The 72089-nt window shown below is 38.8% G+C and overlaps 1 protein-coding gene across 1 annotated transcript; it reads right to left on the reverse strand.

Moving 5' to 3' along the window:
- Positions 1–21379: 21379 nt before the first annotated feature.
- On the reverse strand, positions 21380–54879 carry FRZB (frizzled related protein). Its single transcript, XM_058548649.1, has 6 exons — positions 53713–54879; positions 46087–46134; positions 30409–30474; positions 26359–26563; positions 25905–25968; positions 21380–22793 (listed from the first exon to the last, which is right to left on the reverse strand). Exons 1-6 carry the CDS (start codon positions 54188–54190, stop codon positions 22677–22679), a joined length of 978 nt encoding a protein of 325 aa, XP_058404632.1. The 5' UTR covers positions 54191–54879; the 3' UTR covers positions 21380–22676.
- Positions 54880–72089: the final 17210 nt, after the last annotated feature.

Here is a 72089-nt window from a genome sequence, read left to right on the forward strand (position 1 = left end):
AAAGGGCTGGGGGGATAGGAAGGAATAAGAAAACCAGTGAAGAATGGGGACACAAAGCAAAAGAGAAAGAAGTTTCCAGAAGACTGAAGTGGTAAATTCCAATAAGAAATTAAGCGTAAATAAAACAAAAAAGGTTCATTGCTTATGGAATTGAGAGGTCATTGATGGCCTGGGCTAGAGTGTCAAGCCCAATTGCAATGGATTAGAGATGAGTGGGGGTGATGATACTCGATTGCTTATTTATTGAATGTCTGTTTTCTTCACCAGAGTGTAAGCCCCATGAGGGCAAACCCAATCTTTCTTGTATATTCATGTTTTCCAGAACTCACCACAGTGCTAGACAAGTATTAGGCACCCCTACCCCCAAAAGGACTTACCCAGTGAATGAATAAAGGGAGAGGTCAGGGAAGGAGAACGGAGAAGGAGGACCGGGAAGGGCAGGTAGGGAGAAAAAGGGAGAAAAAAATGGAGAAAGGAAGGGAAAAAAGAAAATGGAAAAAGAAAGAAAAACAAGGAAAGATACAGGAGTGGGTAGACAGCATCTAATTTTTTTTAAAATGGGAACATCTTAAGCACATTTATGTGTGGAGGCAAAAACGACACAATAGGGAGAGTTTTAAGACACAGGAAAGCAAGACAAATAGAAAGAGAAAGCTCTGTGAGAGGATAGGAGATGGGATCAGAAACTAGTGGAAAGATGAATTCTATATTGATAATCCAATGAAAATTAAGTCTCAGTAAGACTGACAGAATGTCATTGATAAGCCACAAATGATCTGTAAAGGATTTTTAATTAGTTCATAATAGTATTATCATTTTCTTACTGGTTTAATAATTCAATGATGCAAAATAGCTAACATTTATATCCAATTTTTAAATTCTTGATTAAATCTTTAATAACCCAGTCATAGCTTGTACTTATTCCACCAGAATTTTCATTTTTCAGGAAAACTTTCTGCTTTACTATAAAACACCTTACCTTTGAAGATGAGGTAGAAATAAGACCAAGAATAAGGAACAAATATGCTTAACTTGCGCATAAAATGAATGGCTGAATCTCATTAAAAAATTATTTTTTGTTTTGCTCTACCAGTATCAGAAACAATAGAGGGCGACAAAAGAAACAGAGAAATGTTTGTTATGAAAAAGATTCCAGTCTAAGTCTCATCTATTTCAGTCTATGTCCTTTGAGGAATGTAAACTTCTCCCCACCTCCTGACAAGAAAAAGAAACTGAACAGTTACTGAACTCTACTGCAGTGTTGTGCTAAGGTAGCCAGATTTCTTGTTTACCAAAACTGAGCTGTCATAACATTTGTCCTGTACGCTCCTACCTAAGGGACAAGGCTCTACTGACTTCTTTGTGCTTTCTGAAACCTCATTTTGGCCTCACCGCTAATCCAAGGAAACAAATCCGAGCTCTACCTAATTTGAATCTTAGTTGAAGACAGGCAAGAATTACAAATTTATTTATTTAAATTTTATTTATTTATTTGAGGAAGATTGGCCCTGTGCTAACATCTGTTGCCCACCTTCCTCTTTTTCTTTTTTCTCCCCAAAGCCCCAGTACATAGTTGCACATCACAGTTGTAGAGTTGTAGCTCTTCTGTGTGGGACGCCGCCTCACCATGGCTTGATGAGCGATGAGTAGGTCCGCGCCCAGGATCCGAACCAGAGAACCCTGGGTTGCCGAAGCAGAACAGCAGAACTTAACCGCTAGGCTACCAGGCTGGCCACCTACAAATTTATTTTATGCTTCAAAAACTAGGTATCTAACTGGGACCTCACATCAGAGTCTTCATCTCTTTTTCATAGGACATTTGTCAGGGCTGACATAGATCATCATTTTGTAAGAAGACAGTGAGACTCAGGAAGTCAGAGTGCCTTAACTACATGTCACTAATTACCAACAAAATTAGGACTAGATCTCAGGTTTTCTGACTCCTAGACTAGTTCATTCCCCACTACTCATGGGGCGCCCTTTTAAAGTGTTCATGAATATATGCGGCTCAATTAATTGTGCTACCAAGGAATAGTGAATCCCATCGGATCCTTCTAAAACAAATTTTGAATTCCACTTCTCCATCTCCGTCGTACCCACTTTCACTACTTCAGAAGACAGTTATCCTGTTCGTTGGTAACCCGAGCCCACGTTCCCATTTTGCTCTGGAGTCTTTCTAGTGCTGGCTCATGTCTCCTGCAGTGCGGATGGGGACTATGAACAAAGCAGAAGCCTGCCTTGGTCTATTGAATTTGCAGAGCTGGTAAATCTGGAGAGAACTTGGCAACAAGTGGCTTATTAGGATTTTGTGGCTGGTTTTCATTTTATGTGTAGATTCCTGTCACATGAGCGACTGAAAGTTCTGTGGTGGGAACTATGGACCACTCCACGGGCATCCATGCCCCCACCCAACCAAATCACACGCCTCTTCTGCACCCCCCAGAGCCTCTCAGTCCTGATGTATCTTGTGCCTGCACTGTGTCGACTCTGACAGCTCCCCAGGGGTCCCTGCCTGTGCCGCAGGCACTCACCTCCATCTGAGGCGCCCTGCCTCTGTGGGGCCCTCCTTGGCCACCTCTTCAATCTCACCCCAATCCCCCAAATGCACACAGAACTGAAGTGCAGGGGCTTTCGCAGTCCAGGATTTCTTTCGGCCAATGGGAGACCGGAAGCATTGGATAAATTTTTCGACCTTTCGCTCCACCCCGTTATAGCCCTGAACACAGTCTCTCCTAGAATCGAGCAACTCTCTTTTTCCTCAAGCCCCAACAGTTCAGTATTTTGAGTCTTTGAAACCCCATTCTTTCTAATTCTTATTTCTTTAGGGAGTTGCAGTTAGGTTGTTGTGGTTCTCCTAGAGAGAAGAATGAAGAAGGAAAAAAAAAAGTGGGGAATGTCATGCTTATAAAAGCATGAGACATGTGGTTCATCCCAGAGAGGGGTGGCACTCATGACAGGTGACACAACAAAAACCGAAAACCATCCTTTACTTACATTTCTAGGCTCATTGAGGGAGATGTGGAGACTGCAACACACCTCTTTAAAACGTCCCTTCAATCCTCTTACATCCGCTGTAGCTTCCCCTAGTCTTCTCTCCTCAAACTTCTCTGCCCAGCCTATACTTTTAAAATTCAAAACTTCTCCTCTTCAATTTTTATAACACTCTCACCTTAACTTGTTTCTGAAAGTCCCTTCCCTCCACTTCTTGCCCTTTTGGCACTGACTCAATGCCTCCTCTCCAAATCTCCACGATAAACAGCAATAGCACTTCTGGAAGTTTTCTAGGAGTGAAAATACCTTAGGATACGCAGAATGAGTCAGACTCAGTATCAGAGCAGTGGTTCTCAAAGTGTGGTCCCTGGAGCAGCATCCACCGGCAATGGAACTTGATAGAAATGGAAATTCTCCATCCTAGACCTACTCAGTCAGAAACTCTGGGAGGAGGGCCCAGCGATCCGTTTTCACAAGCCCTCCAGGTGTTTCAGATGTGAGCTAAACCCTGAGAGTATAAGAGTAACCATTGCCATGTGGTTCTCATTCAAGCCTCATGGACTATCAGAATTGCCCTGGGAGCATTTAGGACATATAAATTCCTGGGACATACCCCCAGAGATCTGTTTCAACTGGACTCTGATGAGGCCCAGATTTCTCAGTGATTTTACTATTTGGCCAGGGTGCAGAAACATTGCAATATCCTCAAATAAGAAATAAATAGGAAAACAATTTTTTCTATTGTGGAGGGTTTGTGGGGGCAGACAAGGGAGGAGATGGTGCTGGTTTCCTTGTTTAAGTTCAAAATGTTGAGATGTCTTTATAACCTTAATTCTAAAGTCATCATTAACATGAGTATAGAGCAAAACTGCATGTCCAATTTTTAAAAAATTGCTTCAATAAAATATATAAATGGTCTTTAGAATTTCTGAGCACATGTGGTAGTACAGCTTAAAGTAAAAACTATTTCAAGCATCACAGACACCTAGATTGGTGACAGAGCACTTGTGGTTCATTGATGGCTGGCTGGGTGCCTTACCCCTTAACAAATTTAGCGACTCTTTAGATTGGTGCCCTGGGCAACTGGCCTTCTCACACCCTCCTCTCAGCCTCCAGTCCTTTGGAACACAACTACAATTCTGCAAATGTCTTCAGACAAAGGCATCATTTTATTCACCTTTTATTAATAGTAGCAAGTGTTAGAGACTGCAGACTGAACCCTGTGGGGAGAACAGTTAGAGCCACAGTGTGGATTTAAGCATTATACCACCTCATCAGGCATTTTTCCACTTTCTTTCCATAAGAACCAAAACAGACAATGAAAAAAACACCAATTGCAATTTTCCAAATGGAAACGAGACCCTGCTTTGGGGGTTCACTAGTGAAGTTTATGTTTAGATAAAATAACACACAGTTACACAAATCTCCACATTTTCCAGTTTAATCTACCTCCACTACCACCAGCTGATTTGATTTGGGGCATTTCTTTCAACTTAAGTAATCATATGGCATGTAGTTAGAAGTAGTATAACCATTTTGTTTTAGGAAACTTGAGCGTTGACCAAGGTATTCAGTTTTCAGTATTTTCATCTTGGTTGCATGAATTACCTTGATTAGAAAATCAATTACAATACAATTAGCCAAAAATCCAATGTGTTATCTGGTTACTGCAGGAAAAATTGCCAAGCTGCAGTTCAGGGAAAATCACCAAAAAACATGTGGTATTTATAAGGAACTTGAGTGCCGGCTTGTCTTGATGCCCAACAACAATAAAACAGCTTAAATATCTCTTCTGTGCTTACAGCAGGCTACATGAGCTTAAAGGGAATACACGAGAGGGAAGCTTTGGTTACCCTCCAAGTGAAAGCACGTTTGTTCTTTTGCTCATGATATTCTAAACGGTGCTGGGAATGGATACTTACTGCAAAACTATCTACAGAGAGGCCATAAAATCTGGACTCTTGTCTTTGAAGTTATCTGCAGAACTCAGGGAAAACAAAAGTTCAAGGAAACACTGTAGAGGCAATTTGGACACTGGTCCATGTCAGACACATACTATTGTATTCCTTAAAAAGTGTCACACGCTGTGTTTTTAGACATTAGTGGAGCGCTCAGTGAGGTGGTACTTGAACTCTTTCCCCACAAACTATTGATGTGCAGAGCCTGAAAGGAGCTGGGCAAGAAGTGGACAAATTTGCATGAGGCGATTCCAAACCCTTCCGAGCTTCCAAGCGACTGACACCTGTCAGAGGCCCCAGGAGGACTTGACCAAAGGCCCAGTGGCAGGAAATAAAAATACACACTGTGGAAGTAGGGAGACCAGATGAGGAGCATGGCCACCGCACCTAGCCGGGTCAGCAAAGGGAGACAGAGCTTCTAGGCCATGGTGGTGGCAGATCCCCAACCTTGACCTGACCTTTGGGAGGAGCCCTCTTAGCTGAGGTGGCACCAAGGCAGGGATCTTTACTAGACCTGCAAGAGCAACCCCAGCAGAGAGTGTGCCCTATCCACTCTTCTGAGGCACGACCAAAGGCCCTGTGAACACTAAGGGAGACTTTTTGTTTGGTTTCTTAAAGTGAACCAAATATACACAGGAAACGCAAGGACTTAGTGCCCCTACTCCCCTTTTGAGCCATTATTGCCAATAAAATTGTAACTCTAAGAAGCTATAAATAGTAAAAATTGGAATCTAAAATATGATGGGCTTTTCAAGAGCCTCTACTGAAGGTAGATGGCACTGTCGCCCCCAGAAGGTGAAACATGAACTTCTGCCTTAGCTTTTGGCCATTTTCCGAGTTGTCTGCTGATAGGTCAGCTATGTTGAGCCAAAGTTAAAACTGGACGTTTTCTGCTTCAAAATTACATGATTGTTGAATACAGCGAAACGATTATGTACATTTTGGTGGAATTTAAGGGCCAAAAGCAAAATACAGAGGAGGCAATGCTGGAGTGCATCTTGAAAGATGTGGATCAACTAGCCAGGATAACAAAGGGCAGGATTGCTAGACCCAGAGATACAACAAAAGAGAAGACCCTAGAATCTTCATCAGAGAGAATTAAAAATATTTTGTGCCCACAAAAACATCTTTAAAGGCCAGCCCCGGTGGCTTAGTGATTAAGTTTGGCCTGCTCCGCTTCGGCTGCCAGGGTTCGATTCTCAGGTGTGGACCTACACCACTCGTCTGTCAGTGGTCATGCTGTGGCGGCAGCTCACCCAGGAAAAAAAAGAGGAAGATTAGCAGCAGACGTTAGCTCAGGGCAAATCTTCCTCAGCAAAAAAAAAAAAAAAAAAAAAAAAGTTCTTTAAAATGCTGATTATATATTGTATCCTAAAAATAAAACCTACAGATTGTAGTTGATAATGTGAAAAATACAAATGTACATTTTAAAACTCATAAAAATAGGTAACACTTATGAACTTGACCAGGGGCCAGGCAGCACATTCAGTGTTTTCTATGCATCAGCTCACTTGGTTGTCCAGTAGTCTTGTTAGGTAGGTAATGTTATTACTCCCCCTTTATAGATGGAAAGCTGGAATCGGACAGATTTGACACTGGATTTATGACTAGCTCCAGAGCTCACCCTCCTGAGCATGATTATACATGATTATATGGTCACATCGTTATTACCTCCTCCAAAGATAATCAGTGTATTAAGATCCCCAAGAATGTTTAGCTCCAAAGCACATGTAGCATGGGAATTAATTTCCTGGCACAAGTTGTAAAAGTGAATGCCTGGGCTCTCAGATCCCTCTAGCTTTCACTGGTTGTTGGTTTTTTGTTTTTTTTTTTTTTGGTTTTGATTCTTTACAATTTTTTATGCTTTTAACGCATTATTTTTCCCATGCGTCTTTCCCAAATCGTACACAGACTGCCAACTGTACCTTTTGAATCAGTACGTTTGGCTTAATAGAAATGGGTACCAGAAAAAAGATGTTTTGATATTCTAGCAATTCTTTAACCTCAGATTTTTTAATGTGACTATAATCATTATATGTACAACTTTGAGACCTGCTTTATTCACTTAAATTACAAGCATTTCTTGCATTATTGAACACTCTTATAAAAACATTTTAATAGTAGCTACTATTCTTTCAAGTGAATAAATCATAGGTCTCTTAACCAATCCTCTGTCATGTGACATAAAGCTAAATTTCAAATATAAACGTGAACCTAACTCTTACTTGAGCTCCAGAGATCTAGAAAGTAATCAGTGGGTACTGCTCTCAGAGTTGGTACCTAAAAGGCTATAGCAATCAGTAAATTACATAGCATGTCACACTTGATCAATTTTTACCATATTAACAGTGATTACACTTTTCTCGAGTTTCAGTGGGAAAGCAAATAATTGACCACAGCTGGCAATATTTTATTTTACATGGAACACCACAGTTGGAGGAACTCCAGCCTAACCTTGAACAGGGCTTTAATTGACTGCAAACATTGCAGGGCAATGTCTTCTGCTGGCTGACTTTCTCTCCCTTGCTAACCTTTCATTTGGTGTCTGAATATTTTCAAAAGCACACACAGGAGTTACATAGTCTTCGCTGAGGCCCAAGGAGAACCCAGGAGTCCAACAAGCTTTATTCCAAGAATGCAAAACAACCCCCTGCTCGTGTAGGATATATCGTAGGCTCTTGTAGACGGCAATGTTTGGAAACTCATTTGAGCCCCTCAGGTTTTACAGCTGTTTCAAATCGATAAGCAAGGATAATTAACTTCAGAGGACATGTTTTGAATACCAGTAATTCTTGCCACAGGATTTTTATAAACAAGAATAAAATAAAAATGAGACGAGCAAAGGAGAAATAAAAAAATGTTTCTACCACTTAGGTTTATAGCCTTTTCCTGATAACTTACCACGTTTTACCTGAGTCAACTGATTAAACACAGAGATGTTCTATGAGTGACTCTGTGTGTGTGTGTGTGTGTATGTGTGTGTGTGAGATGCAGCTTTGTTAATATCATATTTCTCCATTTGGCAGGAATGTTAATATGTAGTTGCAATAGTTTTGATGTTAGAAAGATATGTCAAATCCATCCTACCTGTATAATCCACAATTTGAATCAAGATGTTGTATGATTTAGACTTTAATTTCCCTAAAGATGATTAGTTTTCATTGGGCACTGTAAGAAAAAGGAAACAAAAAAGATCATAGGAAACTTTTTCTAGGACATATCCTTGATTTACTAAAAATAGAGACAGAAGCAAAGAACCCAGTCTTATTACAGCTGCTTTTTACTTGATAGAACAAAAAATGCTGCTGTCAGCAGTAAAGGCACTTATGATCCACACTTGAAATAACAAAAATAATGCTTAAAAAATTAAATTACTACAGTATGCCATACCCTAATCTTAAAAACAAAATTAAGGGGGCCGGCCCAGTGGTATAGCGGTTAAGTGCGCACACGCTCTCAGTGCTTCAGCAGCCCGGGGTTTGCAGGTTCGGATCCCGGGCGTGCACTGACACACCGCCTGTCAAGCCATGCTGTTGCGGGCGTCCCATATAAAGTAGAGGAAGATGGGCACAGATGTTAGCCCGGGGCTGATCTTCCTCAGCAAAAAGAGGAGGATTGGCATCGGATGTTAGCTCAGGGCTGATCTTCCTCACACACAAAAAAAATAAGGATCAATTGAAATCAGCTGATGAAAACATTTCCATTTCAAATAGTCATATACATATATTTTTATATATATACACATATATACATGTACACTTCCCACGAATCTAGGCTTCTATAATATAATGTTAATTTTAAAACTTCGATAAATCATTTTAAATCTTGTATATATTTTCACTATGTGCATGTCAACATAAGGATAATTGTAAATTATTTACTTTCAATTTTAAAACAGGCTTAAAATGTCTGTTTGCATGGGGAACAATTTTTTAAGTTAAACTATTCTATTTTTAGCAGTTTTCAAGCTTTTCCTTTCAGTATTTTCAAAATCTTACTTCTAAGAAAACGTTGACCGGTGACTTTAAAAATGCCTCCAGATGCTGTGGGCTGTTTCTCGTGGCCTCTGCCGGGTTGACGTGGCCGTTGATGCTACACACCCTATACCACCAGGGAACAGCTTCAGGGATAAAAGATATCTCATAGGTATTTTATCCCAGGCATTATTTCAATAACACCTTAAACCGAGATGTCGTTTGGAGCTTAAAACAATTTATAAATAATTTAAAGTGGTAAAAAATGTGTCAAAATTGTAATCTATTAATAACAAGAAAATAACTTCACGCCTTTTAAGAACTGGTAACTTAAGTTTATGTTACCACGCCACATCTACTTGCCAGCGAATGCAACCTTTATTTGATTGTGTTTTTTTTAACTCAGCCTACATGTCTGCAGTCCCTTCCTTCCACGGGTGTCAAATGCAGCTGCTGTGTTGGTACAGGGTCTTTTGTACCATCACGTGTGGGAATTTAGTAACCTTTTCACTGCCACAATCAGAAATAACAAAGAGGTATGTATTCATTCAAGATAAATTCTTAGCATTAATAGTTGGCCCAGGACTGGTAAAGTTATTAGACTGGTTCATATCTGGTTCATTGTGTTTCCGCCTTGGTAAAATAAGCATTCAGCTAGCGTTCTCATGCTGAAGGCTAGACACTAGTTTATAGGGCAAAAGGCAACAGGGCAATTTAACTTTTCGTTAAGTGTTTTCCCATTAATTGGGCCACACATTCTTACAAGCACCATTGCACACAGTTTGGTCCTGAGAAGATTTGCAAGCGTTTTGTATGTCCTTTGTTAGTTCCAACATACAGCTTCTCCTTGATTTAACAGACTACAGTTATACAAGACTTTTCTTAATTGCTTTTCATGCATAGTTGGGAGAAACAGCAGGCAGCTTTTAAGCGACGGTTTTGTGGCCCGAAATGGTAGCTTAAAGTGCCTCCTTTCCTGTGTTTATTGTTGACAATTCAATTAGCATGCCAAAGCAGCTGCAGGATCTAGAAGGCAGGGGCAACCGAACTGCACACACAACTAATTTTATTCATATACGAAATAGGGGGCAAAATTAGCTGGGATGCATTTATCTTGTGTACTTACTAAAGAACACAACAGACAGGAAAGTCTAGCCGGTTTTCCCAAATTTAAATTAATCTTGTGGAAAATCAAAAATTTAAGCTATTGTTTTTCCATGAGTGGCTGATGACAAGTTATCCATTTTCTCACTCCTCAAGATTTAACAAAAGCCACACTTGGCAACAATGAGATAAAGACCTCATATTCATTCAGGGTTTTCTTTTAATAAAAAGTGATCTTTTTTTAACCAAAGGTAAGCAAACAAAATAAGTATCATATAAGGGTATTTTACGGATAATGCAGTCAACAATGATATTTTGGGTAGCCACAAGCACACTGAATTGTTTAGTTGCCCTTGGTAGTTCCAATGTAAGTGGTGAGGCAGCTACACGGAGGTAAGAAAGCCGAGGGGACTCTAGGGGCAGGACGAGAGAAACTCCTGGGGTGGAATCTGGCTCTGTAAGTAGGTGGGGGGCTGGCGGGCAGGGCGTGGGAGGGGGGACAGTCTCCAGGCAGAAGCTCCACCTTCTGCTGGTGCAGCCGCTCTCTGGAGCCACATGCCACCCATTCCCTGAGATGCCTGTTAGAGCTCAGAAGTGACTGCTGCGTCTCCAGGTGCTCGGCCATGAGATTGCCTACAGCAGCATGGATGACCATCAGACCCTTGGCGTGTCCCAGCTATAAGGAGGGATGGGTCACTTTTCAGAGTCCGTGCTTGGTGTAGTTGACTTTCCAGGTGGTAACACTTCCTTCTTAACGACTTAGGTTTGACTTTGGACCTCACTGTTGGCTGATGACTGCAGAAAGTTGGAGTTGGAGGCAGAGACCTCACAAGGAAACAGCTTGGGGTGACAGTTCTATCCGCCCTATTTAGTTTACATACCAAAAATTCTACAAAGGGCAGAATTTGCAACTGCATTACTTTTCTTTCCAGCACTATCTGCCAGGTCTCCTGAATCATTCCGTTATAATCCTATCATAGTCTTTGCCTCTTTTTCTACCTTCCAAAATGTGTTTATCTTATCATTAATTTGTACTTCTTTAGAGTTTAACACTCTAATGTCAAACAACCCAAAAAGTATTATTTTCACCCCTAAGTTCTTATGTTGGCTTACCTGTTGTGCTTATCATTTTCTGCTACATTCCTCATGCCTACATTTTTTTTTCTAGATTAGACTCCTAATCAAATACTATTAAGCTTCAAAATAAGTATTTCAGAAATTGTGTGTGTGAGGGTAATGGAGGACAGAAGTCCCATAAAGATAAGATGTGAAAACTCCTAGATCACCAACTCTTATCAAAAAACAGAGACGAATCTGAAGAAAGGGATTCTGAAATAAGGTGGAAACTCATTCATACAAAATCCATTCATGGAAAATTTCATATAGAGTTGAATTCTGAGTGGACCCTGGCACTCTTCGTGTTATATAGTTACAGATATCATTCCCTAAGAATCTTACCTTGCAGCCTAATGATCTCTTTCCTGAATTCCAAAGTTGTTTCAATACCTGTGTACTTTCTAAAAGCCTAATGAATGAAGGAAATTGTTTAAGAATAATACAACTGGGCTGGCCCCGTGGCATAGCCGTTAAGTGCGAGCGCTCCACTGCTGGCAGCCCAGGTTCAGATCCCAGGAGCGCACCAACACACTACTTGTCAGGCCAAGCTGTAGCAGTGTCTCACATCAAGCGAAGGAAGATCGGCATGGGTGTTAGCTCAGGGCCAGTCTTCCTAGCAAAAAGAGGAGGATTGGCATGGATGTTAGCTCAGGGTTGATCTTCCTCACAAAAAAAAAAGAATAATACAACTCTTATTGCATTTGCACTACTGATTATGTATACTAATCTATATTCCCTAAGGAAAAAATAAGAATGTTTTGGAAGTCCAGCATAACAAATTACTATCGCTTGTATATCCATTTCACAGCTCTTCTAAATTGTCTCTTATGCTATAGACACCATGCACAAATACAGATTTGTCAGGATCCTAAACCCTCATATTGTGTTTAATTATAGTTGACACTTAGAACTTTCAGTTACACTTGGAAGAAATTAGAGAGCCAGATTAGCCAATATTTCTCTTCCTTGCTTATTTGCAAAAATGCATATTTAACTCTGGGAAAACATCTCCTAACTGAAACCTCCTAAATTCAAGGTCTTAATCCACAGGCAAACACAATGTTGGCCACAATTCATGTATGCTTTAAAAGCCTGGTCTGTTCATTGATTGGAATGATTCAGTGGTGGTCATGTAATTGTTTCTCACAGGCCACTGAGAAATGTAAACTAACTCTGACAACAAAGCTAAAGTCTGATTTATTAAGATGGTATGCATATTTCACATACCTAATTCATTCCTGCACACTCGAGTAGGATTAAATAATGCAGAATCACATCTAACTCCATTATTCTGCTTTTATATCACTTTCAACGAGATTCAACATCGACGTATTTATACATATAAAGCCATATCCATTATAATATTAATAAATGCCTTCTCAGATATTCCTAATATAACTTTTTCTGATTATTGCAGCCCTTTGGTAGTGCTTCTATCCAACCTCCAACACATTTTTATTAAGAATCTTCTAGTTCCATATGAAAGTAACTCTTCAATTGAGCACTTCTACTCAATCCAGTTTAGAAGCTTTGTCCTGTCTCAGTTATGCAGTGAAGAACCAGCAGAAAGCACAGAAATAGGAACTTTATATAGTTTAAAAATATGTTACTTTTACCAAATAGAGGTTGGTGACTCCCAAATTTTTACCTATAGCTTTCTTCTAAGTTCCAGACTCATATATCTGACTGCCTATTCAACATCTTCCCATTGAGTGACTAATAAATATCTGAAACTCAGTACAACCAAAGCAGAACTCTTTATTCCCCTACAACCCACCCACCCAATTTTTCCCTTTCTCTAGGCCTTCTCTACCCTAGTAAGTAGCACTATCATCAATCCTGTGGCTCATGTCAGAAAATTACTCAAGTCATCTTTTACTTTTTTCTCTTACCAGCTCCCTACATCCAACCCATCACCTAGTCCTATGATTTCAAAATCTAATATGTATCTTAAATCTGTCTACTTCCCTTCATAACCACTGCCACCACTCTAATCCAAACCACCATCCTCTCTCACCTAGAATATTGCAAAAGCCTCCTTTCTCCAATCACGCCCCCAACCCCATATTAGTTCTCTTATAGAGTATGAGTAATCTTTTAAAAACATAAATCTGATCATGTTATTCTCCTGCTTAGAATACTCCAATAGTTTTACATATCTCTTTGCCACAAACCAGTCTCCCTAATATGACCACCATGGCCCTATATGTTTGCCCCTGCTAACTTCTCCAACTTTCTCCCCTACCTCTCTCCTCATTCCCCATTCTACTCCCTCCACAGGTCCTCCAAGTGGCTAGGCAATTTCCAGCTTCATAATTTTCAAATGGCCCTTCAGCCCACCTGGACTACTATCCCACATCAAGCATGGCAGACTCCTTCTTATCCTATTGGAATCAACTAAAATGTCTCTTCCTCAGAGAACTCTTTCCTAACCACGAAGCATGAATTCAGACTTTGTGAGCCCTGAAACTTATCCAATTTGGGGGAACTGTTTCTGTGGAAAATTTTTAAATCTTAAATTTGCAAATTTTACAAAAACACATGATCATGGGACTCCTTAGGACCTTGGAAGAGGCCAAGACAAGTGAAGGACCTTGAAGCTTGACTTCACCAACTCCACAGTGATTCTAACTCTATGATCACCCTTGGTAAGCAGGTCCTTGCCCCCTCCGCCTCCACCCTTGATAGTCTCTATTATTGCATCCTATTTATCCTTCTTAGCACTTCTCACAGTTTGTCACTCATCTTATCTGCCTCCTGCATCAGATTGTCCGTTCCAGCGGGGCAGGTACCATGCGAGAACGCCCACCGCCAACCATAGCATCTGGCACAACAGTGCTCAGTAAAGACTGGCCCTTGAATGAGTGAGTGACAAAGTGTCCTTTGAAATTAACAGTGCTAGATAAATGTAAAGAACTATTTTACAATTTAAATTTGCATGTCATTAAAGCAGGCTTGTTTTCCCTCCCTTCCTCCCATGGGAAGAAGAAGCTTACAGCATGGCACGATTCCTGGTGTGGAGGAAACGATTGCTATGCCCTCTCTAACCACTCCAAGCCTCAGGAATTTTTAAGGCCACAATCTAATATCCAGAGACAAAAAAGCCATTTGTCCTGCTTTGGGCCTGGTTACGTAGGTCAAGATCACCGTCCTCTGTGTTTTGGAGGCAGCGTTCTGCTTCAACATGGCTTCTGGCTGTGGTGACACTAGACAGGGGCCAGGGTGCCAGCATCCTCTGTGGAGCCCTGGACTCTTTCTGGCCCCAGGCCTATCCTCTCTGGATATGTTTGTGCACCCATTGCCTCACCCATTCATGTTTTTGTTAGTCGGCCTGACCCCATCATTGGAAGATGTTTCCCCGCTCTCCGGGCTGTGGCTCTGAGAAGGGGGTTAGGGAAAAGGCCTGGAGTTTGTCTCCAAGGAGAGATAACACCTGAACCCAGGCGTATTTGGAGCCAACGCACTCCTTCCTGAGCTTGAAGGAGAAAAGTGGGACTTGAAATTTTACTGACTTACTAAGATGATATTCAACCTAAGTCTGAAATACTTTCAAATTTGGCTATTTAAGTGTAAAGTGTTGAAAAGAGTACTTGAAAACAAAGCATGCCTTTTGTAATTGTCACTAAATGTTTCATGTAACTTGACATTTCCTTGTGCTAAAATCTGCAGTGTCACTTGCCAATAGCAAGAATAATTATTAAACTCTAGAATTACCTACCAATGGAGATCATTCAGTGTCTTCCAGCACACTCTCTTTGAATGGGATAGTTGATCCATAAGCCACTCTCTTCCTTGGTTTATATTTGGTTTTACCAGGATTAGATAAGAGTGAGTGGGTTGCTTTCAAGTCTAGAATGCTACAGCAATCTTGTCTGCCTTCCGTTGAAAATCTCTGAAAGTCCTCAAAAAAGTATAAGCTGCACAAATACAGAAATGAATCTTTTGCATTTATATGAACAAACTGCATTCCATTTGTTGAGTGGCTCAGGATCTATGCCCTTCATTTGTGTCTGACAGGTTAAACAGTCAGCTGGAGTGTATATTTTACGATTAAATTGACTGGGGCTAGGTTAATTACGGTGGCAATTGAACCTCAATCCTGTGCCTTGCAGATTGAACCTTAGTGTGACCATATTCAGCTCTAAGCTACAGTATATCAAACACAAACTTCTGACTGGAAGCAGTTTCAGAATCAATTTACATTCAAATAAAAAGGCACTCCAGTGAGAGGTACATTAAGATGTTTAAATTAGGGGGCATGTGGGATTCATCAAGCAAGGAAAGCAGTTGTAAATCAAGCTTATGGTGAATGGGTTAAACACACAAGAGGGTTTTAGGGCAGGAGCAACACTTCCTAGTATCTTTTTTCTGTTTCAGCAACTTTTAAATGGAAATGTTAAGGAAATAGCAAAGAGTAAATAAGGTTTTTAAAAATGAGAACTACCAACCATATTTATGGTTTTTCACTATCACTGGTGTGCCAGCTTTAAAAATAAGGGATAATCAGCACTAGGAACACATGTCAATACACCAGACCAGAATGAATGGGAGGGAGGGCAAGAGAGAAATGAGACCAGCAGTTTGAGGGACTTTTCAAAAGAATTACCCTTTGTCTTTGCTTCTTGTGTAGATTCTACCATCTTGCATTACATGTGGATTATCCCTGCTGGATTACCCTATTCTACTTCTTACCTTCTATTCCTAGCACCAAGATTGCAACAAAATAGGTGTCTGTTGAATGCGTGTGCAGTGAACGAAGTGGTACTCTCTGTCTGGATGTTTGAGCACTCATTCATGCAGGACTTTATTCCTAAAGAACAAACAAATATATTATTGGGTAGTCAAATGGATCCTATGAATAATTGTTTAAAGTGGGAGGCTAACACCTGCCTTTCACGGCTCTCCCCTTTCAATCCGCTTTTCTCTGCTCTAGGCACCGTGCGCTCTCATGCAGCTTCAAGGGCCTCTTTTGGTCCTAGTTACTTAACTGATACTAAGAAAATGGTGATGATACATTTGTTTAAGCCCCTCATTTTAAGCAGATTCCTGAAGAGACTAATGTTCGACCCAAAAGATTGAATCTCTAATGGTAAAATTTTAGGCAAAGTCCAATTTAAGCATAAGCCTAAGCTTTCTTAGCAGTTAAGCTAAGCCACCAAAACTACCTGTTTCATTAAATCCAACAAATGATAAAATAATTCAAACTAGTTAGTGAGCATTTGATTAGACCCACAAAGATGGGCAAACTACAGTCTGAGGGCCAATTCCAGCCTACATCTTGTTTTTGTAAATAAAGTTTTATTGGAACTCCACCACACTCATTCATGTACCTATTGTCAGTGTCGGCTTTTGAGTCTCAATGGCAGAGCTTGCAACAAAGACTTCATGGTACACAAAGTCTTAAATATTTACTATGTGTTCCTTTACAGAAAAGTTTGCTAACCCCTGGATTAGGTTGTTCCCTTTTTCTGCTGGCTCTTTGGTTGTCTTCTGTTTTTCCAATATGTACTAGTTCAAGCCCTTATGAGTTATCCTTATTTCCCAAGTTTCAGTAAAAGCTGCCTCTGTTTTGAGAACCCTCAGTGTGTAGCCTGGAATGCAGAGCTTGCACTTTTAAAATGTAAACACTTTGTCTCAATATAATTTTAGTACTTCTGGAACTCCCTAGGAAATGAGAAATACCAAGAAGCTCCTCTGACAAAATTCAACTCATATGAGAATACATATCTTTGCAAGTGGTCTCTCCTTGCTCACCTAAACTATGAACAATAACCTTTTTGGGGAGCCAAATTTTTACCAATAATATTAAGAGAAAATTGCTTTACTTGGTTTGCTCCTTTGTGTGAAATAATCTATTACTTACAATGGATACAGTAGTACAATATAAAAACCCAATTTCACTTACAAGTTCAAAAATTAAGGGAATTAATCTGGAAGTTGACATCTCTATAGAGACAACCTGCATAAAGATATTAAGCTTTCTGTAGGTTTGCCATCTTCTATATTTGAAGGTGGTTGGAGAAATATTTTGATTTTTTGACTTTCAAAATAAATCATAATATTTGGAATAAAACAACTAAATTTATATTAGCGATATAAATATTTGTAGAGTACTTTGTAGTTTTTCCAGAATCTCATCTTTCTTAAAATCGAATGAGTATTCCTTCAGTCTCCCGGTCGTGCTACTTTCTAAGCACATTTGCCTCACTGGAGGAGGAAAAGGAAAAAGATTTCAGTCTTCAACTTAAGGATGCGTCGAAGGGATTTTTTGAGTCTAGCATCTTAAAGATGGAGGAGAGAGAATAGGGCAGGAATGGGATCTCTTGGAAGCCACTTTTTGTTCTTGGCTTGGTGAACACTCACTAGATCCCTATTTGAGAACGTGTGTACCTCACAGAGAATATTCAAGAGTAAAAGAGGGAATAATTCTGATATTTATTAAGCACCTCTCGTGCTCCAAGCACTGCTCAATAGGCTCCTTCTGGCTCAACTCGCCGGATCTTAAAACTCTGAGAGTTGGCTAAATAGCCAGTGAGTTGCAAAGCGAGAATTGGAACCCAGATGCCCTAACTCCAACACTCTTTTCAAGATGTGCTAAGGGGGCCAGTTTGAATGATTGACTGTCTCTAAGGAAAAGGGAGTGTGGGCAGCTGTAGTTCCAGGCTAACGGTATTGGGTGTGCGAGAGCAGCTCAGGACAAGACTGCCTGGATGGGTGATCTGAAAGAAACCCAGAGACATTTTATGGATATTGATCAGTGGATTTAAAGAATATCAGTTTCTTTTATTTGCTTCATGCGTGATTTTCTAACAATTCTGAATATACTTACTGTAGGCATGTTTTTGATTTAATTAGCCAAGCAATATGAGGAGAAGCAGAATAGGTGAGAATGGCCAAGAGGAAAAGAGATGAATGTGTGCAGACAGAACAATGCAGTCTTTGTGGGTATAATATTTCTGAGTTTCGTGGTTCTTTTTAAAGCTCTGATATATCACTTGTTATAGGTCATAGGGAAAGAGTTTTTCAGTGGGGATTTTGTTCATATAAAATCTATACTTTGGCCTGGTTAAGTCATGATGATTCACCTCAAATTCTGATCTTAATGCTAGGACAGGGATCCCGTCTCTGAGCAGCCCTGATTTCCCCAGAGTCACCAAAATAATGTAGCAATAAAAACATTAGAGTGAGCCAGATCAGCTTTATTACCTTTATTCGCCATCCAGTATAGATAAGAAATACTTTGTTCTATTTCACGACTACTTACCATCTCAGAGCTATCCTAAGTTTCATACATCACCCCTGACCCACCCTTGCTGATGCCCCAAACTTTCCTAAGATCCAACCCTACAGTTGTAACATCATCCCATTTCATGACGTTAAGCGTGTGTGGAAGCGGTGATGGCTGTTGGGAAGGGCAGCCACAGCACTACTATATAATAAGTGGTGTCATCCCCCTCCACATCCTTGTGGTTAGTGGGAAGATCTTTTCTGCATTTCCTTTCATTTCTGAGTCAGCCTCCTCAACAGTCCACAAATCCTTTCCTTTTGGACTAGACAGGCTTCCCTGAGCACATCCTTGCCTTCCTCATAGCTCCTTGAGTTCTCAACACTCACCATTCAAAGCAGAAACCACGAATGATATGTGCATTTTACCCAAAGAAAAACAGCTTTAGTTATCTTTCAACATGTTGAATCCCTGTCGTAATGAAAATATTTAACGAAAGCAAGCAGAGGGAATTAGGTTATGTAGAATAGTTTCTTTCCTAGATTAGGGAGGACTCAGGTGGAGGGAGGGATAAGGGAAACGCTCTGAGAAACGAGGATGCCAGTGGAAAGCGCCATTCTGCTTTCATTTGTAGTAACCACCAACGTTTAATTCCAGCTTTCCCCCTGGCCTTGTGGAACACTATTAACTCCATACTGTTCTCCAAACTCAAGAGAAAACAGAAACAGAGGGAAAATACCTTTTTCTCCACTGAGAATCATATATCTTTAAACTATTGATGCCAAAAGAATCGCTTTAATTGTTCATTCACCTGCTTATCCTATATGAGAATCATTGCACTGAAATTTTTATCTCCTAGGTGTGGACAACTGAAGAGTTGAAGTGACCGTATTTGCCGTCACAGTTGGGACTATATGATACAGGCTTTCTGACATACAGTCGGTCGACCTCAGTTTAAGAAAACATTAGCCAGCCACTATGTGCCTGACACTACGCTTTTTCACAACGTCAGGGTGGGTTTCTCTCTTTACCAGCAACTGTAATAGTGGAAAACACGTAACTTGGGAAATAAGAATAAGAGGGTCTGAGTAAGTGATGCTACTTACATAACTCTGAAGTTCTAAATCCTTGATTTCTTCATCTGTAAAGTGGAAATAACAATACCTACTTCCCAGATTTTCAAGGATTACATGAGGTAATACACATGCAAGTGTTTTGTCACTAGCCACTGTTAGACATTATTACCCCAAAGAGATAATTATCAAAGGTATGACTATGCTGTTTTTTCTTAATACAGCTGGCAACCGAATTTAAAAATTCTATTGGTTGGATTTCAGTGACATTAGAAATCTCTGCTTTACTTCATTTTTTACCATCTTCTTGAATGCTTGTATTATTTAAATATTAAAATTCAGTCTAAATCAATACCAATCTTGAAATACTTAATATTCTAGTCATTTGTTGAAAAATAATAGCAAATAATTCCTTGCAGAAGGCATTAAGTAGTGCTATTTACTCAGTGATTATAATTTTTGTATTTGCTTTCTTAATACATAACAGATGTGGAAAGACATGGATTTGTCCCATCCCACCCCCAAATGCTCAGTGCAACATATGGCACCGAATCAGATTACACTCTGTAGGTGACACAGTAAAATACACATGGATCCAGGAAGAGAATCCAAGTTTGCTGTTATTTTAATTTTTGCTAGTTTATTCAGCATGCATCTAACATTTTGTTGTTATTTGGCTAGGAAAATTAAAATCCAGAAGGTGAACAAAAGTTTCCAAAGAAATTTTAATTTCATAGATCTCAAGGTTACTGACAAGGATACATATATATTAAAATGCTAGTGGCTTTGAAAGTTAGTACCTGTCAGAAAGGCCTGTAGAGAGGCACTAATGAGATGTATTTGTATTATGGCAACTGCAGAGTAGAAATGGTTTAGCAGCCTGATTAGAAACGTGACCATCATGATAAAAATCATGTCATCCCCAAAGAGGCCTACACATAATTTATTAATGAAGATATTGCAACTATCAAACTTAAATACCAAATGGACTTTATTCTGCACTTCATACCATTATAAACTATAAAATAACTGACAAAGCCTCATATAGATAAGCAAAATCAAGCATCGCCAGTATAGATCATTAAATGGAAGGTGGCAAAAAACACTGCCGAGTCTAGGAATCTGGTCTTTTGCTTACAAATATCATAATTGTATATGTATTGAGTATAAATTGCATCACATCTCTATACAGAAACTAATTATTACCTCCCACCCCCCCACTCCCCCACCCCAAAAAAAGAAAGCCACAGGGGCTGGAAACATTGTGGTTTTCATTGTACACCAAACCATTTCATCACTTAAAATTCCTTACTATGCTTTGGAAGTGTCAGAGATATTTTGTGGATTTGACAAACAAATTTCTTTAAATCTCATGCAGTTAATTCTTGCCCTTCTTCCCATAGTTAACATGAAAAAGGCATGAGAAAAACAGGATGATACAGAAACAAAACTTTCTAGTCCTCAGTCCTTGAAGCTCAAGTTGAGGCACAAATATCAGGATGAGAGAGCCTGAGGTGCAGTTCCTCCACTGTCGCACTTCACTACTCCCGTGACACCCGAACTCACCTTTTTAAGCCTATGCCAGCAGCATCTAGAAAGAGATGCCCCTGCCCTAGCCACCTGAGACTCAAGCCCAAAGGGCAGACGGCAGAGTTATCTGAAAGCGACCGTATGGCAGCTCCAAAGCCTCTGCAGTCCTCATGTGGGCAAAGGTGGGGACTCCTTCTTCTGGGATTGTGGAAATTGTTGGGGTTTGGGGTCAGTCAGAAGGCAAGGATGTCCTCTTACTTCCAAGAGAGAATTTAGATGAATTATTATTTACCGTTTGGGGAAACTTTTGTTCAGGAATGAATTTCATTGCATGATTGTCCTTGCAGAAGGAAACACAGTATCATTTTGCTTCATAAGTGTTTTATTTTCAGCAAACCATAGCTTAGAAATTTGGTTCTAATATCAAACATGTAAATTGAAGGAAATGAGATTTTCAAGTGATTGGCACTGGTTCTCAAGAACCCTACTGGAGGAAGGAAGTAAAAGCATCTGCTTGTTCCCTGCCATCCCTGGAGATCGCACTGCAGCTTGGGTAATGAGAATCTGCATTTGTTTCAAAAGTCAGAATAACCTCTCTCCTGACAACGGTAATTCCTTTTATTAGGCATATTTTACTGAGCATTAAACAGCACAAATCCAAATGATAAAGCGCAGGCTAGTGCATAGGCCTGTAATTCAGTCCAGCTTGGGTGTAGTGCACAGACACATACATAAAAAAAAAAAGAAAGAAAAGAACCTTCATATTTTACCATCCTGCAACTAGAGCATTTTATAGAGCTACATATTTTTTTAAAATATGGTTAATGCAGCAAGTGAGATTTATTTTAAAAGAAGAAAGAAAAAAAAGACTTACACCAATGAGTTTATTTAAAAGGAAGCAAATTAAACAGAGCTATGCTGATAACAGCAGATGTCTAGTTATAATTTACTTCCCTAATGCTTATTAATATATTCATAAACAATTCAAATGTACTGCCAAAAGAAAAATGCTACTCTTAACACCCCAATGGCTACTGGTTTCAGTTGTGCTTCTCAATCAGGCAAAACATTCTTCACCAAGCTCCTAAGACTGTTTATTTTGCTTCCTGCCAATCTTGCAAATAATTCATCTTGTGTGTCATTTCCTCCTAAATGCTTCCTGCTGCTTGATTGCTTTGCCTGTGTGGCATTTGATTTCCAACTGCCATTTTACCTTTATAAACATCTAGAACTTTCTAAGCGTGAGGAGAATGCCCAAAAGGCATGGGAAAATGAGGCTGTAATTACATCAGCAGAGTATGTTTTACAGCATATCTAGCCTTCTGTATATACCAGAAATCTCTCTTTGCAGACAACATTGCATTCCCAATCCGGGTGCAGAACAGTAAATTAACATTTACTCCAGCAAAGAGGCCCTGGTATCAACATGTTTAATTTATTATTATGGCAAAGAACAGTTTTCCCATGATTAGTGAAATAGAATACATATAATATATTTAAGGATCTGCATCCAGACCAAAAAAAAACGGAAGTGGGGAGGGGGAAAAAAGCAGAAAACAAAAGAGAAAATAAAAGTAATATCAGTTACCACGTGATTTTTGTGGTAAAAATAGAATACGACGTGCAATAGTGCAATTTTCCTTGCTAGTCCAGCAATGCAAGTCTCAATAGGAAGTCCACTGACATAGTTGCTGCATTTCGGGATTTAGTTGCGTGCTTGCCGGGGGTTAGCGTTTCTGCCCGACTTCTGACTCTGGGTGGAATCGCTGGGACTGGAATCACTTTTATTCAGTCCAAGATGCTGGAGCTTCATATCCCAACGCTGCAAAATTTAAAACAGAAGATGGTCACATGCACTGATCACCAGGGTCATCATTTCTATTATTCTAACAACTGAGTAAGGCTGCAAAGTCAGATCCAAAAGCATTTAACTACTTTCCCAAAAGTATAAAATCCATATCCCAGGGTAACAACAAAATTGATGTTATATGAACATAATTCTCTGATTTTAAAACACAAAATTGGCCACTTCTAATATATCGGTAATTCTGTCATAGCAAACCTTAAACTTAAAATTTCCACGTCAGTAAATGGTGACAAAAATATCTATCGATATCTGTGGATAGTTCCTGAGGTAACATGCACAAGTCTGGCGCTTCACAGATGATCAACAAATGGAAGATTAACACAAAGAATTCGAAGGAAGCGCTCTTCTTCCTTTTCCTCTCTTATGACACATAAAAACACAGCCTTTTTAAACCTATGTGATTTGAGCAGTGAAGAAATTTGAAATTTGGGGGAGAATGGGGTCTCTTAAAAACATTTTTCTAAGTAATATCTACCAAGGGCAACAAACAGAACAGACAAGTTTCTGCCCTCATTCTAAGATTTACGAAGCAGATGTTACCAATGTTTCTAATAACCACAATCAAGTTTACTAATATTTCACATTAACAATGCCAATAATGTTTACATAAAATAAGTTAAAAGGAAGTTATATTAGGGGTATTATAGGCAATGAATAAGAATAAGGACTACGGCAGTACCTCTCAAATTTCAATGAATATAGAAATAACCTGGAAATCTTGTTAAAATTGCAGATTCTTATTCGGTGGGTCTGGGATGGGGCCTAAGATTTTTATACCTAACAAGCTCCCAGGTGATGCCAACGTTGCTAGTCCAGGGCCACTATGAGTAGCAAAGAACTAATGTCCGATGCCCAAGTTCAAATTCTAACTACATCAGTTACCGTGAGAAGTTTCTTGAACTTATTAGATCTCATTTTCATCATTTACACATTGGAATTAATAGAATCTGCTTATAAGACTGCTCTGAAGATTAACAGTTGAACAATGTATCAAGTGCTTAGTACATAATAAATTATCATTTTTCAACTACTGAAAGTAATTCTTCATTTTAGCACACTTTACTTCACAATCTTATTGTTTTTCATATTAAAAAACAGTCGATTCTCAACTCCCCAAGACAGGCCAAATATCTTGAACAATCTGCTGCAACAGAGACTTAGGCAAACAACAATTTGCATGGCAAAACCATAAAAAGGTCTTTATTTAATTCTTGATCTATCCACTGAGAGCAAAAAATCTGCTGAAAAGGGCAATTCATTAAAAAAAAACAAACACACAGTATCCTACATAAAAACTCTTTCTTATTACATCCTCAAATTGACTGGAAAACTAAAGTAAGGATCTCAATAATTCTAGCCAAGAGGGATTTTCCATTCAAGGTCTTTAGCCCTGAATATCTGCATACGAATTAAAAAACTGTTCAAATTATTGGTTTAATTCTTCCCTTTAAACGTTTATATCCAGACCGAGAATATAAATGATTTCACAGTAATAAGTGAGTGAGTCCCCAGAAAGCAATGGAAAATATGTTTCCCTCACTAAGGAACAGGACAAACGAGACATGTGCCCTGGGTCTTGATATGATGATAATTGCTTTGGTACGAAAGAGAAGCCGCAAGCATTGTTACATGCTTTGCAGCAGGGATGTTGAAAGCTCTTCCAACTGGTACAAGAATTTAGGACAAATTCCTGTTCTGCATTAGCAAGCAGAAAACCAAATTAATAAAAGGACAGTTAGGAGATTTCAGCATACTAAAGAAGAGCCACTTTTTAACAAACACCAAACTAATTGAAAAGAGATACAAATAGAGAACTCTCGCATATCTGAACTTGAAATACATCTTACTTTTGACAAATACATGAGGAAAAGAAGAGCTTACTGGAGGGTAGTTTCTCCCTGTAAAACAACGCCCTCTACATTTTCGTAGTCCACTTACACTCAAATCTGTCTGCTGTGTCACGTGCCAGATGTATAAGATAAACTGCCCAGGGGTGTTTAACTTACCCTGTAAATGTTTCCCAAGCCTTCAAACTCACAGAGAAAGAGGATGTATTATGTTTGGTAAAATTCCCACTCTCGCCTCCCCTTTTCCCCTTCCCTGCCCACTACACACACACACACACACACACACACACACACACACACTCTCTCTCTCCCCCCCCCCACCTCTCTTCTTTATTTTTAGGTCCTCTACACATACTCATCCATATTCCTTTCTTTGAAATAGATTTGCTTAGTACAGTAAGAAGAAATGGAACCTTCCATATTAAGGTAATTTACTGGGATTTTTAAAAAATGCATCACTTCCAGAATCTAAGAGTCACTGGCTTAAAAATAAAACTACATTACTACTCTAAGGACCTAATTTGGTCAGATCTCTTACATACAGATGAATGTGGCCGCACCTTGTCCATAGGAACTGATGTCTATGCATCAGGACCACATTGGTAGTTTCGTAGCCATCCTTTATTCTTCTGTTCTTCTTTGACTTAACAGAACTGCAAATTTGTTCAAGGAAGCAATATGCCCAGCTGAAAAAACTATATTTCCCAGCCTCTCTTGCAGCGAGGGATGGACACGAGACCCAGTTCTAAGTAAAAGTTGCTAGGTGAGGCACTTGGAAACCCCTTTTTACTTCCCTTTTCTTTCTCCCTGAAATGTAGGTGTGATGCTGGAGGTGGGGCAGCCATCTTGTGACCTCCAGGTGAATGTGAGTATGGAAGCAATACCCTTAAAAATGGCAGAGCAGAAAGCCAAAAGAAGCCCGGAGCCCTAATGATAATGTGGAACCACTTGACCAGGACTGGACCAGCTACAGCTAGACTTCTCACCATGCGAAGTCAGGCAACTGTAGTTAGATCTCTGATACACAGACAGAGAACTCACTCCTCAAATGACATAGACATTAAAGACAAACTCAGTCCTTGAAATTAAAATATATACATAATCTCAGGTTTTGCTATTTCTCATGTAGTTGAGAACAGCTATTTTGTTTAAATGACAAATGGCTGGTTTTCTACTTTTATTTTATGTATATCACTTGGAACATAAAATATAGGCTTACCTTAACTTTTTTACCAAGTCGATCCTTCCATTTCTCAGCAATAGAACCTTCCACCAACAGTAATCTGTATTTTTTAAGAAACATTTTTGAAAAATTAAAACATACTACTGAAAAAATACAAAGAATCATTGCCAAGAAAGACTTATCTGTTTATTCTAGAATAGGACAGCCAAGTTTCAGAACAGTAATTTTTAACTACTTGGGAGTTATGGACCCCTTTAAGAACAAATGAAGGCACAATCCCTCTCCCCAGAAAAATGCACATCCACAAATTGCACACATACACTTTTCTATCCAATACATGAAATTGAGTGATCCAACTAAAACCTATCTGTAATCCCCTAGAGGGCAGAACAGATCCCAGAGTAAGAACCCCAAAGTAAGATCTCTAGAGAAACGCAATAAGGATGCGACAGGCGTAGAAAGTATTCCAAATCCTTAAGGAGGGTGTTACCTGGAACGTTCCTCGTCTTCATAGCCCATGATGATATACTCCTCGTTAACGTTAAGCGGAGGACACAGACAGCCAGAACTGGTGTAAAGGTTAACAGTGTCCCTTGGAATGTTTACCAGAGAAGCCTTTAGAATCTCCTTCACCTCGACTACTGCAGTCACATCATGGCACTTGGTCTTTACCTCTTTAACTTTAGCCCGAATGACTGGATAAAAGACAACAAAGGTGATAAGGTAACATGACACACAATAGGTGCCCCATTCCAAAAAGACAAACAGGCTCCTTTCTCTTCAATTCTTATCCACTTGATGCTCAATGGAGAGGAAAAGTCAACCAGATATTTTTGCCTTCAACAGTAGCATGTGACACACTGCACAACAGACCTGCCCCTTAATATTCAGCCCTCAGCCCTGATCCCCTTCCAATTTGCGTGGATGTATATATTTGTGTGTCTATATGCATGTGTGTGCATGTATTTCATTGTGAGAAATCAACAATCAAAGGTTGAGTGAATCTGATTTAATTTTCCTCCAAAATTTTATTTTGGATGTGTGTATATGCATATGTGCAGTTTCAATTGCTGCCAACACAAATTTAAACTATATTAATTTCACTATATGTAAAGATTTAGTACTTAAACGCACTTTGTTTCCTTGTCAGCATTCTTCTATCAGATCTATTAATAGATTTTCTCAAGAAGTGGGGGTCTCTTTAGTGTTATATAGTTGTCCTGTTCTACGGTTTTCCCAAACTGATTCTGCAATCTTTTCACCTTCCTCATCTTAGTCACTGTTCAGACATCAGTTCGCTTCTTCCTTTGTTTCAGTACAGGTTATCTTTTATACTCCCCTGTAGGTATGCTAAATTTTCTTTTTGAATAAAAACTGTCACCACTAGACCTTGTTTCCTCCATCTGCTTTGCAGTCAGACATTCCAACATTCCTTCTCCTCACATGCTATGGAATACAGTCTAACCTGTCCGTTGCATTAATCTACCTCTCTCAATGGATATACTGGCACCCAATTTATCTCACAAGAGTTGGTGTCACTTTTCAATATAAAGAGAAACTGCCTTACAAATAATCGATCCGGTTGCAAAGTCAAAGTATTTGACTCAATGTAGAAAGTACAGTTCTGTTTCTTTTCTGTATTTCTCCCCTTGTGGAAGAGCCAAATTCTTTAAATTCCTATTTCTGGTAAATGAGCTTTTTTTAAAAGGGAGAGTTTGAAAAAGCCTAGGAAGAAGTAAAAATGTCAATTAGCAAGAAGCCAATGGCTTTTGACCCTCATTGCTCTAGTTCAACATCCATGGATGTTCTACAGAGGAAAACACAATTTATCTACATGAATCCACTTTTTGAAAGCCTCTTAGGCACATATCTGCAAACCGTTTTCATCTGAGTCCCTTCCCACATATTTCAGGGGTTTTAGACTACAAAGGAATAGAAAAAAAGTAATCCATGAAAATATAAAGCCAGCTAATAAACCATTCCCCCATCAATGCCCCCACTCCATACAGAAACTTTCAATAACATTCCACCAGTACAACATACATACGACAGAAATTAAGTTACTAATTAATTCTGAACACTTTAGGACAAAAACCTCATTTTTGCTTCACAGATATTTCAATCTTCAGAGAATTAGTTGTCTCAAGTATGAGAACTTGTAGCCAACAAACTCTAACTGCCCAGCTGTCCCTGCCTGGTGCGATTTGTGAGTGAAGGAGTCCGTTTCTATTAGTGTCCTTTCTAGTCTGTATTTTAACAAAAGATAAGACTGCCCTTTTTGAAATGTCATTTGGGAGAATCAGATGATAAATTCACAACCCCAGCTAGCAGACATTTTTGTGTGTCCTGGCTTACGTGAATATGCTTCATAGCATCCATCAACCATAAGAGATTACTGAACTGTGCAAATGTTCTCAAACTAATGATTTATTTACCCAGTGTGTCTACTATTTTCTTTAGAAATTTTTAGCACATGTACCCACTCCAAAACAAATATCTCTCTACAAGACTTACTTTTATTATTCAAGTAATTTTGTTAAAGCTCAAGAGCTTTTAACTGAATTAATCTGAAGGAAGCAGAGGTTTTGTTGAATTATCCTTTTTCTCAATAGACACATGCAGATATTTAAAAAAAGATGAAAACCAATATATTTTAGAATTTACAATGTATTTTCTTTTCAGAGTTTTTCCTTCTATTTATTCATTTCAGTACCTGTCTTCCCCAAAGAAGCACTTAGTTAGCCCCCGAGAAGTGAAAATCCTTAAACTATGGGCAACCTGGTTATTGTTTGGCTCTGAAAAAGAAGTTACCTCCTTTCCACTAATTGTGATCTGTACCCCACTTTATAATATTCACTTCAGCTACCTTGTGATCTTCCCTTACCATGACTTGTAACCACTAGCGTTTTAGCTTTAAAAAAAAATAGCACCAACCATTGCAGCACTAAGGAAGTTGGATAAAGTAAAAATTGATAATAAGTAAAATAAATACAAACTCAACTAAATTTCCCTGACATAAAATTATTATACTTTTGTTTTTAGTATAACTGTACTTAAAAGTTCATTTAGCATTTTTAAATTTAAAAGCTAATCTCCTAAAAATTAAGACCTCCTTTTCCTGTGATTTTCACATCAATTTGTAGAGGAATGGGTCCTCAGATAAGCAAGCATTTGACTTCGTATATAAACATAACCTTTCAACCTTGGAAAGCGGGTCCATCATTGGCTGAGAGAAACTAGATTCCTCTTGAGTAGTAAGAAAAAAATAAAAATTAATTCCTTTGAAGAAAAACTTGGGAAACTAGGTGCATTTATTTTAAAGAGATTTAAGCACACTGAGAATTTTCAACCTTATACCTTTTAATACACAGTATTTTCAAAGATCAAAGATTACTCTTATAGAATCTTACTTATTTCTCTCCTTCCAAGTCCCAAAAGTATAAAAATAGAAATAAATCTGCTGTATATGTCCTATATCCTCTAAAATGAACACGTAAACTCAATAATAAAACTCTCATTTTAAAGTTCCCTTTAAAAATCTATTTAATTGCCATGTTTATTCATTAACTCAGCCTCAGCAGTCTTCTGCAGAGATAGTAACATGACCTTTATTAATCTCATAGATGCTAGGAAAAAAAAATCACAATAAAATGCCCATAGAAAACAGCAAATATTGTCTTATCCCTTATTTCATCAACTGGAAAACTCTATTAATGGATTCTTCCAAATTTAATGGTAATTGATATCTGTGACTTGGAAGCATGCCAGTACCCAAAAGTACATTCTGAATAATCAAAGAAAAGACAACTTGGGTTCAATAATCACAGATAAAATACAGATAATAATACATTCCATGGAGCAGTTGAGAAAATTACATAAGAGCGTATGGAAACCACCTGACCCAGTACCTGGCACAGATACAACAGGCTTTTCCCTCCTTCAGTTAAATTTGTCAGCTACATTTGGTTTGGTAGCTCTTCAATTAATACTTTATCAGAATGTCACATTTCTAGGTCAAGCTAGATAACAAAACATTTCCTTAATTGAATACTAACAACTTCCATAAGTGTTATTTTCCAACTCTGTTGATGTTTTCCATGAGCTGGACTGACTGAAGAAACCAAGTTTGACTCTTAACCAGCCCTTGTGCATTGAAAGGCTCCTCTGCTCGCCCAGTGAAGCACCAAAGGCCAACCGATGACCCACGAGGCTCCAAACACTCGAGCTCAATGGCTCTTCAGCCTCTTAGAAAGGGAAGAGCCCCCCTCTAGTGTGAGACATATCTCCGTGACTTAACTGCACGGTTCTAGCGTACCAGCAGTGCTGCCTGCTATTTTTCAAAGTCAAGCATTTGTTAAGAATTTTAATTGTTTGGAAGAGGAGGCTATTCTCTTAAAGTTGTCCTTGTTTCTTTGTTTTTAAGCCTTATTCTTAAACTGCTCTACTGATTTACACACACACACACACACACACACACACACACACACTCACTCCTTTCTTCACACAGCAGTTTAGAGGTTGAATATGAAGTTATCCTTACCATAGTTGTAATTGTTTCGGAAATAGGTCTTCTGTGTAGCTCTAATAGGCTTACATTTGCAGCGTTCTGAAAAATACATTTTAGCTATAAGCAAAATTTCAACATTAGCTTTCTTTTGTTTATTCACATTTTTTGGTAGCTTAGATCCAAATTTGGTGGTGAGGAGGCTCTTAGCAATTCTATGTCTCTGATCTCTTTCTCCTGGAACTACATTCATGTTTATTCTATATATATAACCTCTTATTCAATGTCGGTATGCTCACAAGTTCCTGCTCTCCAACACCCAAATCCTGAGGAAATACTGTTTTACCACCATGCATGAGGAGACCATGACCCCTGAATCCTGAAAGAAACGTGCTTAGTGCTTACAGAAGTAGAATCAATGCCTATTGAAAGGCACTGTTCTGCTTATACTCAGGTAATTGGTTTACCTCAGTGGAGTACCACCTGCATTCATGTACGTTTCACCGATTACACAGCACTCCTCCAAATATTACTTCCTGGATCTAAAAGCAACTCAGTGAGATAAGCAGGTGTTATTACAACAAAGTGAATTTAGTTAAGTTCTTAAGAAGAGGGACCATGAGCCCCTTCTATAGGCAGAATAGCTGCCATTTAACTCAATGATAGTTTTATGCTTATTGGAGGAAATTATTATTTTATATATATATATATATATATATATATATATGGAGTTCCATGTTTTTTAAATATCTGGTAAGTAGTGACCAGAACACATTTTCTATGTAATACAGGTGTATGTAATAAAAATTCTAATTATCTCAAAATATTTCATATATAGGATAAATCATTTAACATCTTCAAGAGTGGATTACTATACCTTTTATAGATTACTTAGCTAAGAAATATATGTCATGTATACATCATAACCATGGTAAATTGTTAGTCATTAAAGTCAATGTTAAAATAGAAAATAATACACAATTACTTTAGAAAGCATTTTGGTTTATGTAGAGATTCCTTTAAAATAGTACCCCTGAGAAAGCTTCACTAAAAATGAAATGGTGGCGCAAGCGGTTAAGTGCGCGCTCCGCTGCAGCTGCCCGGGGTTCGCAGGTTCGGATCCCGGGTGCACACAGACGCACCACTTGTCAGGCCATGCTGTGGTCGCGTCCCACATAAAGCGGAGGAAGATGGGCATGGATGTTAGCCCAGGGCCAGTCTTCCTCAGCAAAAAGAGGAGGATTGGCAGATGTTAGCTCAGGGTCAATCTTCCTCACACACACAAAAAAAAAAAAAGTTAAAAAAATTTTTTAAAAATGAAATGGTGTTTCTTCTATTTTGACAGAGAAAAAGGTAAAAAAGAACACATGAATCACAGAAATGAAGCCAACAAAAAAATTTTGTTTAAAAAGTGTTTTATGTTAGGGCCGGCCCGGTGGCGCAAGCGGTTAAGTGCGCGCGCTCCGCTGCGGCGGCCCGGGGTTCGCTGGTTCGGATCCCGGGCGCGCACCGACGCACTGCTTGGTAAGCCATGCTGTGGCGGCGTCCCATATAAAGTGGAGGAAGATAGGCACCGATGTTAGCCCAGGGCCGTCTTCCTCAGCAAAAAAGGAGGAGGATTGGCGGATGTTAGCTCAGGGCTGATCTCCTCACAAAAAAAAAAAAAAAAAAAAAAAAAAAAGTGTTTTATGTTAGCATGGAGACCAATAAAAGGCAGAAGCTTTTGTTGACCACTTAATATTGTATTTTCTAATCAAAATCAATTTTATTTCCAGTTGACCTTATAGATAACGTGCTTTAAAGTAGAAGTCCCGAGGAGAGTAGCACCCTTATCACAGCTTTTAAGTTCCAGAAATAAGCATCTCTATTGGGGATAGAAGCTGTACCACAAAGTAGTAACAGCAACATTGGTTGTTCTCGCCCATGAGAGAGGTGAGTTTTTCAATGCTACACACAACACTTCCCTTGTTCTGCAGATAATTTTAACACACAATTTCTATGGATTAACAATCTCTGCCCAATAAACAATTGGTAATATCAGTGCTGGTTGCTATTTTGAAGACTCCTCCAAAAATAACTTCCTTATTAGCAAAACGTTTGTATCCCCATTTAAAAGAAAATGGAAAGTTGTCTAGTTCTGTTGTATAGTTGCCTTTATTTTGTACTGAAATGAGACTATTTGTGAAGAAATAAATGCTATGGTCTTTGATTTACAAATTAGTATCACCCATATATAGATATGAACTTGTGCTTCTCTATCTATTTAAAAATTGACACCCATTTATCAAAAATAATGCACATAAATTATGTACATATTTGTAATTCTTCAGAAATTTGCAAGTGTGGTAATAAAAAATTATTGGTGAGGCCAGCCCAGGGGCCTAGTGGTTAAGTTTGTGCACTCCACTTTGGCGGCCCAGGGTTCACAGGTTCAAATCCCGGGCGCAGGCTTATACACCGCTCATCAAGCCATGCTGTGGCGGCGTCCCATATAAAGTAGAGGAAGATGGGCACGGATGTTAGCCCAGGGCCAATCTTCCTCAGCAAAAAGAGGAGGATTGGCAACAGATGTTAGCTCAGGGCTAATCTTCCTCACAAAAAAAAAAAAATTCTTGGCAAAAATATACCAACTGTCACCGGATTGAGTCTAATATAATGTTAACACATAACTTTGCTTAAAGCATAAACAAATGGATTCCGTAAAACTTCCCAGACAGAGATTTCTCAAAAATTATATCATAAAGTGATTTAGGAAAATTTCAAGTAGGTATTTACATAACTATGTATACAACTACATATACATAGCTAAACTATTTCCTCATAGCTAATGAGCTAAGCAATTATATTCTTGGAACTAAATTTTTTTCATCCTCAACGTACCTGTTTCTCCTGCTGGCCTCAGATGTGGCAATTCCACACGAAATATATGAGGCCCTTTCTATGATCCAATCCCTAGCTCTTGCTATAAGCAAATATCTGTCTAGTTGAGGTAACTAGTAGCTCAATAAAACAACAGAGTAATAAGGAGAAGTGGAATTTTATATGCCCAAGGCTCAAATACAGAACTTCCTTTCACTTATTTATGCTAGCTCAACCCATACATATTCATATCTGAGGGTATTCATGAAAAGTGTATCTTAGATCAATAGATCTGAAGGATTATCCGTCTTCTAAAGTATGTTTACTCATATCTACATATATATCCCCAAAAGCCCAAGAACTGAGATTGCAAAAAATCATAGAGGGATATAGCGCATGCATTATTCACTATATTTTCTCGTACCAGCCACCCCAAATCAGACTGTAACAGCTTCTTTTTCTTTACTACAAACAGTTTATTTCTTTTTATTGGGCCAGTACCATTATCATCATTTCTACTCTAATTCACTAAGAATTCTGCTAGTCATCTTCCTCTCCTGGCTTCCCAATGGCACATCTGTAAATTTTGTTTTCTTTAGTGGCAAAATGAAATCTATTATTTACTGAGCTTCACGCAAAAGCCATTAGATATCAATTGGCTTGCATTTCACTGTTGAGAAACTCATAAAGGGAGTGACTCGGTGTTCTTATCTAAGGAAAAAATATGAAAAAATTAAAGGAGCTGGCTATGACAAAATAAGCTAAGAGACAAAGAGTTCTTCAAATATGAGGAAGGTTTTAATACATCCTCTTGCTTGGTTCTCTCAGCTACTCTCCTGGAATCAATGATCTCCTACTTCTTTGCTAATTAAACTGAAGACTGTTTATTATCCTAGCACAAACATGAGTTTATCACCCCAGAACAAATATCAGTTGGTAAAATTAGCATGCTCAGAGCTCCATAGAACCCGGCTGCAATTCCAGGGAGATGTCTTACAGTGCATTGTGGTGCGTGAGTCAAGAACAGCCTTGCTCTCTCCACAGTGAGCCTTCTTATAAGCATAGTTGAGAGAGGAAAGTCATCACATCTGTCTTTATTCCGTTTTTTGCTCATAAAAATTGGCTGATTTATTGAAAACACATAAAGATAATAGTATTTTTTAAAGAGTCATACTGTTTTACAAGATCTAGAGAATTATAAGTCCCTGACACAATTATGAAATTTGATACTCACTGGACCTTCGCAATTTAACGCAACCTTGTTTGGGCTCAAGCCTAAATGTGAAACGACTTTGTAACTAACCTTGACCTTTGTTTGAAATTTACTTCTCTTGGGTCTCATCCAGAGCTGTAAGACTATAATTAACTTTGCCAGATTTCAAAATCCCCATAACTTTTCATGTACCATGACTTTGGAATACTACTATCTATGAGTGAGAATTTTTCTGCTTTTTCTAGGAAGAGACCTTAGATCTCTGCTCAAGTTTTATTGTCAAAAAGTGCGGATGGGGCGAGAGAGAAGAAAATACAATTCCATTTGCGTTACAATTTCCATTGTAACTCTTTCAGGACTGACTCTAATCAGGTCAGAGTTTAAATAATTTTAATTTGTACCAAACACACTTTATGTTTTATATTTGACCCTGGAAGCCCATTTGTCCTCTTTCCTTCCATTTTAAGACACAGACCACAACAAATTTTAAAACAGATGTAAAAAATAAATTTTTATGATTTGAAAATCTATATCTTTAACCATAACTTGAGATCCAGATCTATATTTTCAACTGCCTGTAAGAGATGTCCATGAGCACATCCTTAAGTAATTTTAAACATACGTCAACATCCATCACACAATCAACTTTTCTTTCTTCTGTAGAAATATTGTTTTCTGACTCTACGACCCTGGGATATTCATGCTTCTCTAAGTATGAGATGGGAAGTGAAGAAAGAATCAACATTTGTTGAGCTCTTTCTGTCATTTACTTATTAATTAATTCATTCTACAAATATTTATCAGCATCTGCTATATTCCAAGCTCTGTGCTAGGCGTGTAGGACACCTGATGGGCAATACAATCCAGAGTAGGATACAGACATTGAACAAATGATTACACATAAAGTAATTTATTTTCACATCTGATGCATGCTATGAAAGAAAAGTACAATGTGCATGAGAACATGTAATTTGATGACCTAAACTAGTCTCATCTTCAAATTCCTCTGAGGAAATGACATTTAAGCTTGAAACCTGAAAGAAGAGCTGTAGTTACCTAGGCAGGAACTACGTCTTTATATATAAGATAGCAAAGAAGAAGCCCATTAAGGAGACTGAGAAGGAGTATGCAATGATGGGGGAAGAAATACAGCAGAGTGTGGAGTCAAAAAGCTGAAAGAATAGGGTGTTACAAAAGGAAAGGAGAGTAGTCCTCTGTATCAAAAGACCTTCAGAACTCAAATGAGTTAAGAGACAAAGGGATCCATTAAATTCAATTGTCAAGGAGAGGATGGGACCTTGAACAAAGGGAAGAAGAGGACTTTGAAAGCCAGAGGGATACTCCATCCACGACGCAAGAAGAAAAAGGAGAGAGGGGCACTGATGTTGACAGGCTTATAAATCTGTTGGTTGGATGATGCGAGAGTTCCTTCTGATGGTTTTATTTTCTCATTGAAGGATGAAGTGAAGTCATCAGCTGCAGGGAATGAGGGGCTAAAAGAAGTTGGGTGTAGAAGAGTAAGGAGAGAAGAGAAAGTATTAAACAATTATTTTATCAAGTAGAAAGGCAAACTTTCTGGAGAAACAAGGTAGGATTGCTAAGCAATGTTGACTGTATTTGAATCTTATCTTGAACTTAAAGTGAAACCAGCCACCCCAGTTGACCGTTTTTCTCCAACAATTAGAGTTGGGAATTTTCTTGATGAGTAGTATGGCAGAAGAAAAGAAAGGCAAAGAAATTGAGAGTATTTTCAAGGAAATGATTATTACAGTAGACCATGAAATCTCAGGTAGACAAGGAGACTAGAGTTGAACAGATAAGTAGTAGGTGATGAATAGGCAGTTGCAACGCAGTAAAATTTTTAGCAGTGATGGTACCACAGCAAATCTGCTGGAATGAAAAGAAATGGTAGGCAAAGAGTGGGATACTTGAAATTAAGATTACAGAGCTGGCACCACTGCTAGACGAGGTACAGAATGTCCCCATGGAAGTGGATGGCTGGGGTAGAACAGACAAACAGGTTAGCAAAGTGAAGAAGTCAACGCACTAGATGGATGATCTACTTTATCATCAAAATCATCAAATCATACCTGGCAACAGGTATATGTGCCATTATGGAACTTGTTCAGATAGACCTTAATGGAAGGTGGGCTATACATCATTTGGCCTTCCAGAAGGTCAGTTCCACTACCCTTCTAGAAACAAAGAAATTGTGAAACATTTCTAGATTTCATCACTAGGACCACCTTCCCTCTTCCCAAAATTGCAAGTCATGAAATGAATACTTTAGTGAAAATCTAGAGGATCTTACTATTCCTAGGGCATTAAAAAAAAAAAAAGAATTCTCATGTCTCGATCTCAATGAAATTAAAAAAAAAACAACAATGCATCTGCTGCAGAATTAGAAACCAAGTACATCTACATCACCACATAGATCTATACTACTGCAGCAGAGTCCAGAAAATACCATGGTTAAAAGGATGGACTTTTATTGTCAGATACAACTGGGTTGGAGTCTAGGATCCATCCCTTACTATTCATATGACTTTTAATATCTAAAAAGTGGTATCTTACAGAGTTACTGGGAGAATTAAATGAGATAATACACATAAAATACTTATCACAGTTCCTGGCACACCATGCCCCACAAATGTCAGACTCAATTATGTTCAAGATTCACTGGGAATCCCAATCCGCCATTTGTAAGGACTATCTAATGAGTAAGAGAAGCAATATTTTTCCAAAGCTCCTTGCCACCTACAGAACTATGGTGCCTAGCAAAAAAAGCAATCAGATTTTTTTCAGTAGTGCCTGACTCTGCTATTTTGATTCAGGGAGACCAAGCTAATTTCCCTCGTGATGTAGGGGGTCCACTTGAACTATCATGTAAATATCCAAAATTTGAAAGATCAAGCTTAGCAAGCCAAAATGACCATACATGTGGCTATTCTAATAAACTTCACAGTGCTAAAGGGTATGGCATAGCGATTAAAGACTCATAAGTTTGATTCCCAGCTCCATCCATTCCTAGCTGTGTGGCTTTGAGCAAATTACAAAACCTATTTCTAAACTAATGCTGTCTACCTCATAGGGTTATTGTAAGAATTTAAAGAGTAATTCACATAAAGAATTTGGCACAGAACCTGGTACTTAATCACTCCTTGAATGTTAGCTATTATTAGCAGTAGTAATATATAAACAAACCAAAAAATATAAATATATTTTATGGAAGTTCAAGAGCAATTTATGAAACAGAAGAGATAAGTTTCTAACAAAAAAAATAATCTATAAGTTTAAGGATAAAAATTTGCTAATTTTTTTCCTAGAGATAGAAACTTTTAATTTAGATGTATAACATTTAGTTTTGGGGGGAACTACATAAGAAAGGTATTGAAAAAAAGAAATCATATTGGTATTATGCTCACACAAGGGTATCCTATTCCACAATGAAAAAGAATGAAATGATACACAGAACAAAATGGATAAATGTCAATCACATCATGCAAAAATAAAACCAGCCAGTCATGAAAGAGTATATACGTACTGTATGACTCCACTGACAGGAAGCTGACAAACCAACACAGTTAATCTATGATAATAAAAATCAGACCTGTGCTTGCTTCACAGTGAGGTGGGTGACTGGGCTCAAAGGAATTCTCAGGGGTGAAGGAAATGTTCTTTCTCTTGATGTGAGTGATAGCTACATGGGTATACACATTTGTCAAAATTCAACGTGGCATACACTTAAGAATTGTGAGGTATAAGTAAATTATACCTCAACAAAGTCCCACTAACATAAAAATTCATGCTTATATGAATTCTTTTCATTTTTCCATAAATTAAAGTATGTCATGACTTAGCAGCTGTTCATTACATGTTTAAAATAATATTTATTTCCTAAACATATACCTAGGGCAAAGAATATCATATTAGATTTTATTTTGGATTAGAACAATATGTGGAAAACGCAACGAAGTTGATTGGTGAACTTAGGTAATATAATAAGGCTTTGAAAAGCAAAAATAACATTTGCTCAATTTAGCTGAAAAAACAAACCTCAAATATTGTAATAAAAGTCTCAATTCATAGTAATTTGCACTTTGTAAAAGGGAATTGCTTAAGATTGAGAGGACTAACACTATATTAATAAGAAAAGGAAATTTAGTTCAGTCCTTTGGGATTTAAGTCTGCGGAAAATTTTAAATAAACTGCCTTTCACAAAGTTTCTGGATCCAACAGTCACTCCGGATATACAAAATATAGAGAATCAATGCAAGACGCCTGTTTTCTCTTGTGAGATCTCAAGTGTTATATTTTGTGACAGATTCCAAAGAGGTCAATTAACAAAAAGACAAAGTGGGCTTCACCATCTTTCAGAACATCACGTGTCTACTCAGTGCCAAGCACAAAGAAAAGGGAAGTGCAGTCAACTGCTCACTCCTTCATTTCATGTCCTCGGCCTATAGTATGCCTGGTAGGAGGCGGTGGTCATTAAATTTTTGATGGATGGTGGGGTGGATGGACTAATAAATGGACCAGGAAGTTTCAGTATTGGGGATCTGGGAAAACAATGGTGCCACACAGTAAACAAGCAAGTTGCAAGGAGAAAATTTTTAATGAAAAGATAACTTTAATTATTAAATATGTTGTATTTGAAGTACAAATAGGGGGAAGTGTTTATTGGAGGAGAAATGTGGTCCTCTACCTGGCAGGGTGATCAAAACCAGCCCCAAGAGTGATAATTAAGCCTATGTAGCTGGATGAACTCCAACGGGAAGAAATCATTGTAAGGAGAGAAGAGCAGAGGCCAAGCACAGAACCTTGGGGAATTGTATACAGCTGGGGGACAGGAGGAGAACTAGGATAATTTGGGTAATAGCTCAGGGAGGAGAATGCTTAGGAATTGGTCAAAAGTGTCAATATTGCAGAGTGATTTTAAAAAGGGTATATTTGTAAGCTACTGTATAATTATAAAAATGCTATTTTTTTTATCTATCCTAATTTTTTTTCCAATAAAGGGTAGAAGTTGCCCCAAGTTAATTCAGCCTCTGTAGTCAGTAAACACGTGCAAAGAAAATAACTGGATTCCTTCCCAAAATTAGTAGGAAGCCAAAGGGAAGGAAAGAAGTTTGGAGAAGAAAAGAGAGAGAATGGGTCTATACTATCCAAGCTAGGCATAGGCCGTCTCAATAAAAGAGGGGGTGCTGGGGCAGGCCTGGCAGATGCAGGCAATTAGGAACCTCCAGTTACTCAGCTGCCCAGAATTGTTTCTCTGAAGCACCTTTGAAAAAGGGCCAGAAAGATGTTAGTGAAAACTCTGGGAGAGGAGCCAGCTTACACCAGGGAATACTGCTCATGTTTCCAATATGAAAATATATCAGAAATATAGACCAGAACTCAGAGGTCAATATACTCTAATTTTATATTAGGAAACATACCCAGAGAAGTTAGGTAATTTGGTCATGCTCACAGTCAATCTGTGTCAGAATTTACCAACTATATCTCCTCTTTTGGGAAATTCATGTTTTTTCAAATATAAAAGCTCATAAATCAGTCACCATCGAAAGTAGAAAATTGGGAAGATTCTTTTTGAGAATTGTATTAATTAAAAACATATCTTTTTGTTGCACCATTTGAATACCTGCCTTAATTTTATGTGTTGATTTGACAGACCGAGTGACTCAGTGGAATAGAACTAAAATTGTTTTTCCACCATATTCCATGTTATGGAGACTAGAGAGGACGTACTGCTTATTACAATAGTGGGTTTACAACAATAAAACACACTCACAAATTGGAAGCTGCTCAGACAGAGTCATTATCTCCAAAAAAAGAAAAACAAAATTAAGTTTTGAAGCAAAAGATAAATTAACTGGAGTGAAAGAATTTCTTTTCCCAATTCCAGACAGAAACAGCTTGACACTTTTGAAAGCAGGGTTACGAGGGTCACAATGTTTTTGTGTCCTCATTTCCTGTTTTATCATAATCAACCTCAGCTGTTACATTTCTCCGACATATAAAATTTTGAGTGTGAATAAATTATATTTTCTTTTTGGAACATGTGACTGTGTCAGTGTGTTTTCTCATAAGCAGAATGAGCGTGGTTTTGCCTGTTTGTTAGTTTGTTTTCATCACTCCCATTATACCAGGGAACAGGAAAACATTTATAAAAGAAGAACAGCAAACACTGAACCCAGGAACACTACATTTATTCTAGGTAGTTTTACACACTGAAGTATTTTTGTATATTATTTATAGTGTTGTTGATATCCTCTTCTCTCTTTCACACGTTGAAGTGCTATATTATCCAAACTACAACTTCTGGACAAATTGATAGCACATGTATGCACTTGGCCAGAACTTTTGGCTCACCAATTGTGCTATTATACAAATGAGATTTTTGGTTTGTTTTGACCAAACGTAATAGTAGGAGTGATCCTTAAAATAGCACCACTACTGGACACCAATGATTTCCAGCTGATTTTATGACACTACAAGAACATTCTTAATTACATTAAGAAGGTAAAATAATTCTAAGTAAATCATTTTAATCCACTTATGTTTTTTAAAAGGTAAATGTTTGTTGGGGTGCCTTTGGCATACATTGCCTCAGGTCAAACATTTGTCACTCTGATAGGATTCAGTGGAAATCAATAGTGAAAACTGTTCCAATCTAATGAAAATTGATTTTTCAAAATTATTTACAACTTAATAAATGTTCCATTTCCACACATAAGACATCTTACAAGGCAAGTACATACAGACCCAAATTAGTGCAAATTATTAAAGGAAAATGAAATGGAAGTACCCAGTAACTAAGTGTAATGTTCTTGCAGAAACAAACGCAGCACTAGTCATAGTAAAAAAAAAAAAACCAGGAACAAACCAAATATCAAGGAACATTGGATTAAATAAATAAAATGTGGTATATTCACATAACAGAATACTATATAGCAAATAAAAGTAAAAAGTACTGCTATACAAAGCACAATAAAAAGCAAAGGAAGCCACACACAGTGTGTGTGTGTGTGTGTGTGTGTGTGTGTGTGTATAACTCCATTCATAAAGGTTCAAAATCAGGCAGAATTAATCTATGTTGTTAGAATTCCTGTTAGCAGTTACCTCTGGGAAGAAGGGTGGAAGTAGTGATTTGTAAGAGGCACAGGGAGGCTTCTGACTCCAGAAGCTGATAATGGTATATATCTTGACCTGTGTGGTGGTTACATAAAAGTGTTTACTTTGTAAACATACACAAGCTGCATGCTTACGATTTGTGCTCTTTTCTGCGCGTATGCCATACTTCATTGAAAAGTTTATTTTATGGAAAAATGGAGTAAGTAGACTCCATCGGGTCTCTCCCACCGAACGCAGTTACAAAAGCTGAACAGAATGCATGAAGCTACTTAAGGACTCTGAAAAGTAAATAGCAGGAAGATTGAGGAAGAAGACCAGTACCATCAAACTGGTAATGGGTTCATTATTTTTCCCCTCTGGTATCCCCCAGCCTGGTTTCAACACAGCCTGTAACCTGGCAGTGGGCATAATGCAGACAGAGAGTGCTCCAGGAGAAGCCCTCTAGTTCTGAGTCAAGGAGTGGGAAAAGGGTCTCCTAACACTGCATTCTCTTCTACCCAATCTCTCAAACAATCCTGGGACAGTGGTGGCAGCAACCGCTACAGCAAGGGAGGTCCTCAGAAACCTCAAATGCTGATGGAGGAAAACCTTCCTTTCTGGTTGGATGACATGTGATGTCAAGAGATTGGGACAAACCCGCATTGCTTTGTCCTCCCACTGCTTGGCCCCAGATGCAGGAGAAGTCACAGGAAGTACATCACAGAGTGGAATAAGTAAAGTCGCGGCTTTCTGGCCAAAGGACCAAAAAGGGGAGCCCCCAAGGAACTGAAAAGTACTGAAGAGATCACAGAGAGGGAGAAGGTTGGGAAATGATCCCATAAAATTGTTTTGAACTCCTGGGCTCACCTTTAAGTATGTGTGAATCTGAGACTAAACAGCATAGACTTTGAAAACTGAATAGGGAATAGATCATTGCCCTGATCTCACACTGGCCACTTGGTAGTATACACCTGGCATAGATCTGAAAGGCACTGCAAAGGCTTTGGAAATCGAACTGATATTGAAATCATAACCCACAGAAGACTAGTTAGAATTTGAAGCCTAAACCCAACTAGGCTGACTCCTGATAAAACAAAAATATCAACATTCTCCACAGGACTTTAAATAAGGCCCAAAGTCTTAGAACATGATATTCAAAATGTCCAGGATGCAATAGAAAATTACTCTGCATATGAAGAACCAAGAAAATTTCAATTTGTATTGGAAAAACAATCAGCTGACACAAATGTTGAAGTTATCCAAAAATGACTTTAAGGCTGCTTTTATAAAAATTCTTTAAAAAGTAACGGTGAACACCCTTGAAATGAATGGACAGATAGAAAGTCTCAACAAAGAAATACAAGATATAATGAAGAACCAACCGGAAATCTTAATTTTGAAAATTACAATAACTGAAATAAAAAATTCACTAGATGCGCTCAATAGCAGAATGGAGATGACCAAGGAAAGAGTCAATGAACTTGAAGACAGACCAATAGAAATTATCTAATCTAAAGAAAATAAAAAAGATTGGGGGAAAAATGAACCGAGTCTCTGGGACCTGTGGGGCAATACCAAAAGATCTAACATCCATGTCATCACAGACTCACAAATAGAAGAGAATGTGGTGTAAAAATAAATAACTGAAGAAATAGTTGCTGAAAGCTTCCCAAATTTAACAAAAGGTATAAACTTATAAACTCAAGAAGTTCAGTTAACTCTAAACAAAATAAACCCGAAGAAATCAATGTCCAGATGTATCATAATCAAACTGCCAAAAACTAAAAACAAATTTAAAAATCTTGAAAGCAACTAGAGAAAACTAATGCATTACTTACAGGGAACAATAATTTGAAAGACTACCAATTTCTCATGAGAAACACTCAGGACAGAAGTAAGTGGAATAACATTTTTTAAGCACTGAATGAACCGCCAACCCAGAATTCTATATCCAGTGAAAATATCCTTCAGGAATAAAGGTGAAATGAAGACATTTCCAGATGAAGGAAAACTGATAGAATTTGTTGCCACCAGAACTGCTCTAAAAGAAGTGTAAAGGAAGTTCTTCAGACAGAGGGAAATGACACCAGAAGGAAGCCTGGAACATCAGGAAAGAAGGAAAAACAATAGAAATTGTAAACATCTGTGTAAGGCTATTCTTCTCCTCTAAAGTTGTTTAAAACATATTTAAGAAAAGAAACATTAATGGTTGAAAGAAAAAATATAACATTATCTCACGGGGATATCTTATATATATATAAAACATACATGCACGGGTGTGTCTGTGTGTGTGCGCATACATGAATGAGAGAGAGAGAGAGAAAGAGACATTCAAATAACCCAGACAAAAGCAGGAAATAGGAAAAAGGAATGAAAAAGAGAGAGAATATAAAACAAATGGTAAATCTAAATACAAACACATCAATAATTACAATAGATGTAAATGGTATAAACACATCAATTATGAGACAAAGATTGGCAGAATGGATAAAAAACCAACACCAACAAAAAAACATGACCCAACTATATGATGTCTACAAGAAATTCATTTAAAACAATAACGATATAGGTATGGTAAAAGTAAAATGATAGAAAAAGATACACCTTGCAAACATTAATCAAAAGAAAACAGGAGTGGCTATATTAATATCAAACAAAATAGACTTTAGAGCAGAGAAAATTACCAGAGATAAAGAGGGACACTACGTCATGTAAAGGGTCAATTCACCAATAAGACATAAAAATATTAAATGTGTATGCACCAAATAATAGAGCTTCAGCATACATGAAACAAAACTCAGAACTGAAAAGTAGAAAAGTCCACAATATTTGGAGACTTAAACACTCCTCTCACAGTGATCAATAGATCTAGTAGACAGAAAATCAGCAAGAATATAAAAGAACTGAACAACAATATCAATCAACTAATCTATTTGACATTTAAAGAACATTCCACTCAAAAACTGCAGAATATGTTTTTTTCCCAAGTGCACGTTCACCAAGATAAATCATATCCTGAGTCACAGAATAAACCTTAACAAATTTAAAATAATTGAAATCATACAAAGTATGAAATCATACAAAGACCATAATGGAATTTGAATAAAAATTCGTAACATAAAGATAACACAAAATCCTCTAAATAGTAGCAAATTTAACAGCATAATCCTAAATAATACATGAGTCAAAGAGGTAGTCTCAAAGGAAATTATAAAATATTTTGAACTGAGGAAAAATGAACATAAAATCAAAATTTGTAGGATGCAACAAAAGCCATTCTTAGATGGATACTTATAGCATTAAATTACTATATTAGAAAATAAGTTTAAAATCATAATCTAAGCTTCTACCTTAAAAGACTAAAAAATAAAATAAGACCATCAAAATAAATCCAAAGCAAATAGAAGGAAAGAAATACTAAAGAACAGCAATCAATAAAATTGAAAACAGAAAAACAATAGAGAAAAATCAATGAAACCAAAGGATTGTTCTTTAAATCCAAAATATATGAAAGAATTCTCAAAACTCAATAGTACGAAAACAGCCAAATTTAAAATGGGCAAACAACTTGAACAGACACTTCACCAAAAGGGATATATATGGACAGCAAATAAGCCCATGAAAAGATGCTCAATATCATTAACCATTAGAGAAATACAAATTAAAACCATGATCATCTATCAGTACACACCTATTAAAAATAGCTAACTTTTTAAAAAACACTGACAATACCAAGTGCCAGTGAGGCTGTGGAGCAACTGGAACTCAAGTATTGCTAGTGCAAAATTGAACAGCCATTTTGGAAACAGTATGGCAGTTTTTTATAAAGTTAAACTTACCCTCACCTTTATTCCAGTAACCCTATTCCTAGACATTTATCCTAAAGAAATGAAAACTTATGTTTACACAAAAACCTATACACAAATGTTTATAATAGCTCTATCTATGATTGCCAAAACTGAAAACAACACAAATATCCTTTGAGGTGTAGATGGATAAACAAATGATAATACATCTAAAAAACTATTCAGCAATAAAAAGGAATAGACTACTGATACATGCAATAACTTTGATGAATCTGAAAGGCATTCTGCTTAGTGAAAGAAGCCAACATCAAAAGGTCACATACTCTTATCATTCCATATATATGACAATCTCAAAAAGACAAAACTATAGTGATGGAGAACAGATCAGTGATCACCAGTGATTCAGGGTGGGGGAAGCTTGTAATTATAAAGAGAGCGTGAGGGAGTTTTTTTTTTTTGAGGTTATGGAACTGCTCTGTATCCTGATGGTGGTAGTGCTTACACAAGTCTATACATGCACTAGAGTTCATAGAACCGTATACCAAAAGAAAAGGTCAATTTTACCATAATCTAAATTTTAAAAATATAAATAAAGAAGAAGTCTTTATAAGTTTACCTTTAAAATGTAGGGCCAAACTTCCCCAAAAAAGACTTGAGTATCTAGGTAACATCAAAGACTAATTTGACCACAAATGAAAACTAGGAAGCTTGTAACATACTCACCACTGCTTGCCCCTCTACAGTTTCCATTACTAGAATCCATAGGAAAATCTGAAAGGAGGTAATAGAATAAGTTAAGAACCACATAGTAATTATTATTTCAAGAATTCCCATATAAAAATCTAATTCAGTCACAAATTTGATTTGGGTAAGAACCCAGGTGTCTGAAGGAATTTGATTCTTTTTAGTGTCATGAGGTTGGCACTCTATCATTTGTAGGTCAACTAAGGACAAGATGGATTCTTTCACGTGAGTGAAAGGTAATATACTCTTTTGAATCCTCATCAACTGTGAATAAAATTTCAGGATTTAATAAATAAAATTTGAGTTTCACAAAATTTTTAAATGATGAGCATCCGATCACAATAAAGCCCGTACACATATTAGCACTCACCCAACACCTGCCTCTTGATGACTAAAAGAGCCAAACACACCTCTTGAATACACAGATGTACCACACTTTACTGGCATAACATTTAAATTCTTAGCGCCTAAGGAAAACATTCAGAAAGCCTTCTCATTGTGCTCTTTGTTAACTGCAAACTAAGCAGTTCTTCAGCAGAAGGGAAGCCTACCATCCAGGGACTTCTTAAGCCAGTGCAATTAGTAGATGTGGTAATAATTAGAAATTGCCAATGACTCTTTTCATGATCTTATAATCTCAGAAAATGGGAATGATAAATGGGAATGAAAATGGTAATTATATAAAGTTCTTCTGTGTTCTAGTTAAGAAAGTAGCCTCTAATGCATAACACTGAGTGCCTTCGCAGAGCACCAGGCTGAGAAATGCTGTGCCTATCTATATACTTATTGACACTTCAACTCAGTACTTTTATATGAGAGTTTTATATTTGTATTAACACTTTATGTTAAATGAATTTCATTCCTTTATTTATCCTAGTAGAAAATAACGTTCTTGCTCTGTCCTTTTTCTTCATAGGTCATGTCATGAATAAATTAAACAAGGAGGGGTTAATACTGTTTTAGGACAATAGCACCCAAAATTACAATTAATGAATTATTTTCATCAGCTGGTATTTAAAAACCTGTACCCAGGGTCAGCCCCAGTGGCCTAGTGGTTAAGTTCGGCACACTCTGCTTCAGCTTTGGATTGTGAGCACGGACCTACACCACTCATCTGTTAGTGGCCATGCTGTGACAGCAGCCCACAGAAAAAGAAAAAAAGATGAAGAATTGCAACGGATGTTAGCTCAGGGCAAATCTTCTTCAGCAAAAAAACAAAACGAAACCAAAAAACCCCTACATGCAAGGAAAGTCAGCAGTCACCAAATAAATAAATAAATAATAAATAAGCAGGCAACAAATACTTGATTCTAAAACATTTGGTTCAACTCAGCCATATACTAATAACTTAACGTCTTTTATTTATTTATTTATTTATTTTGGTGAGGAGATCAGCCCTGTGCTAACATCTGCCAATCCTCTTCTTTTTTTTGCTGAGGAAGACTGGCCCGGGGCTAACATCCGTGCCCACCTTCCTCCACTTTATATTGGAGGCCACTACAGCATGGCTTGCCGAGCGGTGCATCAGTGTGCGCCCGGGATCCGAACCCGCGAACCCCAGGCCACGCACACTTAACCACTTGCGCCACCAGGCTGGCCCCTAATTTAATGACTTTTGTTCTAGTCAAAGACTTTATTCATGATAAATGTATCCAAGTATTACTGTCCCAATGGTTTTTCTATTCCTGAATAAGTCTAATAATCATGCAACAATATGCATACGATTTATACAAAAATGATCTCTCTATAAATGAAATTATATTGATCCACATTTAAAATAATTGTTTAGTGTTGATAGGTTGAAATAAAAATGAAAAAATTCTCTTGGAAAAAGAGAAACAGCTGAACCTAGGAGACCGGTTTTCTTCTTTCATTCTTATTCACAGGAAAATGTTTCTACACTTTTAAACGTCTATTGTTAGAATTATAGAAGTCAGTTGTTAGAATTTTAAGAGAGAAAAACCAAAGTTTTCAGATGAAAAATAATCCAAAAAAAAAATTGTTTTCGGAAAGTTAAACTTAGGAATTCTAACAAAATTATCCTAAATTAAAATAGTAGGTATTATTAGCAGGTTTTATGCCTCAAGGATTTCAGGTAGAGATTTCCAGAAGAGTCCTAAAGGAGCTGGGGAAGGTGGGGAGGGTTTTCCAGATAGAGGATAGCATGTGCAGAGGCATGCAATGAGAAACTACAGTATTCATCAAGAGCTAAAACAGAGAGTGGTATAAGCAGGGAGAAATAAAACTAGAGAGAGGTAAGAAGGGATGAGATCATGAAGGCTAGAGGCAGATACCAAAGGATTTTAAGCAACAGACTTGCATTTCAGAAAGATCACCCTGTTGGAATACGGAGGGGCAATACTGAAGGCAAGAGAGGTAACTATCATCCTATCTCCTTAATCCATGTAAGAAATGGTGAGGCCCAAACAAGACAGCAGCCTTAGAGGAGGGAAGGGAGTTGGATTCAGAGTAGATCTAATAGCATGACACCTATTGAACGAAGGGGATAAAGAAAAGGGCGGAAGCATGGCTGACTCCCAGGCCTGGAGGATGGGTGTGGTGACGCCTTGTAATAATATAGAAAATAGTAGAAAAGCAGAGGGTACAAGGGTAAGGAAATGATGAGTTCACTCTGGGGCATGCTGAGACTGAGGGGTCAGGGTTAGACTCGAGAATCCAGAATGTATGTTCCCTGCTATCTCAAAAGTACAGAGAAGTAGTTATCTCTTACCTCTTGGAATCCATTGTCCAGGGCTGCCTTCTAATCTCTTAAGCTATGTATAAATGGGCTTTCAAAATACATTGAAAAAAACTTGATCCTTTAACTGCAATCTGATGGTCAAAAGACAGGTTCTGTCTAAAGTTAGGAATCACCTCTTTCTTCATAAAAGAGGAAGTATAGCATAGAACAGGTTCTGGTTTCTTTCTCTTAACAGCTTTATGAACTTGGACAAGTCACTTAACTTTTCTACATGCCTTAGCTTCCTTTTCTGCAATATGGGAATAATAGCACCCATCATGTAGTTATTATGATAATAAAGTAATATGCATAACACACTTAAAACAGCACCTAGAACATGTTAAGTGTTATTAGTTCTTATTCTGTTGCTGCTAATGATCATTCTCCTGAGGAAGACATGTCCTGTGCCTGATCGTGTTGTTCTTAAACACTTATATTATGCTTTACTGTTTATCAATCACTTCACATGGGTATTTCTTTTGTTCTTCATAATCCCCAATGTCAGTGTCTAATGCCTTGCTCAAGGTACAACATTAATGGCAAATCTGGAATTCCAACCAAGGGCCTATAACTCTAAAACTGTGGCTTTCTTTAAATTGAGGAAATATAGCCAATTCTTTTTTTTTTTTTTGAGGAAGATTGGCCCTGAGCTAACATCTGTTACCAATCTTCCTCTTTTTCTTTTCTCTCCCCAAAGCCCCAGCACGCAGTTGTGTATCATAGTTGTAGAGTTGTAGCTCTTCTCTGTGGGACGCCACCTCAGCATGGCTTGATGAGCAGTGAGTAGGTCCGCGCCCAGGATCTGAATCGCTGAACCCCGGGGCCGCCGAAGCAGAACGCGAGAACATAACCGCTATGCCACCGGGCCGGCCCCTAGCCAATTCTTAATTATTCAAAACTATATGTCTATATGGTGGCTCTTGGTCTCCTCTTTTCGCACACCTAGTAGAAATAGAAAGGCCATGTATAACTCAGTCAATTTTGCTATTTATAGCAACAACTATTTGGAAGTTTGGTGGGAATAAAATAAAGAAGGAAATATTAAAATAAGATTTGGGGACTACATAAGATTCTATGACCACTGAAAACAGAATCATGGATTAGCTGTAAACTAAATACCCTAACACTCTGAGATACTCTTCCCTACCCCATCCAGAGCACCTTTCAATATTTTACATGATGAAGGATCCTTAGAATCGTGTTTTCTCTCTAGTTTTAATCTAAAATTTCCACTTCTCCTTTCCATTCCACTTTCCTCCTATCACACTAAATAATTCTTCCTTCTTGGCATTTGGCCCCTCAAATATTTGCAGACCAGGGCTAAAGAAAAGGCTGCCTGTTCCTGAGAGAGTGGAGAAATGATTAAACAGCAGTTCATGCATGTGAAAGTTGGCACAGCTCCGCCAGGCAAGAGAGGGCCTGGAGAAACGTGTTGAGCAAGACGTGGGGTGACAAGTTAACACGACCACGGACACCAGCGATGACTGAGGAGTGATTATAAAGACCTTGGCATAGCTATTAAATATCAGACCATAAATTTTCTTAGATACTTAATTTTCTACTTTTCTGAGATAAAATTTGCAACTAACAGACATTCATCAGACTCATTCTTTCTTCTGGTTGCTCCCAAAGGGATTTGTACTTAAGCCTGAGGTCCAGGTTGATTTGTGTAAAATAAAATATTAAGCTTACATATTCAGAAGAAATAAAATCTGCTTTTCCAGTTAGGTCCCAGTGTGAAGCTTGTTTTCCAGAGCTGAACTGTTAAAAGTTCTCAGCTGTATCCGCATTGTTTTTTTTGAAATGCTATGTTGGTCAAACACAAACAAGAATACCAATTTGATATAACAGTGATAATAATAGCAAAATAACAACAATTTGTCAAGGGCTATGTCCCAGGTACTACATATGCTGTTCAATTTCATCTTCACGACACCTGTGGGATGTAGGCAGCGCTGTCCTCATGTTACAGATCAGAAAACTTTGAATCCGAGAGGTTTATAATTTCCTTATAACAGTTGATATGGCAGAGTCAAGATTCAACACCTGGTCTGCCCAACTCCAAATCCATACCCTTTACTCACCATACAATACTAATGATTTGACTAAATGTCTTAATTAACTGGCTGAATGACTAAATTGAACGGAATTCTCAAATAAGGCAGATAAAGCAGTTGTACGTGTGGTCATGACTCTATAGTAAATATAAAATGTGGAAAAAGAATAAATATATAATTTTATTAGTACTGGTCAGGATATGATCTTTTCCTTTTAAATGTATGTTTTCCCTTAGTATTTCAAAAGCAAAAAGTAGTTTGAAGCAATATTCCATTTCAGTAAGACTTTGCTTTGCAAAATATCCTAAACTGGTTTGTGGAGTCATAATACACTACGAGGGAATAGATCTGTGGGAATGGTAGGACTTGAAAATCCTCTTGGCATTGAAGAAATGTGAACAGTGATCCCATTTTATTCAGGGAGATCTCATTTTTATATTCAGTTGGATAGATTCTAGTCATAAGACACGGGGACTCTGTTTATACCTAGAGGAAGGAAAAAAAAAAAAACTCTGCTTCTTAAACTATTATATCCCACTAAACCAAGCAGTATATTGCTTCGTAAATTAAACTGGCCACATGTGGTAGTTCCTAAGTAATTCCAGGTGCCTGACAGTTTGACCCAGGGTAGGGAATGCAATTTTCAGCAAGCTGGCCTTGGAAGCCAGAGGACCCTTCAGGCTAGAATCCACCCCTTCATTCCCCATCCCCACCACCCCTTCAGCTCCCTCCTGCCACCCCAGCCTCAGATTCACATTGAAGGTTATGGTAAAGGAAGGGGGAAGGGAAACCATCACTAAATATGCTTCTAACTGCCACCTATCCCTACTTATTTTTCTAGCAAGGATGCTGCCAGTAGAGAAGATATTATGGCATTTTAAAGCAGCTCAGAAATCAGGTCCCATGGACTGACAAATTGTTTCCATGCATGTCTTGTTTGAGTGCTTCAATGAGGCAATTGTTTGGTCCAGGAGGATAGGTAATTCAGGGACACCTAAGGAAACTGTTTCCCATCGATATTGACTATGGCTTTTGAGAGCCATTAAGCTTGCCAAACCTCTCTCATTTGATGTCCATCTCTAAGAGAGGTTTCAGAGCAAGTCTTCTCCTTTAAGAGGAGGAATGTATTTCAGCATGAACCATAACCACCTCATTCCTAGCCCTTGGCCTGAGAAGAGCCAGTATTTAACTGCAGCATTTAACTGATTCTAAGTGTCTGGCAGACCAGGCAGCAACTGACCGAGCTCGTCCCGAGTCTGCACAGCCTGTGACGTTCATGAGTCTAAAGGCTCAAAGAGTGCTCTTTTAGCCCAAATATTGATAAGAAATACATTTTTCTGATTATTTTATACAGACAGTTCTTGGTTCTTGATTAACATCAAGATGACAATAGATGTAGTCAGAGTGATAAACTAAGTGAGGTGACCATCAAAAAGCTCTTGAAATCTTTCTGTTCCGTTTTGGTTTTGCAGCTCTTCAGACAAGTTCTTTCCCCTCCCCACTCACTTTATGTTAAGCGGGTCAAGGTGCACAGAAAACAATTTTTCCAAATCAATTCCCTGACAACCAAGAACTATTACCTAGAAATAGACTGAGGACATGAGCTTAGGCTGAGCAAATTGAGAGGCAGAAGAAGAAAATGTTGATGCTCAAGAAATGAACAGAAGAGGCAATCAAGTCATCACATCTAAGACCAGAGTTGATCTGGAGAGAATATGAAAGAGGACCAATCATAAAAGATTGAGTTTATTTTTAAAGTATATGAAAGGTGAAATTCGAGTTTTGGGTTAATTGGTAGGAATGATATTGAGTTAGAATTGAATGCACCATAATGAACTAGGTTTAGTTGGGGTCTTAAGAGTCATGACTATCAGAATCAGGCCAACACCAATGAGAAAACTTGTGATTGATTCCATTAAATGTAGAAGTGCAATCAAGTTTTAGGGTAGGGAAAGATTGAAATTAATGAGTGGCTGATGCACACACAGAGAAAGGACATGAAATAAGGTATTAAAGACCAATTATTTGCAGAGCATTAGAGTGGGATAAGGGGGGAGATTAAAAATAACATTACATAAGTGTAGATGATAATATGCCTTAAATATAACTCCTTTCATCCGTATGTCACTTACAAAATGACTCGAAGGCATGTGGGAATGTGAAAAGAGCCCAGCAATTTCACTCTGCCAGCTCTGGGGCTGGAGTAAGTCACAGAAGCTAATTAGCAGTGCATAGCAATATTTCACAGCTATTTCAGTCTGGAATGGAAGAACAATTTATCTCATTGAAAGGAGGGGGAAATTTAAGGTGAAGGTAATTGCTCAAATTTGATATTGAGCAAACACATACCACCAACATCTGTGGTTTGGAGTAAGGTTACTGAAATTATCTTGGCATTTTTAATGATTAGAAGAAAATGGTGCTTCAGTTTTCTGTTTTCACCATACAATCTTGGCAAGTAGCTAAAACACTAAAGAAAGTAAGAAAAGAGTATCACCATAGAAGATGTGGTTACTTCAACATGTAAAGAGTGGAAAGGGCAAGGCCAGTGTTCAGAAGTGTGATGGCAGCGGAATGAACCGAGTGTTTTAAAAAGACAGACCACCTATTGGAATAGAGTGCATCCGTCTGGAAGGGTGATTGGGTGAGAGACAAAAGGAGTCGTGCTCCAGAGTAATTAAGGGAGAGATTAAGAGAAGTGATCCAAAGAGAAAAGACAGAATCAGAGCACAGGCACGACTAACAAGGGCTCCGAGAAGTGAGCGAACTGCAGGGCAGGGGGAGAGGCTGGGTAGTGTCAGGACTCACCCGCTCCGTCCGCGGTGACGATGGCCTCGGGAGAAATGCACACGCCGCGGTCATAAACCGGCAGCTCCTCGCAGGCCAGGCTCTCCGGCCACGAGTGGCGGTACTTGATGAGGATGGGCTCACAGCCCTGCCGGGCCCGCTCGCACACAGACTTGCAGGGCTTGATGGGCTCGTGCTGGAAGTCAATGGTGCAGATGGGCGCGTACATGGCACAGAGGAAGAAGAGCAGATCCGGGCTGCAGTGGGTGCCCAGCAGACCTTCGAACTGCTCGATGGCCAGGATGGCGTTGGCCTGGGTGCTGTGGTGCAGGTGGTTGGGCATCTTGGTCATGTTCCAGGGCAGGGACTTGCACAGGGGGATGCGGACGGGCTCACAGGCTGCAGCCCGGGCTCCGGGCACGCGGAGCAGGCAGAGCGCAGCCAGGGCGAGCAGCCCGGCCCGCAGCAGCAGCATCCCTCCCGGGCTGCCGCAGACCATGATCCCGGCAGGATGGGGCAGGGTGCAGCAGTGCCGAGAGGCCCGCTGCTTCGTCTCCTCCTCCCCCCTGGAAGTGGACACAATGATCTCGGAGCTTCTCCTCCCCCGGCAATCTCACAGCTTCCTTGGATCAAATTCCCCCAATGGAGTCCCACGAGCTTCGCCGAGTCCAGCCGCCGCCGCCCCTGCCGCTCTGGCTGCTCTTTCCCGACGTCCCAGCCTTCTAGGGCAGCAGCATCTATTTATTCCTCGCTCCCTCTGGCAGAAGCATCAGACTTCGCAGATGAATCAGATGAGAGCAAAACAAGAGGAAGCGAGGGAGAAATAAAAACAAAAGTAGAACTCAGCTGGAGGAGTTGGAGCTCTGGGGTGTCACGTCCCCTGGATTACAAAAGGGTGCTAAAAGAAGCATGAAATTCTCCAAAGGGAAGGGGAGGACGGGGGCGTGAGGGGGCTGGAGAGAAAGGAAGGGAAACTAGAGGGAAAAGACTCCTAATGGGGGACGAGGGTGCAGTAAGAGTTTGCAAGTCCTGTAGCCTGAGCAAAAAGATCCAATTCGTGGTGTGAGCTGGTGCTGCTGCGGCAACCGCAGCCGGCGAGAGAGGCCGGCGGGAGAAGTCTCGACGGGAGGTCTGTGCCTGGACCCGCTGCTCAACACTCTCCTGCCTCCGGGTCACAGAGGCAGCTCCGCCCCCCGGTGCAGTCCCAGCCCTCCAACGCCGGCTCCGCTGCCCGGGAAGGGAGTGGGAGATCGGGGGAAAGAGCGTCTGTGGGTCGGAGGCAGAGGGGAGAGAAGCCTTGAGAAGCAATGAGGATGCGGTAACCCAAGGCAGCGCTGAATTAACACGTGCACCTCTTCCCCACCTCCACACTGGGCTGCAGCCCCCTGGCTCCAAAGAAGAGCCCCCGGTCCCTTACTGAAGTGCCCACCCCAATTCCCCACGAAGGAGTCTCCCCCAGTTCCCCACTTGGGAACCCAACCCAAGCCCCTTGCTCCCTGGAGATACTTCCTTTAAGCAAACTACAGCTTTACCTCTGAGAGCTCCCGCTCTGCAGGAAGTCAGACCTGAGGGGGAAAGACTTAAGAGATGCCACTTTAAATGTCCAAGTCGCAGAAACCACGACCCCTGCGAGCAGTGGTGGAGCCTTATCAACCCAGAGCTCCTGACTACAGAGGTCTGCACTTTGAATAACTAGGTGGGGGGAATTGCCTTTCATAAAAAGAGAAGAAATGCTTTGCTTAATGACAAATAGGCCACCAGAGGCTAGAAACAGTTTTTTCTTTTCATTTTTTTTCTTTGCCTGCAAAATTAGAACTTTTGAGTTTTGCCGTTTAAGCTTAAGAGTGAAAACTAACTGCTTTAAAGTACTTGGACTTTTTTTTTTTCTGGTTTTACTCACTAAAATAAATAGCACGTATTATTTAGCTCTTCTCATCAACAATTTCCCCTAACACTTGAAAGAAATCTGTAGGAAAATTACACCACGCAGGTAATAATGATGATGATGATAATAAAACCCTTTGCATCCAAATGAGTTCAATCTAGAGAAGAAAATAGAAAACAGATCCCCTCCTGGTCGGCTTCTTCCACTAACGAGCCCCCTCTTCCCCCCGCCCATCTTTTCAGGGCACATTGTAAATGGAATGGCCCGCACAGGCCCTCACACCCTGCGCTTTGAATGGGAAATCACTGAGCAAAAGGATTGCAGACTGTCAGAAAACACAGCCTTCATTGAGAGGAGAAGGAAACAAACCCTAAAACAAAACAGGAAGTCACCTTTGCTCTGCTTCATTGAAACATTCCCCTGCTTTAATCCAGCCATTTCTCACAGTCAATAATAAGCAGAAAAAAGACGCCCCACTTCACAGCACACCGTGAGACGGCAGTTTCCATTCCAGAGCATTGATCTGATAGCACTTATAAAATGTCAGTGCTAACTTGAGTTTATGGAATTTTATCTCTAAAATGACCCTAAACAGCAGTTTGTGACTGCAGTAAATTTTTTCAGAAAGAAGTTTGTCCCACTTAGGAGACAAAAAAAAAAAAACAGATGGTAGATAGGGAGTCAGTATACAAACCTTGCCTGGTCTACAGTTATTGAGTGTCATTTAAGAAAAGAAAGCCAAAAACTATATAAAGGAATTAGACAAAAAATGACTTGGCAAGTAAAATTTAGAAGGAAAAAACAAATTTAGAAACAGTCAATATTAGAGCATTTGGGGGCTATTCTGTATAAAGAAAAAATAGGTGGAATTTTCAATAAATTAGAAGGAATAAATGTGAGGAGTAGATACAATAAATTGCTAAATACCTTTTCCTGTTCATCATAAATCTTAACAGCGTAAGAAGAAATGAGCTAATGCTTTAATGGTTCGACAACTATCTGAAATAAAGTCTCTTTTCCTTCCCCTGACAAAAGTCAATTACCCCCATTGTCTAACATGGCCCCTCACAACTTTAATCCAAATTTGTCTTTATCAAAACCCAAAATAATCTTCACCGCCTCCCAGAAGTCTTTTTGAGTACCCTGTCTGATTCTGTTCATTTTTCTAGTTAGTTCCCCTTGAATGTTGTTCATTTTTGCAAATTGTTCTTTAGCACCTGCCAATTTATTGCTTCAAAAAATTTTTTCTTTCATTATGTCATCTGGATGTGCTCTGCCTTCCTAAATAGCATGTATGATTTTTTAAAGAAGAGAATTCATCTTCTATTTCTTTTGATGTAGGCATTTGAGAAATGTTGGCCCATGGAATTTGGAATGCAATATTTTAAATATTAAAATATGTGCGTCTTAAAGAGACGAAAATACAAACCGAGTCAATAGTGATAGCTAAGTTTGAAAAATAGGCTATAGGATCATGAAGGAAACACAAATTAGATATGGCACACAGTTTCCCCTAGGGGATGAGCTGTACCCCCAAAAATGAGTGCCTTCAAACAGGCCTACATTGAGAGAAAATTCAGGGAAGGCTGAAACCTGGTGCCCCAGGGGAAATGGGTGATAGGTAATTTGTTGTTCTTATGTTGTATTTTACACCATTTTGTTTAACGGACAGAACACTGATCTTTGTGTAAAACTACACCTGGGCTACATGCGCGACAGCTAACCGCCATAGACGTTTCCTCACATCTGGGGAAGAATTTCAAAGTAGATAATCTGCAGGCAACACACAAAGGGCTGGAGAATTGGAGCTTTTAAATATTTTGATGGGCATAGCAATTGTGATCTTTTAGAACTCACTTTTTAAAATTAAGTGTGAAAATCCGAGAGTTTTATGCAGTGGATTTTATATTTGAGAGAGTTGTCAAGGTGGCGAATGCAAATTATTAATGTACCAATATCCCGCTGAAAAAAGTCTTATGGAGACTAGATTCCAGGACCTCGAAGGGCTCCCCAAGGCACACCCCATGGACCTCTTCCAGAGCACATCAGAGTAACCACATGGCACCTTGTTCTCAGAGCGCTACAGCATAGCGCCCCCCTAGCACCTGCTTGGGACTATGAATCAATCCTGGGCTCAACAGCTGCTTAGGAAGCGCACCCAGACCCGGTCACGGCCAATGCGTCTTCTTTTTTGTTTGTTTTGTTTTGTTTTTGTTTTGGTGAGGAAGATCAGCCCTGAGCTAACATCCATGCCAATCCTCTTTTTGCTGAGGAAGACCTGCCCCGAGCTAACATCTATTGCCAATCCTCTTCCTTTTTTTTTCCCTTTTCCCTTTTTATCCCCCAAAGTCCCAGTAGATAGTTGTATGTCGTAGTTGCACATCCTGCTAGTTGCTGTATGTGGGACACGGCCTCAGCATGGCCGGAGAAGCGGTGTGTTGGTGCACGCCCGGGATCCGAACCTGGGCCGCCAGTAGTGGAGCGTGCACTTAACCGCTAAGCCACGGGGCTGGCCGCACTGTGTCTTCTTAGTATGCATCATGGTGCCATGGTCAGTGGCATTTCATTTAGCTTCTTGACAAGGGTTTCTGTGGCAATATCAAGAAAAGATCTTGCTAGAGGTTATCACTGTGAAATAGCCATATTTCCAAAATTTCAATTTGAAAAATTTCCAAAAGAAATATTTGCAATGTCTTGTTTCATCAATAATTTAAATATTAACATTATTTTTCATCTGTTTAAATACACTTTAAACTTACACCAGGTTTGTATTTGTAAGACTATACACATCTGTCCTGTAAGAAAATGTGCTTACATTCCTACAAGCAGGGCTGATATGTGAAGGAATTAACAACTAGCTGGGCTAGTTGGGACATCTACCAGTCCCATTCTCTGCCGGCTGAGGAACTGCCCTGGGTATCCAGGGAGCTAAGGAACTAGTGTTTATTGAGTACCTACTGTCTTTGAGGCATATAAACCGCACGACACTTTGCAGCAGGGGTTAGTTCCAAAGACGAAGAAACTGAGGCTCAGAGGAATGAAATAATTTCCCAAAGGTCTCACAGCTAGATAAGGGCCTGTCAGGAGTGGGACTTGAATCCATGCTCTTTTCACAATTCCAACAATTCCTGGGCAGAAAGGAGCTGGGAACGGAAGGCCCCAGGCTCTCTGTGAGCCTGGGTCTCGGCCTGAACCCTGACCACACTGGGTGTCAGGCACTGGCTCTGCCTGCCCAGGAACAGAATGTGAAGCCTTGCACTTCAAATGGGGAGAACTTCCGGCTCCATGGACTCTACCGAGCTATTCTGTGGACCTAGTAATTCCTAGCATTTCACTTTAGGTAGATCTCACCCTTTCCAGTCTCTAAGCAATCCAATAAAATCTTCCCACCTGCTAGCTACTTCATCATTAGGGCAGCGACTCAAACTGTAGTGTGCAGCAGAATCTCCTGCGGGGCTTCTGAAAACACAGACTGCTGGGCCCCATCCAGAGTTTCTGGTACCATGGGTCTAGGCGGGCCTGAGAATTTGCATTTCTAATAAGTTCCCAGGTGATACAATACTGCTGTCCAGGGGCAACTTTGAGAATCACACGTTTGAACTAGATATTAAGCCCTGATTTATCCTTAGTAAACTCTTTCCATGCTAGAAAGACTTCATTATTTTATCTCCTGGTTGTCTTTTATTACAGGGAATTTAGAAACAAAATTTCAATAGAGCAGCGTTATAGCTAAATGACACTCTGAAGGGGTGGTGGGAAGGAAGAGAGCACTAGATACCTCTACTAGTTACTCAAAGGCCATCCTAATAGCCCCAATAAGACTTGACAATAAAATCAGCTGGCTCTCTGAACCTCATGTACTTTCCTAAACGGTCATAGACCACTCTACCCACATTACAATGAAAGAACAATAGACGCAGATTCAAAGAAGTTCCAGAAGGAACCATAGTATCTTAGTAATGGAATGAACCTCAGCAATCTAGCCCACCCACCTGTTCCCCATCTCTAAAACTCCCAGCCCTCCATACCTTAATTTGTAGAGAAAACTCAGGGAGTAAATCATTTATGCAAAGTCATGAAGTCAGTTAACGGCAGTTAGCCATGCTTCCCAGTTTGATGTTCTTTCTATTTACACTATCCTCCTTCTCTATTGGAAGTACGTGTTTTTCTCACATTTGGAAACACCATGTGCCCATATAAAATATATATGATAATTAAACATAATGCTGTTCAGTTTACACAATCCCTTAAAATCATCCAAAGCTTCCAAACAGCCCAACAGGATTTGGGGCTCCAGCAGGGGAGGTGTGGGACTCATCCAAGAGGACCCCGCACTGCATCTCTCCCTATGTCTAATGTCAATTGAAATCCAGATGATCCTGAATTTCTTTCTAATCTCCCTTTAACAAGATCTAATTACAGATCATTTCTAGAGTACCCCTTCTACCATCTTACTCTGGAAGAGACCTACGTGTTTTTCTACATCTTTCATCTCATCATATCTTTAAAAGTCTTGGCTTACTCCTCAGTTCCCCCTCTAATGGTGACAGAGGAGAAGTCAAGTGGCACACAGCTCATTCCAACGTGGGCTTTAGGCTGAGTTATGACGTAAACAACTGAGCAACTGACTGTGACCATCAAGGTCAAGTTAGAAAATGGCCTTAAAATGATCCCCACAGTATTAAAAATCCTGCAAAACAATCAATAAGAATCCATAACCCAGCTACTCCTCAGTCATCTGTGATGTTAAATGTGAGTTGTACATCTCATGTTTAACCTGGAAGATGAATCCGTCCCTTGCATGGATATATAAGTCAGGAAAGCGTGAATCTGCCAACTGTACCAATTCTTCAAGCCAAAGAATTTGTTTTTTGTCTCAAATTGTTTCCTCAGTTTTGAAGAATAAATCATCAGAATATCAGAAATGGCTATTGAAAGATTTCTGGGGTCAAAGTGAAATACTTCAAATCAATTTAACCCATGTAAAGGGCCTAAATCTTAACATGGATCCTCCTAGTGCTAACAGAACCTTTCCTGGCACTAGGCTTACTACCCCTATATCACTCATCGACTAATGGGAATCCTGGCCTCTTGACCTTCTTGCTAACCCAAGAACATTAATCATCCTGGGTAGTTTTTCCCCCATGATCCTTTCTAATTGAGGCCCTTGACCCTCAAGGAGGCCCTCAGCCATCTCACTCTTCCCAACACTGGTTAATAACTCCACCTCGGGCTAATGCTCTTTCAATCTTTCTCTCCATTCTTCCATCATAAAGAACTGGATCATAAGAGTGCAGCTCAGGTCAGAATTGTGGGAGCCAGCCAATGCTAACAACCTAAGTAACTCAATAGCAGGGTTAGCAGTTAGAGAATTTCCTAACTACAACTCTTAAAAGGTGAATGCAAACATCTTGCCTCTTTCTTGGGACATATTTAATCACATTTGACAGAGACAAGATTTTTTCTTTAGGTAACATTGGTTTATAACATTATATAAATTTCAGGTGAACATCATTATATTTTGACTTCTATATAGACTACACCGTGTTCACCACCAAAAGTCTAAGATATTATTTCCTAGAACACAGCAATAGGAGGAGGCAAATGCAGATGTTATTTTAGTCTTCCTCTTTATTTTGTTCTGTTATTATCTGCCTGAAATCTATCCCTTGGCATCTGTTTTCCCTTACTCAAACTTTGGCTCCTTTTTTCATGTGTTTACTCACTAAGTTGGAAGCAGAAAGTGTTGGAATTAAGTCAGCACCAGAGGGTTGTGTTTTGAATTTTGTAGATTGTATAATAATAGCAAATACTTATATAGCATTTACTATTATTTACTATGTGCCAGGCACTATTACAGCATTGAACTCCTTTAATCATCACAACTCTATAATACAGTAACATTATTATTCCCATTTTATGAATGAGGAAGCTGAGCCACAGAATAAATAAATAATTTTCCCAAGTTCCCATGACTTAATAAGAGGTCACATCAGGATTCAAATCCAGGCAATTCAGCTCCAAGGCCTACGCTCTCCCTTTCGGCACCACACTGCCTCTGCGTGAAAGCTTCCTCCTCCACAGTGCCCATAAGGAGCAGTTGGTAGGCTTTAATATAAGTACCCTACCTACTAAATTGCATTCCAGTCCCTTAGATATCTTTCTTTCTTTTTTTTTTTTTTGGTGAGGAAGATTGGCCTCAGACCTAACATCTGTTACCAATCTTCCTCTTTTTGCTGAGGAAGATTAGCTCTGAGCTAACCACCGTGCCCATCTGCCTCTATTTTTGTATGTGGGACGCTGCCACAGCATGGCTTGATGAGTGGTGCATAAGTCCGTGCCCAGGATCCGAACCTGCGAACCCCGGGCCACTGAAGCAGAGTGCGCAAACCCAACCACTATGCCACCAGGCCAGCCCCCTCAGATATCTTTTTTATAACAGCTATATTGAGATGTAATTTGCATACCATAAAATTCACCCTTTCTTTTTTTTCTTTGAGAGACAGATCAGCCCTGAGCTAACATCCATTCCAATTCTCCTCGTTTTGCTGAGGAAGACTGGCCCTGAGCTTAACATCCGTGCGGATCTTTCTCCACTTTATGTGGGATGCTGCCACAGCATGGCCTGACAAGCAGTGTGTCAGTGCACGCCTGGGATCCGAACCCGGGCCACCAGCAGTGGAGCACGAGCACTTAACCGCTACGCCACGGGGCTGGCCCCAAAATTTACCCTTTAAATTATACCATCCAGTGGTTCTTAGCTTATTCACAGAGTTGTGCAACCATCATCATGATCAATTTTAGAACATTATCATCACCCCAAAAAGAAACCCATACCCATTAGCAGTCACTCCTCATTTCCTCCCAATTCCTCTAGCCCTAGACAACCAGTAATCTATTTTCTGTCTCTATAGATTTGCCTATTCTGGACATATATATGCTGTTGATATAATGTAATTACATAATACGTGGTTTTTGTGACTGGCTTCTTTCACTTTGTATAATGTTTTTAGGTTCCTCTATGTTGTAGCATGCATCAGTACTTCATTTCTTTTATTGCTGAATAACATTCCATTGCATGGATATCCCACATTTTGCTTTTTTATGTGTCAGCTGATGGACATTCAGGTTGTACCCACTTTTTGGCTATTACGAATAATGCTGCTATGAACATTTGTGTAGAAATTTTTATGTGGACATATGTTCTCATTTCTCTTGGGTATATACTAGGAGTGGAATTGCTGGATCATATGGTAACTCTATGTTTAAGTGTCAAATTGTTTTGAGAAATTGCCAAATTGTTTTCAAAGTGGCTGCACCATTTTGCATTCCTACCTACAGTGTATAAGTGTTCCAATTTCTTCACATCCTTGCCAACACTTATTATACTCTGTCTTTTTTATTATAGTCATACTAGTGGGTATGAAGTGGCATCTCATTGTGGCTTTGATGTGTATTTTATTAATTATTAATGACGTTGAGCATCTTTTCAAGTGCTTATTGGCTATTTACATATCTTCTTTGAGGAAATCTCTATTCAGATCCTTTTCATTTTTTAATTTGGTTGTCTGCTGTTGCCTTGGTTTGGTGTTTTTGTGTGTTTGGTTTTGAGTTGTAAAAGTTCTTTATGTGGTCTAGATACAAGTCCCTTATCATATATATGATTTGCAAATATCTTTTCTCATTCTATGGTTTGTCATTTTCTTATTGGTGTTCTTTGAAACACAAAAGTTTTTAATATTGATGAAGTTCAATTTATCTATTTTTTCTCTTGTCTTTTGTGCTTTTAGTGTCATAGCTAAGATGGCTTTGAGTAACCTGAGATCACAAAGATTTACTCCCGTGTTTTCTTTTAAGAATTTTAGAGTTTTAGCTCTTATACTTAGGTCTATGATTCATTTTGAGTTAGTTTTTACTCTGCTGTGAGGAAGAGGTCCAACTTCATTCTTTTGCATGTGGCTATCTAGTTGTCTGAGCACTACATATTGAAAAGATTATTTTCTCTCCATTTAATTGTCTTGGCACCTTTGTCAAAAATCAATTGAATGTAATGTAAAGGTTTATTCTGGAATCTCAATTCTAGTCCATCGATTCACTAGATATCTTGATTCATTCTGATGATAATTAATGAAGACCTTAACACCAAGATTAGTTTTATCTTAGGAAAGTTGTCTTGTAAAACCTGTCTTCTTTGAGCAATCTCTCAGAAATGGTAAGGCAAGACAGGAAGAATACAACTAAATGTATGTCTGATATGCGATCAATGCAATATTATTAACTGAACGCAATAATAAATAATTTCTTGAACCGAAAGGAAAAATACCTGGTCAAACCCATTAATTATACCAATATTATGATACATGACAGTGTCTGGAATAATTCTAGGGGAGAATTATACCTTCTATTGCCAAATAAAATTTGTTTTTATTTATTTGCTTCATAAGAAATAGATTCCACGGCTATTTAGAAAATGATATTTATAATTATAATTTATAGTAAGTAATACTTGTTTTGATTCTCAATATTGGCTGTCATTATTAAAATGAAGACGTGAGAATCTCTCCAATTCCTTGATTGACCCAATAAGATTTAGAATTTGAGAAGACTTTGCACATAGATCTTCTGGGAAACTACCCCTTTCCCCTTAGTAACATGTCAGGTGAAAGGTAGCATGGTACACAGGAAAGATTCCCAGAGAGAAAATGAGGGAAAGATGTGACATGGAGTGACATTGCTCAATTATTCCATCTGAGCTGGAAAGGAATATGGAAGCAGAAAATCAGCCATCTTTTCTCTTGGCTTGATAAAGATAAAAAAAACTGGCAAAGTTATGAAAACAACACCACATGTGGAAGATCAGCTAAGGCCATCGAGAAACTTTCTAAGTACACAATTTCTATAAATCCCTCATCTCCTCTCTTCAGAGAAGGCCAGATTTTGACTCTTCACTAGTAATTACCAAACAAAAACAATTTGAATTTTTTAATATTTTGCAAGAGTAAGAAATAGCACTCCTTTTCTTAGATTTCCTTTCTTCTCAACTTTGAAGCTAAAATGATTTTAATTTGTAAGCAAAATATAATCTGCTTTGAATGAAAACAGATTATAGAACTTCAAGAAGGCCTTGGAGTGGAGTGCCCATTGGAGTCCATTTATACTATTTTATAAACAATATAAATGTTTTAGATGATGACGATGATAATGGGAATTAACGCAATGACAACATAGCTATCAGGGTCTAGAATACTGTGTCTAATAGGACCAAACTGGACAGGATACAGAGGAAACAATGAAACTGTTTTGGGGGGATGGAGGGAGCTGAGTGGGTGGGAGTGGAATATAATCTCTGAAGAAAGTTTAAAAGAATATTGTTATCCTGGAAAAGATAATTCATCCGTCCATACATTTGTTCATTGAATACTTATTGCTGGCCTTCTAAGTGCTACAGTTTTGGGTTGTGAAGACAATACAATAGACAAATCAGAGTCTAGACCATCATAAAACCTATATTCTTGGGGGCCGGCCCGGTGGCGCAAGCAGTTAAGTGAGCACGCTCCTCTGCGGCGGCCCAGGGTTCGCCGGTTCAGATCCTGGGCGCGCACGGACACACTGCTTGTCGAGCCATGCTGTAGCGGCTTCCCATATAAAGTGGAGGAAAATAGGCACAGATTTTAGCCCAGGGCCAGTCTTCCTCAGAAAAAAAAAAAAAGAGGAGGATTGGCATCAGATGTTAGCTCAGGGCTGATCTTCCTCACCAAAAAAAAAAAAAAACTTATATTCTAATAAGTTTTCTCTACAAAATGGAAAGAACAATATAATGGTCAGTCCTATATCTGAACTGAGGAAAGACTAAGTTACAACATAATGTTACAGCAAAGAAGATTTACCTAGATCTGAAGAATATTCTAGGTAGAGGTTGGTAAAGTCCTGAAATTAGTCCCTTAAAAACTAAGTTACTGTGGAAAGAGAAAACATCTTTCTCTTCCAAATCTTGACACTACCCTGCAAGCCAGGCCACAAACATCACTGTTTTCTTCACACAGGCTCTAAACTTAATGTGGAAGGAGGAGGCCCTGGGAGGTGAGGCTTTGAGAGAACTGGCAGGTGGAAAATGGTTAACTTGGCATTCTTGATGGTGCATAGAAACTGCTTTTGAAAAACTGCTTACATTGCACAGACATATTTTCATGTTGGTATATATTTATTTAGTCACTCTTCATATACTAAGAGCCTAAGTGTGTACATTTGAAATGATTATTTGTCCTGCAGGTGACATAGTTAATGTTTCACTTCATCAAATTATAGGTCTATATTTTCCTTTTTTGTTTCTTTTCCCATATCATCCACAGACATGCTTTTTGCAGAAAATTGCATGTCCTCTTCTAGACATAAAATTTTTTAGCAAGAAGTATCTGTAAGACCATAATTGCCAGGTTTGTGCAGGCCTCAAAGAACTCTTTCTCACTCGATACCACATCAACAACTCAGCGGCTGCTAACTGCTGTTAAAAATATCATTTGTGGTGAAATGTTAGGCAGGAGCTTTTCAGTGCTTTATGTCTGCTACGCATTTTGTTTTAGAGCTTGTTTTTCTCTGAAGAATGTGGTCAAGCCAACAACAGGCTGAGATTTTCCTAAGTATTTAAGAAGAACCAAACAGAAAAGCATAAAATTGTAACACTCAATTCATAGTAAGACTATGACAAAGGAACCAAAGGCAATTAAGAAACACCTTTACATAGAAAAGAGTTCAATCGCATTTAGAAACGAAAAAATTATCCAAATAACCAGTCAATTGCCTCTATCTAGTTATTGCTAGCCCTAGGGAAACACAAATCTCTAGATTCTGTTTATGAACGAACTTATTCTATATTTTTAACAAATGTAATGTTCCTAGGTATTCACACACTCCACATTTTCAACCCAAGTATGAATTTACTTTTTGTTTTCTGAATATAGAGAATTAAGATTCGTGTCACTTCATATATAAATCACAAAATGTATAAAGTATATGTTTCCATTTTCACATTTATAAATGAATATAACTAATATCACTATTATATCCCCAAGGCTACTATACATGACCAAAATAAATTATTAGAAGAAAATGTAGAGAAAAATGTTTGTTGGTTGCACACAATCAATACAGCATGAAACCCCTCTCCCCTCACTCTAGGCAAAAAGAACAAAGAAAATGAGAAGAGGTACAGCAAAAACAGGTTGGAAGGATGCTAAGCATGAACTTAATGCTAGTGGGAGACAAGAAGGTGTTTCTACAAAGAGGAGGACATGTCCACTCTTCTCCCCAGGACTAAAAACATGCCAGGAACCTCACGGGGAGGGCAACTTTTCTGATCTGTGAATTTGAGCAAAGAAAGCTTCTGGGCTTTTCCCTCTCTTTTGGAGCTTTTCAAGCCCTCTCTGGTGCCACCTGTGGTCACTTCTAGAGGTGGTGAAGGGAAGGTTTGCAGTGGTCCAGCACTCTTGTGATGGGGTTCGTAATTCTTAATTCCTGGGGTCAAAAATTAGCAAGCCCTGTTAGCCATATATCTAAAGCCACACTCTCCAATCAACTTCATTACTAATAACATCCATTAGTTTGTCTGCTATAACTTATTTTCCAATGGGTTCCTAATTTGGATTAGTAAGAGGGGTATTTGTTTATTGGACCCCTTCAAGATTTACCAGGAGTCTAATTTCATCCCACTGGCCTCAGGGACAACTGTAAATCCCCAGAGTCTAGTTCTCCTATAATATGGATGGTAATGGGACCTCTGTGCAGTGCCTCAGCATTACATCACCAAGAAGACAATTCCAAAAAGATTTTTGATGCCAAAGTACTCTTATTAATAATATTGCTTATTTTTATAAATAGGATTACAAGGAACAAATAGGTCACAGATGATAAACGTAAAATACTGTTTACCAGGGCTTCAACTCTCACTATTGTATTTTTTTCATGTAGGCCATGACCCCCACAACCAATTCTCCTCTCATATTGCCTCTTCTGCGCCTATCTAGAAACAAAAATGCCCTGGAGATTAAGTACTACATAAATATTAGATGGAACAGATGGTGTGCTGAATAACCCTGTTCCCTTGCCCAGAAAACCCAGGACTGAAGGTGCTTTTGACATACTGTATGTTTTTATAAGGTCAAAATTGTGTTACATGGTTTTATAATATGAGTACTATTCGGGAATTTGATCCGTACTGTGGCTAAAGCCACAATATATTATAAGATTCTGAGGCAAGATCCACGAAAATTGCTGAGCTTCTGTGTGAATTTGCTTGTAATTCAACATGTATCCTACCAAGTTTATCATTTACTGTCACCAAGACTCTCGTGCTTGTTTTATTTGCAACTCCCCACTGATAAAAGTAATGAATTCCAAGCATGTTCACACGGGCCTGTGAACCAACTCAAGTTAGGACATAAATACATTCCCCCCGTGACATGGAATGGTTACAAAATTTTGATGCCTTAGGGGTAAAAATTCCTTAGATTTCCATTATTAATTAGTTTATAGACTGTTTATTAAAATTTATATCTATTGAATCCTTAACTGATCTCTCCCAATTTCTTTTTTTTTAAAGAATGTCCACACATAGGTACCTATTTACTAGATAACAATAGCGTGTAATTCCAAAGGGAATGGTGATTAGCGCTAAGGCATTTCAAAATCCTTTATTGTTTAGAAGGATTCTTTGATTGTCTAATAATTAACATGAGACTGTGTTAGGTTAAATGTGTCCTGTAAAGTGTCTAAGGTAACTGTTGCGAAAATAGCAATAAAACATATGACTTCCAAACTAATAAAGGGGAAAGTACAAAAGGATCCAGGGAAGAAAATGAAACTAAAAATTCAAACTGTGTCTCTGTACTTGAGAGCGGACATGGCCTGGCAATTATTTACATTTGCAAATATTCCAGAGGATGCATAACTCCTCCGTGCTGTGACCTTAAACCCGGGTCCCTCACCAAGGCCAAGGTCGTCTCTCTCCCCGCTCCTCTTTCTCTTTCTATCACTGTACATACACAGATACACCTATGTCTATATACTTCATTCTTTTATGTTCTCTACTTATTTTTAGATCATCATTATGTCTACATTTTAAGGCCATAGAAAACAATTTACCCATCCCTATGATTGAATCTATACATTAATAAATAAATTTGACTAATTAAGAACAAAAGGCCCCCCAGGTTGAATATAATTGAATGTTGACTTATCTGGTTGTTTGGTGATGGTGGTAGGCTGTTTTTCACAGGTGAAACCTATTTTTCAAAGATTAAACCACCTCTCAATTAAATTTATGTAGCTTAAATCACTCTAATAAATCAGAAGTATATATTGTTTCACTGATAATGATAGTTTAGGGGAGGAGAAGGAAGGAGAGAAAAACAGGTCATTAAGACATGTAGAGAAGCCCTCTAGGGTTGGGAATCAGTTTGCAGTAACAGAGAGGTAAGCACCTTCCCCGCCGGTTTCATCAGCTGTTCATCAACACCACCTCTTTCCCTGTTTCCAACTCTGATTAGATGGCCCTGACTTGAAAAATGAAGTACCAAAAGGTTAGAATTAGATTCAGCGTCTCATCATTACTATGGCCTCTAGAAAAAACAAGACAGTCTATACTTGTGAATACTGCCATCACCTCTAGCTCAGATCTGCCCATAGCCTTTATGCAGCACAGCTTGATAAGAAGAGAAGACAAGAGGCTTTGAAATTGGATTAAACATGAGCAAAATACAACTCTTTAGAAAGGCATTCTAGTCTATTATAAGAATTGGATATTTAATGTTTAATTTATAGACGACTTCAAACTTTGTGAATATCCAACGACAAATTTTAAATCCATTTGATTTAAAGTAAACTAATTAGAAAAACTTTAAAGAGTTAGACTTTCCATTACAGTTTGATTAACATGCCAATCTAAAATTAAAGCCTCTATAATAACTTGTTCACATTAAATGTTTCCCAGAAACCTATAAAATGTTACCTTGACTTGAAAACTCTCCTGGCCTGCCATTTTGTTTCAGATGGCATACTGGGCTACAAATTTAACTTATTTTGTGTATTTGATGCTCTTTGGTAGATGCATATTAGGCAGTTTTTTTCAGACAAAGATAAACTATCAAATGGCCAAGTTTAAGCAAAACCTTATTACCACCAATTAAAGGTTCCTTAGTGTAATGTTTTGAAAATGTTCCAGAAATCTCAATTTCTTTAAAAAAAAAAAAAAAGAGTTTTTGCCAGTCAGTATTGCTGCGTTTGCCCAGTCCAAAATGGACGATATAGGAGCTGTGGCCCTAACTGTTAAGAAAGCAAACACACACAAACTATTTTAGATGAATGATGCCAAAAGTTCTAGAGCTCCTTTATTGCCTTTTGGCTTTGTTGGGTGGCATGGATGTGAAGAGAACACCGAAATTTATGAAAATGGTCAGAGTGTTTATCTTTTTTTATTAGAGCAATTACAGCACTTAAAATACATTCTGAAGTTCAACATGATCTTTCCAAAAGAAGGCTTTCAGAAGAAAATCCGATGTTGTTAATAATGAAATCAAAATGCGTTGACTAGAAAAGTCCCGAAACCACCTTTCCCACCAAATGCCTCTTTGCCACTCAATGGAAAACATCACTTGTTATTGGAATAAAGTTATAAAGTGAACTAACTTTAGCACTAGGTTTTTCTGTAGGCCATTAACTTTCAAGGTGAGCACATGGACAATTTCAGCCCTGTGGCTGACTGCAACAGAAAGAACAGTTTGGCTTTATTTAACAAAATGTTTGGTCATGACTTTCTCCTTTGAGGCACACAGGTGCAGGGAGTTGCTGAATTAAACTGAACCCCTTGTTTGAGGTTATGAAGAGTGGATGTGATGGGGCACAGACTCAAATGATTATTTTTCTGCCAGAAAGTATTCCAACTATAAGATAATATGATGTGAACACAAGTCAGGGACCCCTGGAGAAGGCAGGGACTTGCACTCCACCCATTTTGTGTCCTCAGTACGGTGTCTTATATAGTAGATGTTCAATAAATGTGGACTGTGAGAATGAATGAGTGAATGAAAAAATAAACAAAAGAATATGGGTCATTTTTCTCTAGTGTAGCAACTTTCTGTTCCTTAAGAATGTTTTGATATAAAAAAATCATTTTTTTTTTAATTTCAGGGCACATTTTCCTAGTGAGGTTAAATCTAACACTAGTAAGGGTGAAGGGAAAAAAGAAAACAGTCCTTGGAAGTGACTCCCTGTGCCCCTCATGTCCTGAGCTTTAGGGAGGACCCAGAAGGTCAGTGGGGCCGCTCAGCCTCCAGCCCCAGCATGAGAAGGTGCCCCGAGTCCCGATGTCCAGGCTTGCCCAAATTCTGCCTCTTCAAAGCAGCATGAGAAGTGGGCTGGCACTGAGACTCACCCTTTGAACTTTTAGTGAAAACCCTTTAGACTTGGCCCAGGATGACCAGACGTCTCACATTCTCCACCATTTAGGCCATGCTTCCCTCCTCAGCCACCACCACTCCAAGGTTCCCTTTGGTCCTGGTCTCTTCACACCCCTTACATAGACCTTATCCCACTCCTCTCTCCAAGCCAACACAGAGCTGTTTCTCTCTACATACTCTCTGCTCCAGGTAGGCGGTTGTATAAACATGACCTTCATGAACTCTTCCCCAACCCTGGCGCTTGCGTGACTGCACTTATTGACGACTACATCACTCATTCAGATGACCCCTTGCTAGAGATGCATATGTCCATTTGTGATGCCTCAAGGTTGAAGGCCATATTGTCACTCTTCTGTATGCCCCACTATACTTTGCAGTGTGCTATTCCCATAATAGATGATTAGTATTTGTAATCTAAATGTAAATAGATTATTTTTCTCTGAAACTACCTTCTGTAGCTTCTTTATTTGAGGCATGTGAATCCAGAGCAAAGCCCTTTCTGGACCAATATGTGATAGTAGTAGACTAAGAGGTGCCCATTGTTATGCGAAAGTCAGCTCAGGAATTTCTCCACCCAGCATATTCACCACTTTCATGGATACACAAAGAGGTGAGATGTAAACTTGCTCTGCAAAGCACTATTACAGCAGATCCAGGTCATATAACCAACATCATATGACAGTTATGTGGTCATGGAAGTGATGATAGTGATGATGATAGAGAGTCCTGGTATATTTTCCACCTCAAAGATGACCCTTGAAATCCTCATCTCCCTCATTTCTTAATGTTGGAGGGCCTCGGGGGTCGGTCCTTTATCCTCTTCTTTTCTCCATACTCACTCCCTTGGTGATCTCATCCAATCTCACAGCTTTTACATTCTATCTATAAATCAATGACGCCCAGACTTATGTCTCTAGCCCAGCCTTTGGCCCTGAACTCTACTCGAATTCCTACTCAACATTTCCACTTGGATAGTTAATAAACATCCCAAATTTGGCATGCCACAAATTGCACTCCTGATCTTTTACTACCACTATCCTCCAAAAATAGAATAATAAAAAATT

This window comes from Diceros bicornis, chromosome 10, assembly GCF_020826845.1.
Source record: "Diceros bicornis minor isolate mBicDic1 chromosome 10, mDicBic1.mat.cur, whole genome shotgun sequence".
NCBI lineage: Eukaryota > Metazoa > Chordata > Mammalia > Perissodactyla > Rhinocerotidae > Diceros > Diceros bicornis.

What these genes read in the sequence shown, in the direction of transcription:
- FRZB (XM_058548649.1), bottom strand. Translation starts at nt 54,190, where the DNA reads ATGGTCTGCGGCAGCCCGGGAGGGATGCTGCTGCTGCGGGCCGGGCTG. An exon ending in GAAGACGAGGAACGTTCCAG is followed by an intron (nt 25,969 to 26,358) that starts GTAACACCCTCC and finishes TAAAAAATACAG; the next exon opens with ATTACTGTTGGTGGAAGGTT. An exon ending in GACTTGGTAAAAAAGTTAAG is followed by an intron (nt 22,794 to 25,904) that starts GTAAGCCTATAT and finishes TAAATTTTGCAG; the next exon opens with CGTTGGGATATGAAGCTCCA.